The 72,089-nt window shown below is 45.7% G+C and overlaps 2 protein-coding genes across 6 annotated transcripts; both read right to left on the reverse strand.

Annotated features, from left to right (window-relative positions):
* Nucleotides 1-2,394: 2,394 nt before the first annotated feature.
* LOC135921430 (cholinesterase-like) lies at nucleotides 2,395-29,746 on the reverse strand. Of its 3 annotated transcripts, none has more exons than XM_070527050.1 (4): nucleotides 29,571-29,746; nucleotides 6,912-7,192; nucleotides 4,365-5,587; nucleotides 2,395-2,579 (listed from the first exon to the last, which is right to left on the reverse strand). In XM_070527050.1, the coding sequence occupies exons 2-4, from the start codon at nucleotides 7,176-7,178 to the stop codon at nucleotides 2,417-2,419; spliced, it is 1,653 nt and encodes a 550-aa protein (XP_070383151.1). In that variant the 5' UTR covers nucleotides 7,179-7,192; nucleotides 29,571-29,746; the 3' UTR covers nucleotides 2,395-2,416. The 3 variants fall into 3 exon arrangements, with proteins under 3 accessions (XP_070383151.1, XP_070383152.1, XP_065311859.2); XM_070527051.1 differs by lacking the exon at nucleotides 29,571-29,746 and adding an exon at nucleotides 25,144-25,184; XM_065455787.2 differs by lacking the exon at nucleotides 29,571-29,746 and adding an exon at nucleotides 16,024-16,162.
* A 1,959-nt stretch (nucleotides 29,747-31,705) lies between these two features.
* LOC135921433 (acetylcholinesterase-like) lies at nucleotides 31,706-55,667 on the reverse strand. 3 transcript variants are annotated; one of them, XM_065455796.2, is made up of 4 exons: nucleotides 55,487-55,667; nucleotides 36,296-36,576; nucleotides 33,720-34,942; nucleotides 31,706-31,892 (listed from the first exon to the last, which is right to left on the reverse strand). In XM_065455796.2, exons 2-4 carry the CDS (start codon nucleotides 36,560-36,562, stop codon nucleotides 31,730-31,732), a joined length of 1,653 nt encoding a protein of 550 aa, XP_065311868.1. In that variant the 5' UTR covers nucleotides 36,563-36,576; nucleotides 55,487-55,667; the 3' UTR covers nucleotides 31,706-31,729. The 3 variants fall into 3 exon arrangements, with proteins under 3 accessions (XP_065311868.1, XP_065311866.1, XP_065311867.1); XM_065455794.2 differs by having other exon boundaries at nucleotides 36,296-36,581; XM_065455795.1 differs by lacking the exon at nucleotides 55,487-55,667 and adding an exon at nucleotides 43,131-43,269 and having other exon boundaries at nucleotides 36,296-36,581.
* Nucleotides 55,668-72,089: the final 16,422 nt, after the last annotated feature.

The raw sequence follows: 72,089 nt of genomic DNA on the forward strand, positions 1-72,089 counted from the left end.
TGTAAAGGTAGCGCGAAGCGGTGCGCTGCAACATTCGCATAGCCTATGACACAAGCAGTAGGCCTGACTGTTGTGAACAATACGACGACCGAATCGTCCTTACAGGCATTCGGAGGACTTGCACAGAGAACAGGTTAGTGTGCTATCATATAGAGTAACAATGGAAGAATGTTCACGGAGCCTAAGAGACGCACATGCGGCAGGTGTCGCGAATAAAAGATCTCATGAATGGCTGCTGCATCAAGAAACAAAAAGAAAACACTTCAGTTTGTTTTAATGGCGCATAAGCTTCATTTGGCTGTGCGAGGTGTGCTCTGACTCACTTTTTTGAGATGACTTAGCCAGTGATGATAAAGTGTTTACTAAACCCGGATGTGGAACTGTACCAATTACGATTGCCATGAGTTATCGTGTACAGACTGACCTCGTGCACCGTTCTAGATTGCTTGAATTCGTGCAGCGTTCTAGAATTCGTTGTTGTATTTGAAGGAGGATGTCAAAACGCCGTGTCCAAGAATTGAATTGAAGTCTGTGGCCTTACGGGCCAAGATCACGATTTGATTACGGGGTGCCGTAGCGGGGCACTTCGTATCAATTTTGACGACTAGGGGATAATTAACGAGCCCCCAATGCACGCGACACGGCCATTTTTGCATTTCGCCCCCATCGAAATGCGGCCACCACGACCCGGATTTGATTCCGCGACCTCGTGCTTAGCAGCGCAACACCGGAACCACTAAGTCACCACGGCGGGAACCGCATACGCGAAGAAACGCGGATTGCTTAGCCGCTTCCTTTCATTGAAGTAACTGAAGGGCGAGATGGCAGTAGCGGTGCTGCGTTGTCCAGCTGGTGTTATATTGTGTTGTATATCTAGTACTGCTATGGTTGTGTTGTGTGAAATTTATTGCGCTAAAACCATTGCAAATGCTGGTAACTCGCCATGATGGAAATTATTTTTCACTATTTCTGCTCATGAAGAATTCCTGCTTTCGCTGGAATTATATGCGAATTATTGTAAATTTACACACACTGTCTGCTGTACTAGTGCCTTGTCTGGCCTTTTGGGTCACATCCAGCTACGTAGGTTGCTTTTAGCCCAAAATGGCCACCCAGTATGTAAACTGGAAAATAAAATTGATTTAAATGATGGATCGATTTAGTGATTAAATGGAACTATTACAGCAGTGCTCGTGCTGTTCCGTGCTCATCCCGTACAGTGTAACTGTTCGGGATGAGCACTTATTAACAGATTTTAGCGCTCTATTCAAAGGAACAGCTAAAGTACAACAATACAGGATTCTTTCAAAAGTACAAAAGAGTCCAAGTTAAGAAAAGGTAGACGACGGCTTTGCGAAGAACACCTAAATCGCGTATCTTTATGAAATCAACGAGCTTTGGGAGAGAGCCTTGGCCAGCTCCAACATCGAGTATCAGTAATGGCTGATCGCGAGGACCCAAGACGCCGCCCAAGCTCAAGGCATTCTCAAATGAGGACGCCTCTGCAAAGCTTCATTTATGTGATAAACATGTTTGTTTTTAGAACTACATTTATTCTTCGAAGTACATTCTGTGACATCGATGGCTAAAAGCTTGGTACGAGTATGCCCATTATACTTGCAATACAAGCGGAAGGCTAGAATTAAAAACAAATGTGTGTGGCTCTCATTGCTAGGAAGCACACATACGTGAACAAGCGAATGAGAATAAACCAAGCTTAATACTAATACTTAAAGTACGTCCCACTGGGCCTCCGGAGAATTTCTAGGCGTGCCATCTAGAACACGTACCGTACATCAGTGCTCGTAAGGCTATGACAAATGCGTAGTGAGCTCCGAAGGAGCGGTATGCGACGTCTACATGTCTTCTGAAGCTTTGTCCAAAGTTCGGTGCCGTTCCATCATGTCGCCGACCAACGCCGAAACAGCGGCGGGCTGCACCGCGCCAGTTGTGCGCGTCACCATTGCTAACACAGGCAGTGGAGGCCGGTTGAAGCAAGCAATACAACGCGTCACCACGTGATCAAAGTGGAGCGTCAAGGGAGAGCAGTGAAAATGGTATATAACCACCGCCCCGAGTATGCGCGGGCCAACATTCAGTGGACTAGTTGTAATAACCCAGAAATTCCCAAGAAATTGGATGAGAGGACGGCTATATACTGTTGTTTCTTAGTGGGTGGTAGGCAGATCATCGTACTACTAATGCGGTAGATGCAGGTTAGGCCCGTACCTTTCCAGCGTAGAGGCCCGCGATGTGCTGTGGCATACAGAAACAAAGAATAAACATCGTAACGAATAAAGAAGTCATTGCGATATTCTTAGGAGAATGGCTCTCCAGTCGCACTTATTCAGCTCAAACTCCATAGTGCGCGAAACACGCAGACAGTGACTGATGTAGAGGTGAAATAACATTTATTTCAGCAAGATGTAGATGTACTTAAGTACAGTGACCTCCAGCGTTCGCACTGGGTAGCACGGAATCCCTGCGTCTCATTGAAGTGTCCTTGACCAATTCGAATCACTGTTGGTGTAGAAAATGTGTACTGTGGCCATTTCTGAGCCTTGGGTAGTTCAGGCGTGCTGTATGAAAACAGAAAATGCAACATGTTACTTTCGTGAACGTTCGTGGGAGAAATAAAGGTGATTTGGCTGGTGGAATGTCTGTAATCAAACGCTTCAAAAGATAGTCATATCGAGAAGCAGGGTATGCGCAATATTACGAGCAAAAATAAGCAGCGGCCGGCATTTGCTTGCAACGGCCACTAGGCTTTACAGTTTTGCGATAGGCTGTACGCATCGAATATCATAATGAACTGCACCGTACAGTGGTGATACTGCATAGCAGTAAGAAATATAGCCACAACAATCGTGGCCCAACAACTTTTCTCGATTTCATGGTGATAACATATACACGGACTCTTTAGGCGTATCCACCTTGCCGCCGCCTTCCGCTCTGGAGAACGATGTGGTACGGGCAGCGATTATTGCAGAGCTGCGCCACTGGTGGCGATACAAGTGCCCGACGCGTATAGTAAATCCTCAAGAAGGTGTTTTAAAAAAACCTTGTGGATAAAAACGCGAGCTCGAAGAAACGGAACTCCACAATGGGCTTGTAGTGGTTGATTTTACCAGTTATAGGAATTCAGATAGTAACAATGATTGATCTTAACGTGTTCCTTAGTAACCTACACGTATTCACTTCCGTCTGCTTCTCTGGATGCTGGCGACATTGACCATACAGCATTGCAGAAAAATTTCTGTGTTGTTCTACGATCCTTTTTTGGAACACATAATTTAGAAAACAAGATAAGTGTTTTCGCATTGATAACAATGATATGGATGTGCCTTTGCACATTCTTCGGAAATACGCTGATGTGTTCCAGCGCAGCAATGAAAATGGGCAGTCAGTTAATAATATTTGGGGTTTTACGTGCCAAAACCACATTCTGATTATTAGACACGCCGTAGTGGAGGACTCCGGAAATTTTGACCACCTGGGGTTCTTTAACGTGCACCTAAATCTAAGCACACGGGTGTTTTCGCATTTCGCCCCCATCGAAATGCGGCCGCCGTGGCCGGGATTCGATCCCGCGACCTCGTGCTCAGCAGCCCAATACCATAGCCACGAGCAGTCAGTTAACGACCATGTAGCGCATTTATTCTTCAGATTCTCACACATAGCTGGCTGTTTTGGGGAAGTAGCTTTAAAGGAAGCTTCACGCAATTAGTATTTCTAGTGTAGTAGCGTCTACCGCCTACGCGTAGCTAATCGACAATTAACCAGAACGCAAGTTGAAATAGTGTTACGCATTGGAGTAGCTCAGACCGTTTTTATTAAGGAAGAAACCTGAGAGCAATAAGTGCGTTCAAAAGCAGAGTGAGCCATGTACAAGTAAATGTCAGTACTTTGGGCTTAATTTAATTAAGCGTGTATTGCAGCTCCGTAAGGAAGAATTTTTATGTACTTCGGCTTGGCTTTTTAATGTTAAACGAAATGCTCATACGGCAAACCTGGACTGGTGTCAATTTATAGAAGACCAAAAGAAGTCATGTTTCACACAGTAGATGACTATAACCCTATTTTTGTGGGTGCAAAGAATTGCAAAAAGCCACATTCCCATTCAATCGTGCATACTGAAAGCAAGCCTAAATTTCTTGTACATATGGCTGGAAGGGCTGAAAGTAGAGTTGCCGGGTTGTCGAGCTGCTAAGCTTCGGGACAACATCATGCTTTTAGTTATTCCAGTTCACGACTAAGACGTACAGGGAAATTAGCAACCAGAAAATCAAAAATTGTGGAACAAGATTCATAATTTGGTTCTGAGTACTTCAGTAGCGAAATATAAAGAAAAAGAATTTGCGTACCCGTTCTCGCTGAAACTTGCCAGCATCCGAATGAACGCCTCACTCATGCGGCCATCCAGAGAATCAGAGTCTTCGGCGTACGGTTCTCCGAACACAAACCGTATATCCGAGGCGTGCGGCACTCCCATCCATTCTGGGAGCGGATACTTGGACGACTTATGGGCGAACACATAGGCGAAAACCTTATTGTTCCTTTCGCTGTGCTTCTCTGCAAAGAATTGCAGCGGGCAGTTGAACAGTCTGTCAGATACGTAGTCAACGTACTGCCTCCTGAGTGCGTTGTTGTCGCCCTGTGGGACCTCATCCGTGTACTGCTTTAGCACGTCTGGTAGGTCTGCTTTAAGAAAACCTAATAGTGCGGCACGAAGAGAATCAGTGAGTCCCTCTGTTTCAGTACCGTTAAGATCTGCGAGCAAAAGCTGTGATTTCAGCGGAAAGAGAAGAAACAGAGCAGCTTCGTCGGAGGTTACGCCGGCTACTACATCGACCGATGAGAAGAATCCGCGGTTTATGGCCACCCGAGGATGCCGGGGAAGGAACTCGTTATGGTAGGTGAGACCGAATGGAGCGAGCCTTGGCGCCATATCCGCAAGAGAAACCTTCAAGAGTTCATCCGCTGACTTGTTTCGCATGCAGTTCACGACCTCTTCAGGATTGGTCGAGATACTGATGGTCCCTTCCCTGGAGCAGCCGACAACTTTTGCAACTGCGTCACCTTTTGCCATGCTCTCTTCCACACTGTCCCAAATGTCAAAGCTGTACATTGTGCCACTCAGCAACACGGCTCTCCTGAAAAGACCATGGCTCATCGGTGACAAGATGTGGGCATGCGCGCTGACAGAGCCTGCACTCTCACCAAACAAGGTGACTTGCTTTGAATCTCCTCCGAAAGATTTGATATTGCGCTGCACCCATTTTAAGGCCATGTTCTGATCCATGGCACCAACGTTACCAGGTGCTTCGGGAGAGTTCGCATTCATAAAGCCTAGTATGCCAAGTCTATAGTTCATTGAGACAACAAGCATGTCAGTAAGCGCTGCGAGCACTGCTCCAGTGTAATTCGCTTCATTAGCGCTGCCGAAAGTGAAGCCTCCTCCATGGATCCAGACTAGGACAGGTCGGCTAGAGGAAGTTTTTGAGGAACTTTCGGGGACCCAGACGTTCAGATGCAGGCAATCCTCTGTGATAGTAATGCCACCCAGGTTGAACCCAGGCACCGGGACCTGCGTTAGGAAAGGACATTATAGAATCTGTGCTCTGATGTATGCTACCACTTGAGAAGGGTACACGTCACTTGAAGGAAGCAGGATCTCATTTATACTCGCTAAGACATGTAGAAAATTGAAATAGGTATGTAGAAAATATGTAGGTTTCGCATGTAGGTTGTGCAGGTTTGTTTGGAGTGTGCCAGCATGATTTTGACCCTTCAATGTCACTACGCTATACCGGCTTCCATCACGACCTGTCTGTTACTCCAGGGTACAGTGACAACAATAATATTTGTACCACGTTTTTCGTCACGTGACTAGTCTACATAGCTGTGACTGCCCTTGTTTTTTACAGCCATAATGCTCACAAAATGACCCCAACTAAAATTTCCCTAGGCATTTTTATCTCTCTAATTTATGCAGTGCTGTCGCTGCAGCGAACGGCACTCAACGAAAATATCACCTGAATAAATTTGCAAAAACCGCAGAAACAATATAATGACATCTGCGTTGGCTTTACGAGCTGCTGCGAAGTTTCGGGACACACGGAATTCTGATATGTTGGAGCATATTAACGTGCACAATGTTCTTAGTAAGTAGGTACTTTATATTTCGACATACATTATATAGTTGCCACAAAACAGGAACACAATAGATGGCCTCGTAATGAGCAAGACATCGCCAAATGTAAAGAGCCACTGCAGCGTGCTTGTAAACCACATAGAGACTTTGGTTTCGAAAGAAGACTACTGGAATGCCAGAAGTAACGGCTTGGCTGGCTGTAACACTGGCACACTGACAATGCGATTTCTATGTAGGTTCACGCCAGTTATAATCAATAGGCTTACGCGTGAAAAATAATTAGATATATGAGTTAATTCCATACATCCAAACTCTCCTACAACAAAGTTAGTTTTTTTGTTCAAATACATTCGTTACATATGCGTATCTTTTCTGGAAGAACAAAGAGAGGAAATAATTAATTAATTAAATACGAAACTACGCCTAGTTTGCAGCTATTTTTGTCTGTGACTCTGCCTCTCATTGTCATTAGCAATGCTGTTCTCGTTGCACAAGATTGTGCGGATCTGCTCCTGCACACTTTCCTCCATATCAGCACCACACGAGCGCAGCACCTCCATCGCAGAAAGGCGCCTGTTTACACTCAAGGCCTTGATGGAACTCGGGGTAGCGAATCCCTCGAGTTTCATATATTCAATGTCCATTTTGGTATGCATTAGTTATTCAACATGAGTGTTTTAGATAACCTGAATAATTCGCATTCTGTCGGTTTGTTGTATTCTAGTTTAACTCTTGATACGAGCGCATGACTCCGCACCTGAGGGCAGGCCGTAGACCTTGAAGTCACGTCGAGAGTGCCTTCCCAGGCACTCTTAGGCTGAGGAGGCCGGAACCGGAGGTTTCCAACGGGTGGTTCGGCAAACGGAATGCCGCGGTACTCCTCCACAGGTTTCCCCAGGGAGTGTACCAATTTGCCACGCACTGTGCCCTCTGTTGTCTCTCTGTCGATGTTTATTTCTTCAGCCACGGCACTCAACACGCCAGTGAGCAGCAGGGGAATGAGCACAGTTCCTGCCGACACCATTGCTCTGGGCTGGCCTTTAGTGGGGAGGGAAGGAGAATTTTCAATCAAACATTCAATGATCCCACGCATCATTCAGTAGTGACTCTTGCACTGACGCCATTGTAGCTGCTATGTTGGAGAGCCAGTACGGTGAGAAGTTGCGTTTGTTCGCGTCCCACGCGGTCGCTCTGTCGTGGGGACGGCTCTCAGGTCAGTAATGTTTCGACCGCGTCTCTATGACACTGAAACATGTTACCCGCGGAAGTGAGTATGATAAACTGAGGCCATCCTAACGTCCATATCCAAGCATCTTAGCAGCTTTAATCGACATTAGTTTGTACGGCGATTATTCAGTGGTGAATCACATGTGCAAAAAGTAGTTTCGTCAGCAGAAGGATGCATCGATTGCGATAGCAAATTCGTACACAGATATACGAAGTAAGGACGGGAGTTTGTCGTCCGTATAAACTTCGAAACATCCGCTTCGTAACTGAATTAACAAGCATGGTGTCAGCGCCCACAAGGAACCATGAACACACAACACTCGACGAGTGCGGACACTCGATGCAGGAAAGCGCCTCCTCCTCAAAAAACCTCCGCCCTATCTCACTTACTTCAAGTGTCGGAAAGGTCCTCGAACCCGTCATACTCACACGCTTGCATGGACATATGAACTACAGAGAGACCTCTTCCTCAATACCATGGTTGGCTTTCGCCCTAAACTTTCTGCTCAAGATATCATGATTCAGCTCAAGCACCAAATTATCGATGGAGATAAAAGCTCCAGGCTGGACACCAGAGCCATCTTGGGGCTAGACCTAACCAAGGCCTTCGATAGCGCCACGCATGACGCCATACTGAACCAACTGGCACAACTCCAGGTTGGACATCGCACATATAACTACGTCAAGAACTTCCTTACAGGTCCCACGGCCACCATCACCATCGGAGGGTTGCAGTCGCCAATTATTCACTTTTTCAGCAAATGCACGCCGCACGGATCAGCTCTATGCCCTTTTATGTTTAAGATGGCCATGGTCGGACTACCGCCTGCATTAGCTAGCATCCGCAACCTCCAAGATAGCCGCTACGCTGGTCATATCACAATGTGCGTCAGCGGGGGCAGCGACGGGGACACCCAAGATACGCTGCAGCAAGCCATCAACGAGGTTGTTGCATACATAGAACCGCGCGGCCTGAAGTGCTCCGCACAGGAACCGGAGCTCTTTCTATACAAGCCTAAATGGGAAGGCCGACGTCCAGACCCTCACCCTCCTCCCCCGAGAAAGAACTCGACGTGCATCAGCAACGCAGAGCTGCTGTACCTAGCATCCGTATTCTTGGCGTATGCATACAACAAAACGGCAGAAACACGCTGATAATGAAGTAACTAGATACTAATGTGCACCAAGCCACGCGCATCATTGCACGATCGCAAATCGACATCACGGCATGAAAGAAAACAACCTTATACGCCTGGTAACCACCTACGATTTGAACACGATCACCTATGCCGCCCCGTACCTTAGCCGCAAGGCAACTGACAAGCTCAAACACAATAGCGTGATCAGGAGGGCCTCTAAACAAGCCCTACATCTTCCCATATCGACCTCTAACGAGAAACTGCACGCCCTCGCGTTCACAACCCCATAGACGAGCTTACTGAAGCTCTGCGTATTAGCTGAAACGAACCACTCGCCAATTCCACCACGGGCGGCCCATTCTAGGCACCCTAGACATAAAGTACACCACCCAATACGGACCAAGAGTACACGTCCCTCCAGACGGTATTGCTCAGCTAGTTATCCCGCCCATAACTCGCAATATGCACCTCGAACACAATCCATCGCGACGTGCAGAAAAAGCTAAATGACTACAAAAGCGCTACGACCAAGCCGCTGAATTAGCCTACGTGGTAACAGCGGAATACTCCAACCAAAACGCCATGTCGGTCATCGCAGTCGCGGGCTCGCAGTGCCGCCTCGCCGCGTCCGCATCAATGCTCACCACGCAACCCGAAGAAGGAGAATAAACGGCCATCGTTTTGGCCTACGCTGCTACCAATGCACACTGCATCATCAGCGATTCAAAAACGGCCATTCGCAACTACACAAGAGGACTGATAGCGCCCCAAGCTCAGAAGATACTATCTGGCACTACTCCATCAGAACAGCGCTGCGTCCATATCATCTGGGCCCCTGGTCAATCGGGTGCGGCTGGAAACGGAGCCACCCACGATGCCGCCCGAGCTCTCTCGCACGGGGCGCATCGCCCTTCTCCTGAGTCTTCCTATCCTCACGAGCCCTCTGTTCTGCATCATGGTCACGCGCGGGACCAAATGGTCACGTTAAGAGATGTAGAAAATGTAGAAAAAATGTAGAAAAATGTAGAAAAAATATGCTCAAGTAAAACTCTTGCTTGGGCTAGTTGGTTCATGCTTGAAGTAGTAAAGGCAAGTAGTAAGTAGTAGTAAGCATATTTCTTCTACATTGGGCCCTTTCTTTCATCAAAGCTTTCGCACTGATCCTGCCATTCTGTGCGTCAACCTGATCACCGTCTCAGCTTGCCAGTCTCGAGTGGCGCCGGTCTTGTCGTTTGTGTTCTTCTTCCTAAGTCCTGGTCTTCTGCGCCTTGCCTTTATAAACTACTTCAAGCATGAACCAACTAGCCCAAGCAAGAGTTCTACTTGAGCAGCGAGCGAACTGACCTTCGTGCGATCTATCGGGTCAACGCAAGAGCGGCGAGAACACAACGCGCATAAAGGTATGAGCCATCTGCAGCACCGTTTCAAGACACGGTGCGCGTGGCCGCACGCGTCCTCTGCAAAATTTCACTCACTGGCGGAGTCGAAGCCGCCCCCCTCCTTCACGCGCTGCCTCTCCGCTTTCCTCCATAATGGCTCGCAAGACTGAGCCGCGACTTTCAGTTCCCCTTGCGTCCGGTAGCGAAATGCGCAGTTGCTACTAATGCTGTTCTATATGCTCACGCAGGGCGAAGAGTTGCGCATAACGTTTCCGGCGCCGTTTGCACCGCTATTCGCCGAACGCTATCACGGGGTGCAAATTGACTTCAAGTGTTCAACGGAGCCGCCTGTGAAGCCAAGATTACGGGCGTGAGGCCTACTTGTCGTTTCAGTCAGTCTAACCGACATTGCAAAGAGCTAACCGTCAAGCGTGCGTTGCATTCATCAGCTTCGGGTGGCAGGTAGGGTATTCGACGATATTTGGTCAAGGAGCTTTGTGAAGTGATACGAAACTCGTCATTTATACACTTGTATTCCAGTATGGCCGCGCACCCCAAACTGCACGAACCGCACAGAATGGAGCAAAGGTTTTTTACGCGTTGCCGTGCGGACGGACAGATGTGCGACGGCGGCTAGTATGGGTACTTCGTAGCTGCCTAGACCGGCCGGCTCCGAAAAGGACCAGAATTTTCGAGATGCGTTCACCTTGTTGGAATACTTCTTCAGCTACAACAACATTTATCTCGAGTAACACCCATGTTAACGCAGAGATTCCTACGCTTGGCATGAAAGATTGCTCAGTTGTAAAATTGTTTGTGTATATGTGCAGCGCTACACAGACGCGGGACAAAGTGTGTGCAGACGCGGATATGTGTGTTGCACTGCACATATACGCCAAGAATGTTAACTTGCCAACTACCCAAATTCACTGTGTTACTTGTACGATCGTTCTGACTATGCGGGTCAAAAAGAGTGCGTTCAAAACAGAGGAGGAGGAGGAGGCAAAAACTTTATTCTGGTCCTGTACAAGTTGTTGCCACCTGGCTGGCTAGTCCCATGTTGGGACCGAGAGGTCAAGCCTCCTTGACCTATCACGGGCGTACTGGATAGCCAGGACTTCAGGGATATGATCTGGAGATCTGATCATTCCTAAAACCCTATTCCCGGAAATCCCAAGGCCGAGCAACCCACACTCCCAGAGCAGATGTAAATACTTGAAGATATAATTTGCCCATTGCACGCAGGTATTTCTCTCCACTGTTTTTTTTTTGTTGGCGTTCTAATTTTCATGTAACGTTGATTGATGTGCTAGTGTTCGTTTTTTGTAGTCAGCGAAAACCTCGCGCGCTCCCACTTATGAGACCGCTGCGATAGCTTCAAGATTTACCGCCCGGATATCTTGCTTCTTATATCAGCCATGATCAACATGAGGAACGTAGAACTCTGCCTGCATGCTTAATAAGCGTTGCATGATAGTAAATTGACCTGAGTGGTATGAAGAGATCAAGAAAAATGTGTTCTGATATTACAGTCTGCATTGTGTGAATAACTACTTTGCAAGTTTGCCATCTGGATGTGATTAGTGCAATAAAAATATACTGTTGTTACTCTTAATAGCTTGTTGCCTTTCCAGTCGTTTTTAATTCTGCCCCAAGGCTCCAAGACTCCATGAACGAGCAATCTTGCCCTGCTGCCAGCATCCATTCGTCAGCCATTCCCTTCGATTCAAACCACTTTATTGAGTGCCCTGCGATCTCGTGAGATGGGCATGTACCCCGTCTAGATTTTGGCCAAGTATTGTTGGCCCTTGGCGGCTTCCATGGCTTGCTGGGCGACCCAGAGTTGATAGCGCAGATTTGAGCTGAGCAACACAGACTCCGAGCACGATATACGAAATAAATTTGTTATAGGAGCTCCTGCATCTTGGATCTTTTTTCACTTCCAGATTCGCCGCTACCAAGGATCAGTTAGGTCTTCGGTATGAATTAACCGTAAAAAATAAGCTTTGCATAAAGTATGCGTATGTAAGCAATTGTAATGCGTTTAAATCTGCATGTCTGCACCGCATATACCGAAATCACGCATGCGTGTCAACGATGGCTGGGAATAAAGGACACTCTGCTAACGGTCACCCACATAACCGCAGGCACGTTAGTTAGCTTGGCGACGATAATTAATCGGTTCATTTCGGCCGCCAAAATGTGATCACCTAATAGTCTGCTTTACGTGTGCGAAGTTTTTTTTTCAAATGCCCTTTGAACATTTCTTGTCTTCCTGCCTCAGCGAGAAAACTTCATGTGCATGCTGAAAAACATTGCACCGCTTTTTGTTGCAAAGTACTGCGTGTTTGCAGGCGAACTTTTCAGCTGTTCGAGCCACGGGCGTCGCGACGATTTTGTTTCGGGGGGTCAGAACCCTACCCCGCTCCGGCTAGTCCAATGGTTCGAGCGTAGCCTGCATTAAAAAGTGTCACCTTGCTCAGCACTTGCGAACAATTTCCGCATGTAGCTCGCGATCAGCAGACAAAAAAGCAAATGGAACTGAGCGCGACATTTGCCTCCTGCGTGCGCGAGGAGTGGCTTCACTACATAACTGGAACATAATGCCGCAGCTATGTGCAGCTTAGCTCCTTGCGGAGTTTACACAGGAACACTAGTTGCTACTGGAGCACAACGCCGCAGCCGCCGCCCCCCCTCCCTTTCTCACATCCCCCCACAGCCTTTCGCGCGACGGAAGATGGCGCGTCTACTCTCCGCTTTTTCCTTCGAGCGTGCCAGATTGAGTCGCGATCAGCGGCTTCCCTCGCGTGCCTTCACTCGCACAACAGCATACGACGTGCGGCGACAGTTTTATCCCCCTTGATCTTTATATTGAACGTGACGGCTTCGCCGACGGCGACGGAGGAAATGCGCTTGGAGTGTCCATATGCTTCCTATCGCAATAAAATGGGCAGGTGTCTGCCGTTGACACATATGTCCGCGTCTATTACTCAAAAAAATGAAACCAAAAAGCATGTCGAGCTTTATTGTCTCAACATAAGGATCCCCCGCGCCCTCTGCGTTGAGTAAGTCGACTGGAAATACAAACTCTGCAGCAGCTGCTAGGTCGTAGGTAATTAGGTAGGTAATTAGGTAGGTAGGTAATCGTAGGTAATTAGGTTGGTAACCATGTGCGTTATGGGGAAATATGCACGAAGTTTATGTTCGTTAAGTGTTCCTTGGCATAGGCCGGCCCACTTCGCTAATGATATCTCCAGCATCATGATTAGCTGCAGTTTTTTTTTACGAACATTGAATGCCTGCTTTGTGTGGTGTCATTGAAAACCATAGCGCAATTCAAACACCTGAACTTTTTTTAAAGTTTACACCAGTATCATAAGGCCCACAAAGCTCTTCTGCAATTGCAAGAGCAGTGTCTACGCTCTGTTTATCAGTAAAAAAGAAGGCCACGTTGTCTACATAGGCAAGTCCCTTGCAAGATATACTATTTAAACCCTTACAAATTTTGTCCTTTCAGAATGCGCATAGCAAGTGGCTAGGAGCACAAGCAAAATATAAACGGAGACATAGGCGTCCTTGTGATAGTGACGATAAAAGCGTAATCAGATAGGAGAGATAATTATTGACTATCAGCTTCTTGCGCCATTAGCAAAACGTATTCTGCACCTCTTCTAGTACACTAAATATAAACGAGTGATTCACCCTGTCGAACACCTTAGCCAAATAGAACACTATCATTGCCACCTGGGCAATACCCTCAGCTAGGCACTCTTGCGTCAATCTCAGAACATGAATCTTGGTCTGAATAGACAGGACACTGATGCGACGTGTTTTATGATCACTTACAAGAGATTTTATCCCGACTTGCAAATGGGTAGATAATACATTTGGAAAAAAAAAAACTTATAATCTACAATGCATAAGTAGGTGGGCCGATATTCATCCGCTTTCTGCAATTAAGACGCATCCTTGCTTTTGGCTATGGGACTGTGTTGCCCTTCGTGCATTGTGGCAGTTGGTATCCTGCTTCCAAGGTCTCACTGTACGCCTGAAGTAATGTGGTAGGAGGGAAACAAAACATTGATAACATGCGATAGCAAGGGCATCCGGGCAAGGCGTCTTGTCTTTCACTAACGAATCATTGCATGCAGCTTCTTCATTGAAATCACTGTTTTCATAGGTATGAGCATAAGCATCCTGGTCTAACTTGGGCAGCAATGATGCAAACTGGCTGTGAGACGCCTCTATATCAAAAGCCTTACGGCCCCTAAATAGTGTTTGATAATGTTCGAAAAATGCTTTAGGTATTAGAGTTCGCTCCACAACAATGATTTCGCCATACTCTATATCTATTATTTGTATACACAGCGCGTGTCGGCAATCATCAGCTTGAGACCTACCGCAAGGCTTTTCTTTGAGAAAACACACGGGCTAATGCACCTCCATGTTTTTCTCTGTACAAAGCTTTTAACTGGGGCCTGGTATAACGAATACCATCAAAGAACAGTGGTGAGCAATTGCTGCAATGTTGCGTGTCCCAAGACAGCTTTGAGAGCGATGGCGTCAGTGAACGATTTTCGAAAGACAAGCAACCAATTTTGTACCGGAATTGGATGACAAACGTGCATTGCATGGAAATTATTTGCAACATTGTGGTATGTCAGCACATAATTCTTATTTGTCGTACACACGAAAACAGCACTGACGCCAAAAAAGAAAGGCGCACATGGCAATGAGCGTCCCGAAACATATAACGCAACCACAACAGAGGGCACAGCAATAATCAGGCGGTGGTCGAAAACAACGAAGAAAACATCGGCAAGGTCATTGCCAGCCTCAAAGAGACGCAACATAATGCACACGCATTTCTCTTCTGTTTACTGCTACATCGCCATTGATATTATCTTTCTCATTTTAGGAAAATAAAGCCAATGAATAACTTCCGTGCGGGCTTGCCGCGGGCGATTTTTTTGAAGAGAAAACGCAACGCCTCTGAACGTACCATGCATCGATGTTTATCCTACGAGGACTCCCTCGAATGCCCTCAACCCTCCCTCCTTCCACATTGACCTTCTTTTGTGGAGTGTGCACTCTGCTGGAATAAAATTCTTGGCGCATTTATTGGCAGTGAATGATATATTACGATTCGAGAGAATAATATTGATTTCCATGTGCGCGATATTAAGGGAACTTGCGAATTTTAGGCTCTTGAGTCCGACTTCGGTATAAAACAAGATATTCGCTATGATTTTCTTGAACGAAATCAAAGCATCACTTCAATTCCGTCAGCCCGGAGAAATCTCTGACCTTTATAGTAGGTGTAATGATTATGCAAAAATGTGTGGCGTGCAGACAGGACACAAGAGAAGTGGACAACACGAACGCCGTGTTCATTTCGCTTCTTTTGTGTCCTGTCTGCACGCCTCACCTTTTTGCATAATGAATCCTTACCAACTAGCTCAGCTTTCTGTCGTTCTTAGGTGTAATCGTGCGCCATCATTATGGTAACTTAAAGCCTGCAGAACATAAGCAGCCGATGCAAACGACATTGAGGCAGTAGAAAGAAACATTCGGGGTATCAGCAGTGGTGGACGAGGTCTGTTGCCGACCTGAACAGGTGGAAAACGAGAATGCTTCAAGAAATTTTTGCAGAGATTCGAAGCAAAACCAGATAAATGGCAGTGCGCTTCGTGACGTAATGAATCGCGTCAGCACTACTCAATGGGATTGCTCTACATAAAGCTGTTACGTCAACCGATAAAGTGCGAGCGGAGTGCCGCCGGAGCCTCTCGTGGAAGAGATTCAGTGGGCATCTGGGGCTTCGGTCATTCTAAATGTTCTGTGGAGAAACCTGCAGCACAGTTTATTGAGCTCTCCAAATTTTCTGCCGGGCTAGGCACCCCCCCCCCTTTTTTTTTGCGTGATACACTATTATTGCACTCGTAAGGAAAACTAAAACAGTCAAAAGAAGCATATCGCGCCGATAAAGAAATACTACCAGATCGCGCGGCAATTCTAATATTCACTGCGGGCTTGCAACACATAATTACCATAGCACGCTGGAAAAAAATTATTGTAAATGAATAACAAGGAATGCCTGGTAGGCGTGTTCCGAAGGACTCACCGATGACCGACGAAACACAAGTCACACTTTACAGGCAGCTTTCCAAACTACAAGTACTGACGAACAGCGTCCCCGCAGAACGTTTTCTGCGACGGATGTTGTTTTTCGTCGCGTCAACTCGTGGAAAGCGAGGTTATGCGGCGCGGTCGCTCACCGCCACAGGTCTCAAGAGGAAATGAGCGACGGCCTTGGGAAAGCGGGTAGAATCGGTGCGAGAGAGGGACATCATCCTCTCCTGCAAAACGGGTGGGCGCGTGCTGCAAGCTCGTTGCAATACTTGCTGTAGACGACCATGTCTCCCAGCGCAGACGAGACGTTCAACCCTTCGGAGGCTGTAAAGTTTCTGGAGTAATCGACAAAGGAGACATCTTCGCCAAGGCAAGCATCTAATGTAAGAGCGATATGGTTACTGTATTGACAAACCATAATAAGCGCACATAAGAGAGATAAGCTTTAATCACGATAGTTGTTACGTTAATGCGTTGAAACTTGAGCACGTCAGTGCGACAGCTCACGATAGAAACGAAAATGTGTTGGAAGTACTTCCCACACGGAGTTCCCGATACTCTCGCATTTCTTTGTTGTTATAAAATCACGAAAACTTATATTCATTTATGATCACATTGAATAAGCTCTCTGTCACGAAGCAGAAATAATTGAGTAGGCGTAATTTTTTTCAGCTGTGACAAATCACTAATGTCAACCGCACTTCAATATTCACAACACATTGTGCTTGAAAAACAGCGATCAAGTTTCTCTTATTCTTTGCATTCATTTGAAGAATACGAATAGAAAGGAACGCGTGGATTGCTTCTGTTCTAAAAATAAATGCTTGAACACGTCCTGCTGATGTTCAAATGACCCATACGCTTTATTCGTTCTTTGCTCAGTGGGGAACAGATAGATCGATTACGACTCAGAACTTTCTGCCGTTAAATATATTAAATGTACAGGAACCCATGCTACCGTAAAAAGCTTGTAGTGTTGCTCTTATAGTGGTGAATTGGCCGAAACAGATATTCTGTGTCGTAAGCTCCCAGAAAATAGTAGCTATTACACTATCCATTCATTTCATATTGGAATTTGACATCCGGCTTGACATATACTGCCACTTCTATTTACTTTTTCATTGGAGTAAGTGGGGGAAGGATGGGGTGAAATATTCTTCCCAATTATTTTCCGCAGATACCAGACTGAAGTTCGCTTTTTCACTCGACCCACTTTAAAAGGGATGCATTGCATAAATACCAAACTGCGGTGTACAAGCACTGCAATGAAAAAGTTTCACAAGTACCGCTAAATAATTACGTTGGACTTACTGTTCTTTATATATATTTGAAGCATTCTGTAAATAATTTATTTTCATGAATTGAATTCTGAGAGTGGAGTCTTGTACACTAAGGAGAGAGAGAGTGCGAGGAGAGGAAATGTCCGAAGGTTAACAAGACACTTTACAGCTCATCACTGAAGGAAGCTAATAAGGAAGTAAGAAAAGAGAAGGAGAGGTGAGAAGAGCCCAGTTTCACGAACATTTGAATATAAGCACCAAGCCTAGAAGCGCTCAAGGAGACCTGCCGACGTGCTGAGATATTGCAATAAATTTTGCGTTGTCCTCTGTGACAAAAAATGGAAACTATTGAACACATTCTGTGTCTTATGCCCGGCATGAAGTCGAGCGCTAACCTCACTGGACAGCATTAAACAGGCTGGAATCTAGACCATATTGAGAAATGAAAATTCTTGGACCATGGCTGTGCACATATCTATATAAATTAAAGACTTGCGTTCAATTGAAATAGCCTTACTACTGCACCGTGTGAGTTTCACTAACAGAAAGAGTGTAGAAATGTGTTTGTGCGAGAGGATGCACAGCCTACTTTATTTACTAATGTGGTCAACCCGCAATGAGAGGTACGTAGGTGGAGGGATGAGTTCAGCGTGTAGATGATGATAATGACAGACTTCTGAAATAAGCATAAGCGGAAAACTTTTCTGCGTAGGGTTCACTGAGACAACGCTTAACTGGCTTTCACTGTTGTTATGCTGGATGTACGAAAATAATTGGCTGGTATGAAGCGTGTGGCGTTATTCTGAATCAGTGCAAGTGCATTAATACAGTTATCGCGGTCAGGTTTTCAAACAGCAGCGGCATATTCTAATTTTGGGTGCACAACGGTTTTATAAACAAGCAATTTTAGTTCTGTTGCAGACTTACTAAAATTGCGACGTAAGTATCTTAGCATTCGATTTGTGTTACTTATTACGGTGACGTGAGTTTCCCGCCTAAGATCAGCAGTTATGTTGAATCGCAGATATCGATAGCATGAAACTTCTTCAAATAATCGTAGTAATTTTGAGTTTATAAACTGAGCGGCATTCGTTTGTGCGAGAAACATACATTATTTGCATTTATTAATGTTCAATTTCATGAGCCACTTATCGCAGCAAGCCATATTGTAATTAAGTCAGATTATCATATCTGTTCCTCGTGTTCACTACTAATTTCGCAATATATAACACAACCATCCACGTAAATGTGAAGATTAGAAGAAACGCAACTTGGTAGATTATTAATGTAAATTAAGAAAAGCGATGGGCCGAAAAGTGAGCCCTGAGGCAGGCCAGATGGAACATATAATGCTGAACGATCATGATCGTTAATCGTGACATACTGTAGTCGGTTGGGAAGATATTCTAGCCATGTTAGTAATTTATGATCTAATTTCAACGCTGAAAGTTTTACCATAAGAAGCGTGTGGCAAACTTTATCGAGCACTTTGGCGAAGTCTCAATATATGCAATCAGCTTGATAACTTCTGTCCTGTATGGTGTGCAAGCAATGTGTGGAAAGTACTAGTTGTGTTTCACGTGAGTACGATCGGCGGAAATCGTATAGAGCACCCGTGAAGAAGTTATTTGGGTCTAAGAAGTTAAACATGTAGGAAGACAGTATGCTCCATAATTTTGCAAGGAATGCTCGTTACTTAAAGTGCGCGGTAGTTAAGAGGACAGGGGGCGCTACCAGACTTTTGAATAGGAACCACCTTCCCAGTCTTCTATTCCCACGGTAAGAAACCATGATGAAGTGATTGTTGAAAAAATTTAGTAAGGAAAACAACTGAGCATATATTTGTTTTAGAAATGTTGAGTTGATGTTATCTGCGCAACAAGAGAAAGGTAATTTCAGAGAGTTGAGTACCTTTGCTATACCAGCATATTCTATCGTAACAAGACGCATAGGGGCAAGAGTTCTGGGAGCAAAAGTGCGAAGCTCGTCTGGATAATCAGAGTAAAGATTACTAGTGATAGCTCTATTAAATATGTAAGGGCAATGAGCTGACGGTATGGGTTCGCCTCAATCATCATTAACAGATATCAGGTAACTTTCATTGCCTTTAACAATCCTCCAGAATTTCTTAAGGTTATTACACAGTAAGTTAGGAAAAGTTGAGTCATAGAGTCGTAGAGTCATAGAAAGATATCTTAGTTGCGTGAACAGAATTTTAGTAATCTCTTTCGGCTTTAAAGTAGACTTCCCAGCATTCAGCAGTTTTCTGGAGCTTTTCCAAACGAAACAGCCGCTGCTTTCTTTACAGAGACGTTTAATCGTATTAGTAAACCATGGTGCATTATTGTTCGATACCCCTTCTCTTGAAGATACATAATTGTCAATGAGTTGTTTTGTTTTCGCAGTAAATATATTCCACTTTTCTTGAACATATCGAGTATCAAAGTTCTGAAGATTTAAATGTCCAGGAAGTGATTCAGTTTTTTTATTGGTAAAGTCAATATTAGCTCTCTTATAGTGCTAATTAATTTTTATATTGAGGCTGGAATCGATGAGAAGATATGTTGATGTTAAAGCGCAAGAGCGGATGATCACTGAGACCAGGGAGGTAAGTTATAAGAGATATCAATTCTGGGTGTGTAGAAATAATTAGGTCCAATTTATCCGAGGATTCAGGCATAGTCTTTGTCAGTTCTCTCACAAGCTGCGTGAAACGGAAGCAATTGGCCATGTCTAAGAAATGATTATACTCGGTTGCAGCTCGGCTTACTGTAGGAAAAGCGCCGGACCATGCCATACCTGGAAAATGGAAGTAACCTAACAGAATGACCGGGCTGGAAAGATACCGAGAATAATATCAGCAGTGACGTCATGCAAGTCATCAACAAATGTTGTAGGGGCGTTAGGAGGGCGGTACCATGCTCCTAGCATCATCTTTATATTTCTTAGAGAAACGCCCACACAGATTATTTCCAAATGCGACACTACGTGTACTTGAAACGATGGAAGTTCTTTCAATACAGCAATCAATGTGCGACCACCAGATATGCCCTCTCGATCGCAACGATACACATCCTAATGTTGACCGTTGTGAGAGAATTCGTTATTTGAAAATTTCGAGCTCTGCCACGTTTCCGTTAGTATGATAAGATGGGCACCACAAGCGCACGCCGCTGAGTTCAGTTGATCTCGCTTATTCAGCACACTTCTAATGTTGGTAAACAGTACTGAGAGGGAGAGTATTGTAAAGCTATCAGTGCCACTTCCCACCTATAACAACTAAGTTTCGTGATGCGCAGCAACAGGGTTATTTGAACCTTTTTTTTACCTTTAGCGCTTATCAGCGGGGCCATTATTGATATTGTTACGCGAAGGACGAGTCAGTACGACGAGCAACTATTTACAGGTGATATTTACAACAGCGTTTGCAGCTGGCCGGTTATGTTCACAGCGCAAGCCCAGTTCGTTCTTCCTCCTCTTTTCTTGAGTGATGGCGCCCACGCGCCTCGTTCAAACAGTCAAATACCACACGCGTGTAGCATAATCTCCCAGCGGCTGAAGCGGTGTCCCGGAGCATCTAAATTTCATCACTGGGAGGTGAAAAAATTGTGGGGTTTTACGCACCAAAACCACTTTCTGATTATGAGGCACGTCGTAGTGGAGGGCTCCCGACATTTCGACCACCTGAGGTTAATTCTTTAACGTGCACCTAAATCTAAGCACACCGGTGTTTTCTCATTTCGCCCCCATCGAAATGCGGCCGCCGTGGCAGAGATTCGATCCCGCGACCTCGTGCTCAGCATTGAGCCTCAGATTATCGCAAACACGCTCGTATGCTAGCGCGGCTTTATTCCACAAACTTTATCCCGACACCTATGCCAATAGTTCTTGCAGGTACTGCAATGACTTCGCCAGCCTGGACCATATGACATTGCCCCTTGTTGCGACGCACGGAACAAATAAATGAGGACAAGTGGCTCTCCGCTATCAAGAGCCCCGATGCCGGGGCGCTACTATGGGCTGTCCAGAGGGCCCACGATGCGGCATGGCCTGACTGTCCCAACGTGGGAGCGGCCCGCGGCGCGCTGAGTCGCGTACCTCAGGACCTTCATTAAAGTTATGCGTCCATCCGTGCATATGCACCAGAAGCAGAACTTTCTTTTAGCGATAAGAGTATATTCTGCATCTGGCGCTGATCAGTAGCCGCCGCGAACTCTGTAGAAGAACATCGATTTCATATATGTTCCGTGCAAGGCGCTTGTGCATCATTTTGTAAAGACGTAACAACATCAATAAAATCGGAATTGAGGTCAACCGTTGTCTGCGATGTAGGCGTAATGCGAGTAGGCACGTCGACGACGTTGCAGCACCCATATGACTACAAAATTTTCTGAAAACGCATGCGTTCTGGGTTGTCTGGGCGCGCATCTATATTTAAATCACGCATGAAAACTGTTTCGAGTTTGAGCGCAATGCTTAGTTCAAATAACTTTGCGGTAAATACCAAGAACTTGCACATGCATCCTGACGGCGGGCGATACTCAAGCAAAATGAAAATGTTCATGCACTAAAGGCCAATGCATTCATACCATTCGTTGACAGGTCGGGAATTATAATACGGCAAACCATATCGCGCAAAACAGCAATTCCGCCACCGTTTTTGTTCGTTGAATCAAGAGAGGTTAAGCCATAACTAATAATAGAAGCACATTCATCCCTTGATATAAACCATGTTTCGCTAAAGCAAAGTAGGTCAAAAAAGTGTTTTAGTTCTGATAGATAGAAACTTACTTCCTCGAACTTATTGCTTAAACTGCGCACATTAAAATGAAACATGGAAAGTGGACGCTGGTTCACTAGTGATGCGGAATCACGAGCAAATTGGAATTACAGGGTCGCCATCACGCTTTTGTAGACACAGCGCATGGATTAATATGACGTATGCTGCTGTCACTTCAAAGCTGTAAGACTGACCAGATACCCGTCGTCACCTATCACCACAGCAAGGCCATCGTTTCTTTGCAGCAATACATTTTGAGTGCGAATCACTGTTTGAGTGTGAGACATATTCGTGAAATTAAGTCCGGGCCCATTCCGCAGGTTTTTATAAAATAGCGCATGATAGTCATGCCATATTTTTCGAGAAAAACACGTGTCATTGTCCTTTAGTTGATTCTTGTTTGCACGCAAGGAATCGGGAAGTTTCTGGCGAGCACAACGGATAATAACGCCCCGTGTTCTGTCTGGTTTGGCCGGAAGCCTGTTTATTGCGGCGACGTCACTCTTGTTCAGCACTGGAAGCGCAGTTGGTCTCACTATTTTGTTTTCCTTCATCACTAAGTGTTCGTACTCGCCTTCCAGAACACGACGTATCCCAATATTTACCCTACGGTTACGGTATTCAATATTGTCCCGATGTAGTTTCATTAAGGTCAAACCGCTTTTTGTGACGTCCAACTGCGCATGCGCAGCGCCTTAGTGGCTGAGGACCGAAGCAATTTGGCAAGCGCTTGACCGGACTCGACTCTCTCTTCCGAGTGAGTGGAGTTCTGCATTGGCAGTCGCTGCACTTTTCAGTGGAATAAGGCGCCAGCCTATTCTATTACACTCTTACAGCTGTCTTGCCGTTCTACACGACTTGATACGATGTATATCGCGACGAGGTCTGCCCGTCCAGCGGTCAGACCTCAACTCTAGCACACATGATCCGCGAGTGCGGGTCGAGAAACCCCAAGTTCAGCTAGGAGTGTGACTCGCGTTTGCGTAGCCCCGCCCTACGCAAGCAAATCCTGGCTGTCCGCCGTGCCCGTGACCGGGCCGGTGGGCTAGACCTGCCAGTGCCGACGTGAGACTAGCCGGGTGCGCGATGAGCTCGCGTCCTCGCCGGAGCTCCAATACAGTTCTTTCGCTCACTTGTCAGCCTTGCCATTCTCGCTGCCGCGCGCACGGGCCGCCTTTCGAACATTAGTGCCATCCAAATCGGGCGCGATGCCAATGTCGTGTCTCGTTTACGGCGGCACCTCTAGTGACCATCCCAACAGGGCAATGGGAATTTTCCGATTTCTGCCTATAAAACGGCGTCGACAGCAGTGTGAAGCCTGGATTAGGGCTTCACTTTGTGACAAGTACGTATCGGCATATGCAGTTTACCCTTATGTTTTTCTCATTACTGACTCATACGAATAACCTGGACGAAGACGCAAATGTACATTTTCATATGTTTGAATTTGAGAATAGTTTGAGCTAGCTAATAAAAGTTAATTACGTCATTCACCGTATTACTACTATGTTCTTTGCCGTCACTACGTGAAAATACTGACGCTGTTTGTGTAGACGCACCAGTTTAAAAAAAGGACGCCGTTGACCGCTATGTTCGTACGGCGGCGTGTTTAAGAGGAAGATAGGCGCCCCACAATTCAATTCACTTTATTTCAACAGTGAAATTTTGAGGTGAGGTCCACTTCCCAAACAGGGATATCACCGATTGTGGTCATTCTGACCATTTTTTAGCATTTTGTAGAGGTACACACACTTTATCTGAGTAAATAACGTATGCAACATGGCATTCTGTGGGCCTCCCTACTACCTGTGTATGTATGTGTGCCTAGTACATGGCACACCATAAAGCAAGATATGCAGTTATGAAACTAGATATTCGACCCAAGAACTGCACCTCGTGCCCTATTCGAGTCATGCGTTTTTGCGCATACTCTTACTGTTTTATTACCAAGGAAGAGCTTCTCAAGCGTTGCCGAAGCTCTTCTTCCAGCCGTTCGTCACGCTGAAAAAGACGTCGATGGCTAGCTGACCATGACAAAATATGACGGCGCGTACGCGTTGTTTCGGTCTTCCATCACACGCTGCTTGTTTGATCGCCAGTCTCGCGTGGGGCGGCTGTCACGGCGCGCAACGGTGCCTGCCAAATTGTTTCTCGCGACCACCACACGATGGTGCCACAATGCATCGCAGAAGGCGGATTCACATCACGAATGAGACCCTTTAATTTGGTCAACTCTGTTAGAGGTGCGTGGTAACATTTTGCCAGCCTCATCTGAAATTCATTGAATTTATCAGAAAAATGTTGCACAGATGATTCTATAGGTGCATCACTTTTGTTGGCAGGACCAGAAGGGTATCTAGCTTGGTGTCAATTACCAGAAGTGTAACTGCTATGTCTTTATGGGGCTCTTGCCACCCACTTTCAGCATCCGCCTCCTGCCTCACCACCCGACATGACTCGCATTTGCATGATTTCTTTGAAATTTCGCGCTTTGCAGTGCAAGCTTCTTCCATTATACCCGGAGAGCAACGAAATTGAAATTTGAATTTTCACTCACAGCACGGAGCAAGAAATATTTAGGGGTGGAAACTCCGCTGTTTGCGGCGACCAGAAAAAGTCACATGCCCGCGGAGCCGTTATCGTGCTGGCGGCGCCTGGCGGCCTGGAAAGAAATCACCGCCGTTGAGAGCGCGCCGGAGACGCCTGCCCGGGCTCTGCATTTTTTTTTTCGCTGCGGCTTCTACGACGCGCCGCATGGCGCCGCCACTGTATACGGTCCCGTCGGCGCATACAACAATTGTGACCTTATCTGGTTGCCCGCGCTCTCTCGCGCTGACGGGAGTTTCACCTCCTAAATGTCTTACTCCGTGACTCACAGTAACTCAAGTACAAGCCATTGCCAGGGAAGGTGGATCGTCACACGCAACACCGCGACATTTTATCAGGTACTAATAACACTCGTAAATCCATAAGCAGCCTTGGCAGCAGTGGCAAACGCATCAAAAAAATACCTTTAAGACACACCACCAGCCTGTAAAACACAGAAACAGACCTTCAGATTCCTCGTCGGTCCGCCGCTGCCGACGCTGCCGAGTGGCGTTACACGCCTGTCACAGTCACGTTGATGTCACTGTTGGTGTTGATGTCGCAGGCGATTGCCAGTCTTTGTAAACCACGCAGCAAATATGGCCGAAGATGTAAATCAAAAGTTACTCGTTTCGCGTCATATATCAAAAAGTTTGGATCGGCAACAGTTCCGGACGGCGCAAACTGTCAAATACAGAAACATAGATTCAGATTTCCTGTTTATCTGGCGCCACCACTGATAACAATTGGGGATATCCTTGTGGGTTATATTCAGGATATTATGGTAATAGCCATTTGGGTGGTGATGTTCTGGACGCCGACAAGAATCTATGCATCTTTCGTATTGTATGGCAGTGGCCTCACTTTTAGTGCTTGTGGTTTTCAATTATTGCAAAGTTCCCATGTTACATTATCAAACGACTCGGAGTTCCACTAGTTCTGACTTTCCACCAGCAACACTGCAGACTGATTAGGATAAAATGTTCGCATTTTTATTCTGTAGGATTAAATATGTAACAAGGCGCATACCTTTGTCTGCGGTTCGCTTCTATTCTAATACCAGCTATGCGAACACTCCAGCACATTTATGCCGCTGTCGTTGCCATTGACTTGCTGTATCGAATGTAGTCCAAGCACAAAGAGAATGACGGCCAGTGCACCGTATGCTGCGGCCACGTCATGTGCTGCAGGTGCAAGGAAAAGCATGCCAGAGCGAGCCCAGGATGTTGGCGTCATACCCGCTGTTTTCCCACGCGTCCTACATCAGAAGTCGCGTGATGGAGCCGCTGGTGCCCTAAGATCAGGATACTGGAGGAGAGCGGGCATCTTCTGCTCTAACCCAGCCGTGGCTGCCAACGCAGGCGAGCGCATACGTTGTCCACGCGTCATAAAGTAGTGTTCAGCTGCGGCGGGTGCCGGGGTGGAAAGCGAGCATCTAAAAGCTTGCCGAAAAGCCTGCTGGCTTTGTGAGCCCATGTTCCTGCGAGCCTACTACTGTAGGACACTTAAAGTAGATTTTGGAGACGAAATGCGGTTGAAATGGTCAAGCTAGCGGCCAAGCGAAACGTTCGTCTTGAGGAAATCACGCTCGTCCCCTGCTGTCGGCGCCCGCCAACGTTCTGACAGCGAGCCCTCACGGTCATTGACTCAGGTCTGTTTGTGCACGGGACCATGCTGGTTTAGTTAGTCAGCAAATCTGAGAAATTCAAGCGGTCTAAACAGCTCGGTATCCTAATTTATACAATTGTCTACTATTCTGCAATCGCTATCAGTGTTTCACATTTCGGACGAAACATTTTTCTTGATGACCAAAGATGCTCACTTACATGTAAGGATGTTGCAGACACCGACAATGAGGGGTACACATGCGAAGAGGGAAATGTTGCAGTTCGTAGCAAGAATTGACTGTAAAATGGGCACCTTGACTTTGTGCACAGTGACGGCAAAGCAAGAAATTGAAAACGAGCAGTGGTAAGAAGCATCTAACGACGATTCATTGCGACAAGATGTAACGGTGTCCTGGAGACATTGGGTTAAACAGGTACAATTGCTTTTAGACTTTAACGCATCCAGATCGTTTGACTCATCATCATCAGACTGGTTACACCCACTGAAGGGCAAAGGCCTCTCCCATACTTCTCCAACAACCCCGTCCATGTACTAATTGTGGCCATGTCGTCCCTGCATACTTCTCAATCTCATCCGCCCACCTACCTTTCTGCCGCCCCCTGCTGCGTTTCCCTTCCCTTGGAATCCAGTCCGTAACCCTTAATGACCATAGGTTATCTTCCCTCCTTATTACATGTCCTGCCCACGCCCATTTCTTTTTCTTGATTTCAACTAAGATGTCATTAACTCGCGTTTGTTCCCTCACCCAATCTGCTCTTTTCCTATCGCCTAACGTTACACCTATCATTCTTCTTTCCATAGCTCGTTGCGTCGTCGTCAATCATTTGACTATAAGCACGTAGAGCAAACCCATAGCTACGATGTGCATTTCTTTTCAAAATAAATCTGTGAGAATATATGCTCCACGGTTCCCAAGAAAAAAATAAACAGGAGAGATAGTTATTGGGCTAAGATACCGACCCATGCGAGAAGGTAAAGTAGAGCGCGAGTTGATATATTCGAAGACCCCAAGGATGTTTCTTCCTTGGCTACATCTAGCAGACTACATTTATCGGCTCACGTTGCACCCAGGAATAAACATTACATTATCGCGTCATCTTACGAAGTTCGAATACATATATGAAAAGCAACTGATAAGAAAGATGATTCACGGCTGCATTAACAGACAGAGATTGGACGGCAGACCTGTGCGTCGAGAAAAAGCCCAACTTTGTCCTGACAGAATCAACACGTACTCGACGTCATCGCTGTGGATTACGCATTATGATGTTTGTAAGAGACACGTGTAAAGGTAGCGCGAATTGGTGTGCTGCAACATTCGCTTGGCCCACGACACAAGCAGTAGGCGTCAGTGTTGTGAACAATACGACGACTGAATCGTCCTTACAGGCATTCGGAAGACTTGCACGGAGAACAGGTTTGTGTTTTATCATATAGATTAACAATGGAAGAGCGTTCAGGGAACCTAAGAAAGAGACGCAGATGTGGCAGGTGTCGCGAATAAAAGATCACATGAATGGCTGTCGCATCAAGAAACAAAAAGAAAACACTTCAGTTTGTTTTAATGGCGCATAAGCTTCATTTGGCTGTGCGAGGTGGGCTCTGACTCACTTTCTTTAGATGACTTGGCCAGTGATGATAAAGTGTTTACTAAATCCTGATGTGGAACTGTACCGATTACGATTGCCATGAGTTATCGTGTACAGACTCAGCCCTCGTGCACCGCTCTGAAATGCTACGTCTTCTTTCGTTGTTGTATTTGAAGGAGGATGTCAAAACGCCGTGTCCAAGAATTGAATTGAAGTCTGGGGCCTTACGTGCCAAGATCACGATTTGATTATGGGCCGCCGTAGCGGGGCACTCCGTATCAATTTTGACGACTAAGGGATATTTAACGAGCCTCCAATGCACGCGACACGGCCATTTTTGCATTTTGCCCCCATCGAAATGCGGCTGCCGCGACCCGGATTTAATTCCGGTACCTCGTGCTTAGCAGCGCAATACCGGAACCACTAAGCCACCACGGCGGGACCCGCATCCTCGAAGCAACGCGGATTGTTTAGCCGCTTCCTTTCACTGAAGTAAAAGAAGGGCGAGATGGGGGGGCAGTAGCAATGCTGCGTTGTCCAGCTGGTGTTAGGTTGTGTTGTATATCTAGTACTGCTATGGTTGTGTTGTGTGAAAGTCATTGTGCTAAAACCATTACAAATGATGGTAATTCACCACGATGGAAATTATGCTTCAGTATTTCCACTTGTGAAGAATTCCAGCTTTCGCTGGAATTATATGCGAATGATTGTAAATGTACACACACTGTTTGCCGTACTAATGCCTTGTCTGGCCTTTTGGGTAACGTCAAGTTAGGTAAGCAGCTTTTAACCCGAAATGGCCATCCAGTATGTATACTGAAGAAGAAAATTTATTTATTTATTTATTTATTTATTTATTTATTTATTTATTTATTTATCTATCTATTTATTGACTGATTGATTGATTGATTGATTGATTGATTGATTGATTGATTGATTGATTGATTGATTGATTGATTGATTGATTGGAACTATTACAGCAGTGCTCATGCCGTACCGTGCTCATCACTGCAGTGCTCATCCCGTACAGTGTAACTGTTCGGGATGAGCACTTATTAACAGCTTTTACCGCTCTATTCAAAATCACAGCTAAAGTACAACACTTCAGGATTCTTTCAAAAGTACAAAAGAGTTCAAGTAAAGGAAAGGTAGACGACGGTTCTGTGCTGTTATCGCCCGCCTGTGTGCGGCGTGCAACGTCACGACATATAGCTGGACAACCACTGCGATCGCCAAGCTACTTGTGACACGTGACGTCCCCAGAATTTGACGTCCCTTATTTGTCGTGGCATTGTTGGCTTACAGGGCGACGCCCGGCATTCTTGGGGTCAGTCCTGCGGAAATACTTATGGGTAGGCGACTGAGGACAAGAGTACCAATGCTACCACGTCATCGAAATCCGGGAAAAAGCAGCCCGAAAGTCGTGGCCAGAGACCAGACGGTGAGACGGTGGCAATGCCGCTACTACAACCGACGCCATCGGGCCAGACGGCTTCCCGAGCTAGAAGCAGGTGACTTGGTCTGGGTGACAGACATGCAAGCCAAGGCCACAGTCCTCGCACGAGCACCGAAACCGCGGTCATATGTAGTGCGAACAGACGACGGCGTTTGCCTCCGCAGAAACAGGAGAATGCTTAACCGTCTCCAAAAAGAAAGGGCGCACATGGAAACTTACGAATTTCCAGAAACCGCGGAGCAGCCCAGCGCGGCACAATTGGCTCATAGCCCAGATGGCGCTACTGCAACAGATTCAGCGGGGCCTCCAACTCGCGCTGTGGCCAGTGGTGACCCCACTCCCACTGTAACACGGTTTGGTAGACTGGTGAAGAAACCCATCCGACTGGGCTTTGATGAGTAGTGCTTTGGTGTTTAGTGTTCAGTGTTTTTCTAGTACAAAATATGTTCTCTGTCTTGTATTTTCGAATGTTCTTATGTGGTGAAGAAATCCATACGACTTGACTTTGAGTGGTTTGCTGTTTTTTTTTTTCTGGTATAACATATTCTACCATGTATGTGCGAATGTTCCTTTGCTTGAGAAAGAGGGATGTGCTGTTATCGCCCGCCTGTGTGCGGCGTGCAACGTCACGACAAATAGCTGGACAACCACTGCGATCGCCAAGCTACTTGTGACACGTGACGTCCCCAGAATGTATATTATCGGCCAGCACAATAAACGGGGGACTTTCCCTTTCGTCACCCGGAGCGCGGCTCGTCGACTGTTCCTTCCGACACGCATACGCGTCACGCTCGTATGCCGTGTCACGACAGGTTCTGCGAAGAACAAATAAACCGCGAACCTTTATGAAACCAACGAGCTTTGGGAGAGAGCCTTGGCCAGCTCCAACCTCGAGAATCCGCAACGGCTGATTGCGAGGGTCCAAGACGCCGCCCAATCACAAAGCATTCTCGAATGGGGACGTCTCCCCAAAGTTTCATTGATGTAATAAGCATGTTTATTATCTCTCGCTCGGGACAGACAGAGAAAACAAGGATAGGAAAGCCAGGAAGGTCAACCACAACAGCACCCTGTTTGCTACCCTACACTGGGGTTGGGGAAAGGGGAATAGAAAGAGGAAAAAGGGAGAGTAAGCACTGAGTACGTGTGGGAGGGACAATACCCAAGGACACTATAAACGGTCTCTTAAGCCGGTGCACTTCAAGTATTGCACTGGTGCATGAATCGCTTTTCGAGCGAGTGACAGGTGTGGCCACGGTCCGAGTATCTTTGATTCGGTGAACGGTCTCGAGTCCAGTCGGTGTAAACTTGCCCGCAGAGAGAGGCGTTCGACATAGTAGCGAAGGCAGGTACACAATAGGTGCTCGATGGTTTCCTGGCACCCAAAGGATTCGCACGTTGCGCTCCCGGCCATTCACATACGGTAGGTGTATGCGATCGTGAACGCCACTCCCAGCCACAAGCGGCACAGCAAGGTTGTTGGCCAGGTGGCAGTTGTAGCCAGGGCAATTTGGGGTCCAGGGCGATTTTCGTAGAAGTATACAGTGTAACATCAATGGCTAAAACCTTTGTACGAGTATGCCTACTATACTTCCAATACACGCAGAAGGCTGAATTTAAAAAGGAATGTGTGCAGCTCACTGCTAGCAAGCACGCACTAGTGATCAAGCGAATGAGAGCAAACCGGGCTTAATATTACTACTGATAGGGCGTACCACTGTGTCTCCGGAGAATTGCTAGGCTTGCCATCTAGTACGCGTACCGTATTACAGTGCTCGTAAGACTTGGACAAATGCGTAAGGAGCTCCGAAGGACAGGTATGCGACAAGCACATGTCTTCTGAAGCTTTGTCCAAAGCTCTGTGCCGTTCTATCATGTCGCCGACCAACACCGAAATAGCAGCGGGCTGCACCACGCCAGTCGTGTGCGCCGCCGTTGTTTACACAGGCAGTGGAATGCCGTCTGAAGGAAGTAATAAAAGACTTCACCACGTGATCAAAGGGGAGCGTTAAGGGAGCGCAGTGAAAATGGGCTATATAACCACCTCCCCGAACTTGCGCGGGCCAACTTTCAATGGGCTACCTGTGCAGACCTAGAAATACCCAAGAAATTGAATGAGAGCACGGCTATATATACTGTTCTTTCTTAGTGGGTGGAAGGTTAGACGATCACACGTCTAATGCGGAAGATGCAGGTTAGGCCCACACCTCTCCAGCGTAGAGACCCGCAATGTGCTGCGGTATACAGAAACAACGAATAAAGAAGTTCTTGCGATATTCTTACACGAATGGCTCTTCAGTCGCACTTATTCAGCTTAAACACCATAGTCACTGAAACACGAAGACAGTCACTGATGAAGAGGTGAAATTTTATTTATTTCAGCAAGATACTGATGTATTTGTGTACAGTGACCTCCAGCGTTCGCACTGGGTAGCGCGGAATCCCTGCGTCTCGTTGAAGTGTCCTTGACCCATTACAATCACTGCTGGTGTAGAAAATGTGTACTGTGGCCATTTCTGCGCCATGGGTAGTTCAGGAGTGCTGTATGAAAACAGGAAATCCAACATGTTACTTCCGTGAACGTTCGTGGGAGAAATAAAGGTGATTTGGCTAGTGGAATGTCCGTAACCAAATGCTTTAAAAGATACTCCTCGCGAGAAGTAGTGTATGCGCAATGTCACGAGAAAAATAAAAGCAGCGACCAGCCATAGCTCGCAATGGCCGCTGGCCTTTAAACTTTTGCGATACGCTGTACGTATCGAATAGTGCAGCTTCATAACGAAAATGCACCGTAATGTGGCGATACTGCATAGCAGTAGTTAAATTATGGGGTTTTACATGGCAAAACCACTTGCTGATTATGAGGCATGCCGTAGTGGGGGACTCCGGAAATTTTTACCAACTGGGGTTCGTTAACGTGCACCTAAATCTAAGTACACGGGCGTTTTCGCATTTCGCCCCCTTCAAAATGCGGCCGCCGTTGCCGGGATTCGATCCCGCGCCCTCATGCTCAGCAGCCTAACACCATAGCCACTGATCAACCACGGCGGGTTGCATAAGAGTAATAAATATAGCCCCAGCATTCGTGGCCCAACGACCCTTGTTGATTTCATGGCGATAACAATTAGGCGGACACTGTAGGCATGTACACGCTACCGCCTCCTTACGCTGTGCTGAACGCTATATGGCACGGGCATTGATTATTACAGCGCCGCGCCACTGGTGACGATACAAGTTCTGTTCAGAGCTGCAGTGCCCGACGCGTATAGTAAATCCCGAAGAAGGCGTTTAAAAAAAGAAACCTTGTGCATGAAAACTCAAACATGAAGAAACCGAACTCCACAATGGGCTTGTAGTGGTTGACTGTACCAGTGATAAGAGTTCAAATAGTAACAATGATTGATCTTAACGTGTTCCTTAGTAACCTACGTGTATTCACTTTCGTCTGCTTCGCTAGGTCATGGCGACATGCACCCTATAGCACTGCAGGAAAATTTCAGCGTTCTTTTGCGCTCCTTTTTAGAACGTATAATTTAGGGAAAAAATATAAGAGTTTTCGCATTGATAACAATGATATGGATATGCCTTTACACATTCTTCAGAAATACGCTGAGGGGAGTCTTCTAGCGTAGAAATTAAAAGGAGCAATCAGTTAACCATCATGCTGCGCAATAATTCTTCAGAGTCTCGCACGTAGCTGGCTGTTTTTGGGAAGTGGCTTTAAAGGGAGCTTCACGTAATTAGCCATTCTAGGGTAGCTTCTAGCACCTACGTGTAGCTAATCGACCACTAACCGTAACGCAAGCTGAAGTAGTATTATGCACAGGAGTAGCTCAGGCTATTTTAATGAAGAAACCTTAGAGCAAAAGATGCGTTCAAAAGCATAATGAGCAATGCACAAGCAAATGTAAACTTTGGCGTTTCATTAAGCGTGTATTTCAGCTCCGTAACAAAAAATTTGTATGTACATCTGGTTGGCTAAGTAACGTTGGACAGAATACCCATACGGTAATCCTCGACTGGTGTCAATTTATGGCAGACCAAAAGAAGTCTTGTTTCACAGAGTAGATCATTATGACACTATTTTGTGGGTGCAAACCATTGTAAAAAGCCACATTCCCATTCAATGGTGCATACTTCAAGCAAGCCTAAGTTTCTTGTACATATGGCTGGAACGGCTGTAAGTAGAGTTGCCGGTTTGTCGAACTGGTAAGCTTCACGACAACAACATGCTTCTAGTTACCCCAGTTCGTGACTAAGACATACAGGGAAATGAGCAACTACAAAATCAAAAATTGTGGAACAAGAATCATAATTTGGTTCTGAGTACTGCACTAATGAAATAGAAAAAAGAAAGAATTTGCGTACCCGTTCTCGCTGAAACTTGCCAGCATCCGAATGAACGCCTCACTCATGCGGCCGTCCAGGGAACCAGGGTCTTCGGCGTAGGGTTCACCGAACACAAACTGTACATCCGAGGCGTGCGGCACTCCCATCCATTCTGGCAGCGCAGACTTGGACGACTTATGGGCGAACACATAGACGAACACCTTATTATTCCTTTCGTCGTGCTTTTCTCCAAAGAACCGCAGCGGGCAGTTGAACACTCTGTCAGATACGTAGTCAACGTACTGCCTCCTGAGTGCGTTGTTGTCGCCCTGCGGGACTTCATCCGTGTACTGCTTTAGCATGTCTGGAAGGTCTGATTTAAGAAGCCCTAATAGTGAGGCACGAAGAGAATCAGTGATTACCTCTGTTGCAGCACCGCTAAGATCTTCGACCAAGAGCTCCGATTTCTGCTGAGCGAGAAGAAACAGGGCAGCTTCGTCGGAGGTTACGCCGGCTACTACATCGACCGATGAGAAGAATCCGCGGTTTATGGCCACCCAAGGATGCCGGGGAAGGAACTGGTTATTGTAGGTGATACTGAATGGAACGAGCCTTAGCACCATGTCCGCAAAAGTAGCGTTCGAGAGTTCATCCGCTGACTTGTTTCGCATGCAGTTCACAACCTCTTCAGGATTGGACGAGATGCTGATGGTCCCTTCCCTGGAGCAGCCGACAACATTTGCAACTGCGTCACCTTTTGCCATGTTCTCTTCTACAGTGTCCCAAATATCGAAGCTGTACATTGTGCCACTCATCAACACGGCTCTCCTGAAAAGACCAGCGCTCATCGGGGACAAGATGTGGGCATGCGCGCTGACAGCGCCTGCACTCTCACCAAACAAGGTGACTCGCTTTGAATCTCCTCCGAAAGATTTGATATTGCGCTGCACCCATTTTAAAGCCATGTTCTGATCCATGGCACCAACGTTACCAGGTGCCTCGGGAGAGTTCGCATTCAGAAAGCCTAGTATGCCAAGTCGATAGTTCATAGCGACAACAAGCATGTCAGTAAGAGCGGCGAGCCGTGCTCCAGTGTAATTCGCTTCATTAGCGCTGCCGAAAGCGAAGCTTCCTCCATGGATCCAGACGAGGACAGGTCGCCTAGAGGAAGTTCTAGAGGCGCTTTCGGGTACCCAGACGTTGAGATGCAGGCAATCCTCTGTGATGGTAACGCCGTCCAGCTTGAAGTCAGGCATCGCGATCTGCGTTAGGAAAGGCCATTATACAAGCTGTGCGTTGATGCATGCTGAAACTTGAGATGGGTACACAGGACTTGAAGGAAGCAGGACTTCATTTGTACTCGTTAAGATATGTAGAAAATTGAAATGGTTATGTAGAATATATATAGATATTGCATACTTTCGAGGTTTGTTTGGAGTAAGTCAGCATGACGATGACCTTTCAATGTCACTGCGCTGTGCCGGCCACCATGACAACCAGTCTGTTAATCCAGGATACAGTGACCACAATAATATTTGTACCACATCTATTGTCGAGTGACTAGTCTACATAGCTGTGACTGCCCTTGTTTTTTTACAGGTACAATGTTGGCAGCATGACGACAACTAAAATCTCCCTCGGCATTTTTTTTCTCTCCGATTTTTGCAGTGATGGCGCTGCAGCGCATGGCCCTCGACAAAAATATCACGTGAATAAATTTGTAAAAACCGCAGAAACAATACAATCATATCGGACTTTTACGTCCCGCAGCGAAATTTTGGAAAAAACGGAATGCTGATCCGTTGGAGCATATTAACGTGCACAATTTTCTGAGTAAGTAGGTACTTTAGAGTTTGGCATACATTATTATATGGTTGCCACAAAGCAGGAATACAATAGATGGCGTCGTAATGAGCAAACAATCACCAAATGGAATGAGCCACAGCGTGTCCGCGAGCCACATAGAGACGTTGGTTTCCGAAAAAGACTACTGGAATGCCAGAAGTAATGGCTTGGCTGGCTTTTACACTGGCTCACTCACAATGCGAGTTTTATGCGAGTTCACTCCAGCTATAATCAACAGGCTTATGCGTGAAAAATAGTTCGATATATGACGTAATTCCATACATCCGAATTCTCCTACAACAAAGTTACGTTCGTGTTTTCGAATGCATTCGTTACATATGTTTATCTCTAGTAGAGGGAAGAAGAGAGGAAAGAATCTAATAATTATACACGAAACTACGCACAGTTTACAGTTATTTTTGTCTGCAATCTAAACTGCCTCTCAGTGTCATTAACAATGCCGTTCTCGATGCACGCACAAGTGTGTGCGGATCTGCTCCCGCAGACTTTCCTGCAGACTTTCCGCAGCGTACCGGCGCAGCACCTCCATCGCAGATAGTGTACCACGAAAGGTTTGTCTAAGTGTCTGTTTACACTCAAGGCCTTGCTGGGACTCGGGGCAGCGGATCCCTCGAGTTTCACATAGTCAGTGTGCATTTTGGTATGCACTAATTTTTTAACGTGAGTGTCTTAGACAACCAGAATAATTCGTATTTCGTTGCTTTGTTGCATTCTTGTTTGACAGTAGATACGAGTGCATGTCCACGCACCTGAGGGCAAGCCGTCGACCTTGAAGTCACGTCGAGAGTGCCTTCCCAAGCACTCTTAGGCTGCGGAGGCAGAAACCGGAGCTTTCCAATAGGTGGTTCGGCGAACGGAATGCCGCGGTACTCCTCCACACGTTTCCCCAGGACACGGACCAATTTGCCACGAACTGCACCCTCTGTTGTCACCCTCCGGATGTGTCTTTCTGTAGCCACGGCGCTCAACGTGCCAGCGAGTAGCAGGGAAATGACCACAGTTCCTGCTGATGCCATTGTTCCGGGCTGTCCTATACTGGGGAGGGAAGGACGATTTTCAACCAAACATTCAATGACTGCACACGCCATTCAGTATAGATTTTTGCACTGAAGCAATTCCACCCGGTGTGTTCGAGAGCCTGCACGGTGGTAAGTTTCGTCTATTCGCGTCCCGCGCGGTTGCTCGCTCGTGGTGCCGGCTCACTCGTCAGCAACGCTTCGACCACGTCTCTGTGACCCTGAAACATGTTACCCGTGGAAGTGAGTGTGATAAACTGCCGCCATCCTAACATCCATATCTAAGCATCCTAGCAGATTTAATACCCATTAGATTTTACGGCGATTATTCAGTGGTGAATCGCATGTGCGAAAAAGTCGTAGTTTTGCCACAAGAAGGAAGCATCGATTACGACAGCAAATTAGTACGCAGCTTTACGATGTAAGGACAGAATTTTATTGTCCGCATAAACTTAGAAACGTTCGCTTACTAACTACATTAACAAGTATCGTGTCGGCGCGCACAAGAAACCATCCCAAGAAACCATCCCATCCCAAAGAAACCAAATTTGGCGGCAGCAGTTGCGGCGGCATGTCCTCCTTCTAAGAAAATTCTTCTTGCCAACAGGTTGATCAGTGGCCTGTGTTCCTGCTCGTCCTTGGATCCTGCGTCGTCTGTGGCCACCGTGGTTTCATTTCCACGTGCGCTTGCACCCGCTGCGAGTGCTTTCAAGCGTCTGAGCCCTGTACTGCCTGCTGAGTCTGCGCGGACTGCACGTGACTTCAACGAGGACCATATAAGGACGCACACAACGGCACTGATTCAATTTGGCGGCAGCAGTTGCGGCGGCATGTCCTCCTTCTAAGAAAATTCTTCTTGCCAACAGGTTGATCAGTGGCCTGTGTTCCTGCTCGTCCTTGGATCCTGCGTCGTCTGTGGCCACCGTGGTTTCATTTCCACGTGCGCTTGCACCCGCTGCGAGTGCTTTCAAGGGTCTGAGCCCTGTACTGCCTGCTGAGTCTGCGCGGACTGCACGTGACTTCAACGAGGACCATATAAGGACGCACACAACGGCACTGATTCAATTTGGCGGCAGCAGTTGCGGCGGCATGTCCTCCTTCTAAGAAAATTCTTCTTGCCAACAGGTTGGTCTATTACTTCTGTACACTATCAAAAAATTAATTCTGCCGCAACTGCTGCCAAAAGTTCTTGTTTTACTGTTCGTAGTGTATATGCTTCACTATGCCTACCACAGCGGAACTGGCGAAAAAAATTGCATCTCTTGAAGCAGTGCTGAACGAGAAGTTGGATACACTGATCGATGATTTAGTATCAAGAATTAACATCAAGCTACAGAATGTAGGACTAGGTGAGCACGCTTCCCTCTGTGAAAGTGTTCAGTTCATGAACAAGGAACTGGACACAATAAAACTAAAACAGGAAGAACTCGTAACCTCAAACAAGGCGCTCTTATCGCGCAACGAAGCGCTCGAAAGAAAAGTGGCTGATTTAGAGCAATATTCGAGAATGAATAATGTGGAAATTAAGGGAATCCCTACATCGCAAGGTGAAGACTGCGGAGTCATTCTGAAGCGAATTGGCGATGCTCTCGAGTACCCTCTCTTACCCGCCGATATCGATACGGTTCACCGTGTTGCCTCTAAATCAAATGAGAAGAACATCATTGCTCGCTTCTGCTCACGGGATAAGAAAAACGAGTTCATTAGGAAGGCAAGAAGAGCTAGGCTTCGCACAGAGCACATTGGTTTCACAGGTGGCACTAGCACGCCTGTGTATGTAAATGACCACTTGACCATTGATAACAAGAAGATGTTCTCGAAGGCGCTGGCACTCAAAAAAGAAAATAAGTGGAAATACTTATGGACAGAAAACTGCCAGATAAAAGCCCGCAAAACTGATGATAGCAGGGTCTATCGCATTTTCACTGAGTCCGACCTTCGAATCTTCACGTGATTCACTGTAAATATTTTTTTTCCATTTTTTTTCCATGGCCTTGCTTTACCCCGTTGACGTAAAATCTTGTCTTACCGCAAATAAACGATCACTCATTCACTTCAATGCTCGTAGCCTTCGCAAGAACATAGATGGAATTAATAACCTCATTGCCTCACTTGACCATGTCTTCACTTTTATCTGCATATCGGAGACTTGGCTTTCTGATTCCGACAACAACATGAGCGGTTTTCCGTCTTATCAACCCGAGTATTGTCATCGTCCAACTAACAGTCATGGTGGCGCCGCCATTTTTGTTTCACAAGCTATTACCTACGCTCGCAGATTTGATCTGGCAGTTAACGTGATTCATTGTGAGTCAGTGTGGATAGAAGTCGACCGGTCATTCCTTAATACCAACAAGAACTTGATCCTTGGTTGCATTTATCGCTCACCGTCATCTTCCCTTAACGATTTCTTGCTTTCTTTTGATGCAGTATTGTCCAAGCTAGCTTTTGAAAATAAAGATGTGGTGATTGTAGGTGATATTAATATTAACTTACTTGACACTGAAGCTACCTCGTACACAACTTACACAGATTGTTTTGCTGGATTCGGTTTTGAATCGCTCATTGACTGCCCAACTAGGGTAGCCCCTCATGGGAGCAGTACACTTATTGATCACGTGTTATCTAACATTTCACCATCGCCTTGCTCCGGGGTTATTAATACTGACATAACCGATCATTTTCCTGTTTTTCTTACATTTAACAATGAAATACATGAGAACGATAATAGCTACTTTACTTCCGTATTTAGTGCAGATACCTTTATTGAAGTCCTCAGTGAAACTGACTGGTCGCCAATTAATTCTATGTCTGATCCCGAAGAAGCACTAAAGAAATTCTGCACTTTATTTTTATTGGCCGTTTCGACTAACACACGCACTGTAAAATGTGGGAAAAAGTATAAATATCCTCGCAACCCATGGATGACGGACGGTCTTCTAGAAAGTTTAAGAAAGAAGGAAAACATGTACAAGAAAACTAAACGTCAGCCCTTTAATACTAGACTAGCTAGACGCTATAGTAGATACTGTAAATTACTGAATGTTTTACTAAAACAGGCGAAAAAAAAGTACTACGAACATAAATTTGATCAGAATAAAGATAACCCCAAAAAGCAATGGCAGTTATTGAACACTTTTCTTAACAAATCGCCTATTAATGCCTCTATAACCAAAATAAATTACAAAGGTCTCACTCTTTCTGACCCCAACGAAATTGCTAATGCTTTTTCGGACTACTTTTCTTCTGTTTACACTAATAACAACATACATGCGCAGTTGCATAATACTTTGAGCCGTACGACACAATCATTCTTCTTGTTACCAGCTACACCAAATGAAGTGCGCTCCACGATTGCTAACCTTAAAAATACAGGGCCTGGCTTAGACAATATTTGTGTCAGGCATTTAAAACTGGTTGCACATTTAGTTTGCGACACGCTCTGTAACATTATTAACCTTATCTTCAAAGAAGGTGCATTTCCTTCATTTTTAAAAAATGCCAAGATTATTCCTGTTTTTAAGAAAGGCGACAAACACACAGTTAATAATTACCGTCCAATTGCAATTCTGTCCTGCCTTAGTAAACTCATTGAGAAATTATTTGTTAAACGTCTTAATAACTACTTAACAAAGTTTAAATTGCTAAAGAACAATCAATTTGGTTTCCGCCCAGGAAGTTCCACGAATCTAGCTGTTCTATCTCTAACTGACTACATAAAAAAATGCATTGATTCGGGAAACTTAGTCGGATCTGTATTTTTAGACTTCAGTAAAGCTTATGACACGGTTAACCATCAAGTCCTGTTTAATAAACTTGACTCTTATGGTATAACCGGTCCTGCGCTAACATTCTTAAAAAATTATTTACTTGACCGGCCGTACACAGTACATGCAGCAAATACTTTCTCAGTAACAAAATGTATTAACCAAGGTGTACCACAGGGATCAGTTCTGGGCCCTTTGCTTTTCCTTTTATATATTAATGATCTTCCGGATTCTCTTAACTCCACCAACTGCGTTCATTGCATTTTATATGCAGATGACACAACCATATCTTCATCTGACAAATCTGTTACTACTCTTACTTCTAAATTAAATATTGCATTAAGTAACATTATAAAATGGTGTAGTAACAATTACTTAGTTCTTAATCCTTTAAAAACTAAATTTATGTTATTCAAAAGTGCTCAAAGGGCCTTAACTTCTATTCCTGAAGTAAAGCTTGGAATTCATTCAATTCCCGTTAGCACCGATGTCACTTTTCTTGGCATACATCTTGACCCTAATCTTACAATTCGCTCTCACTTCCAACATCTCAAGCACAAGACTGCGTTTGGTATACGTGCATTAATCAAAGCTCGCCCTTTTTTTTCTCGTGAGGCTCTGCTAGCGTTGTATTATGCGTTCATTCATAGTCACATTAATTACGGCATTGTTTCATGGGGCAGCACGTACGCTTGTCACATATCATCAATTCAACATATCCAAAATCAGTCAATACGCATTATCACTTCTAGCTCCATGCAATCTAATGCCTCTTTGTTACTTCGAACGTATAATATCTTGCCTATTATTAATTTGTTTCAGTTTAACATACTCGTCTTACTCCACAGGTTGCTTCATAATAACCTTACGTTTCCGTTCATTGCAACTGACCTTTGCAGAATAAAAATATGACCAGATTTGCGGCTAACAACAATTTATTATTACCCATGGTTCATACCAATTACGGCAAAAAAACATCTTCCTTCGCTGCAATTTCTCTTTGGAATGAATTACCATCAACCATAAAATTCTGCACTTCTCTTGCAATTTTTAAAAATCACCTTAAGCATCATTTCCTGCGATAACTTAACTACGATCTGGCGGTGTACCTTTGACTTTTATCTCGCATGTCATTTCTTGTATTTCACCCATGCTTTTTTCCGACTTTCTGTTATAACGTGCTTTTCCTGTTTGATTGTAAATGACATGTCTAATGATGTATTTGATCTGTAGATGTTGTTTTATAATACGCTAATTTGCTGTGTATTGATATCACCATCAATGTTGTTATTATTAACCGAGGGTCCCACTACAGTTCTTTGACTTTGGGACCCTCGTCTGTATATTCGTCATGTAATTACTTTTGTTTTGGAACCAATAAATCTGAATCTGAATCTGAATCTGAACACACAAGACTCGATGAGCGCGCATACAGGATGCAAGACGCTGGACGCTGGTATGAGTAAGAACGGCAAGAGCAGCGAGCGAACTGACCTTCGTGCGGTCTATCGCTTCAGCACAAGAGCGGCGAGAACCCTACGCGTAGAAAGGTATGAGCCGTTTGCAGAACTCTTTTCAAGACACGTTGCGCGTGACCGCGCGCGTCCTTGCAAAGTTTGACTCGTTGGTGGAGTCTAGCCCTGCCTCTACGCTTCCCTCCATAATGGCTCGTGAGACCGAGCCGCAACCGTCAGTTCCTTTTGCGTCCGGTCGCGAAATGCACAGTGGCTGCTAGTGTTCCGTCTATATGCTCCCGCAGGGCGCAGAGCTGTGCATAACCTTTCCGGCGCTGTTCGCACCGCTATTCGCCAAGCGCTATCACGTGGTGGAAAATGAGGACAAGGGTTCAACGGCGCCGCTGCGAACCCAACTTTACGGGCGCGACGCCAACTGGCCGTTTCATTCAGTGTAATCGACAGTGCAGAAAGCTAGAGTAATATTTAACAGTCTTGGAAGTGAACAGCAATTTACAATAGGTAGCGAGGTACCGTAAGTGGTAAGGGAATATATCTACTTAGGGAAGGTAGTGAGCGCCGATCCGGATCATGAGACTGAAACAATCAGAATGAGAATGGGCAGGGGTGCGTTTGGCCGGCATTCTTAGATCATGAACAGCAGGTTGCCATTATCCCTCAAGAGAAAAGTGAAGAACAGCTGCGTCTTACCAGTACTCACGTACGGGGCAAAAACCTAGAGGCTTACGAAAAGGGTTCTTCTTAAATTGACCACGACGCAACGAGCTAGGGAAAGGAGAATAATGGGTGTAACGTTAAAGGAAAAGAAAAGAGAAGATTGGGTGAGTTAATGACAAAGCGAGTTAATGAAACGTGAGGTAATGACATCTTAGTTGAAATCAAGAAAAAGAAATGGGCATGGGCCGGACATGTGAAGAGGAGGGAAGATAAGCGATGGTCATTAAGGGATACGGACAGGATTCCAAGGGAAGGGAAGCGTAGCAGGGGGCGGCGGAAAGTTAGGTGGGCGGATGAAATTAGTAAGTTTGCAGGGACAACATGGCCACAATTAGTACATGACCGGGGTAGTTGGATAAGTACGAGAGAGGCCTTTGCCCTGCAGTCAGCGTAGCCAGGCTGCTGCTGATGATGATGAATCGACATTGCAATCAGCGGACCGTCGAGCGTGCGTTGCATTCATCGGCTCCGGGTTGCAGGTACGGCATTCGAGGATATTAGGTCAAGCACCTTCGTGAAGTGATGCGAAAGACGTCACTGGGTCTGGCGTCAGCATCACAAACATGTGCTAAAATGCGTCTACTTCTTCTTACAGATTGCGGTGAGTACCTGTTTTCACTGTCTTCAATGTTGTGCTCCTTCGGATCGCCAGCTGGTCGGTCTGCCCCACGACGCTGGCTCAGGAAGCTTTACGTGTCCGTTGCCAACGAAGGAACTAAACGCAAATGTGTCAGCCTGCGTAAACTGCTTCCTTACCTGTTGGCCAGCGCTAACCTGGCGGTACTGCGCATGTTCCGGCACCTCAGCGACATCTACGTGCTTGCAACAGGATAAAGGACGGACGCCTCTGGGTTTCCACTTCAGTGGCTCTGGCGGCAGCATCGCAAACATGCGCTACAAATTTGCCTACTTCTTCTTACAGGTATGCAATTGGTATGGTTGTAAATGAGATAGAAGTGATGATCGTTTCTTGTTGTTGCTGCTGCCGGACCCTCCCACGTTTTTTTTTCCCGAAAATAGCTGCCTCTCCTTTGCACATGTTGAAAAGCCTGTTGATTCTTTCAGGCAATATAGAAACGAATCCGCGTCCCACAACCGAGAAAATGTTGGCCGAATTGCTATCAGGACAGGCTCGTATAAGCAACGAAATATCAGCACTAACCACTAAAGTTGCCTCTTTCGATCTTTCGATCGAACTAGAATCACCTGTCGCCAACGCTACGGATGTTGCTGAGCGCGTGCAGGCAATAGGAAATACTGTTTCTAGTCTCTCAGATATGATCCGAAAGCTGGAGCGTAAGAACGATGACTTTAAAAATCGGTCACAACGGATTACCTTGGTTATTCACGAATTATCTGAAACACTGAACGATACAACTAAGGCACTTCTTACTTCAGTACAACGCGTGCGGACGTCAAAGATTTACGTCACATCTGATAACATCGAGCGTTGTCAAGACTTCGGCTAAAAAGGACAGGTAAAGGTAGACCTGTCATCATCAAGCTGTAGGGTTTTCGTATTAAATTAGATACCTTAAATAACGCACGCAAACTGAAAGGTTCAAAAGATTACATCAGTCAAGACTATTCTGCACGCGTACGTCAGGGTCGCAGGTCCTTATGGAAGAATTCAGCGGAACTCAGAAAAGTCACAAAGAAAGTACGGTTACAACAAGAGCACTTGATTATCGACAGTGTTCGGTACGAGTGGAGCGACCTCATAAAGCGGGTTGTCAAGGCATCTGATAATATCGCTCCAAGAAATTCCAACTGACTTTCACATAAAAGGAAAGTCACACTTCTGAACTTTATTGCACGCAGCTTGGTTAATAAAAATGCTTGTTTCAACTGGCTTGTAGACCGTCACAAACCATCAAAAATATGTGTTACTGAGAGTTGCTTAAATGACTCCATTTCTCAAAGGGAATTTCTGCCGCCATGGTTACTCAGTATTGAGAAATGACTGGACGACTGTTGGTCGCGGTGGTGGCGTAGCGCTTTTTATTTCCAAGATATTAAATACGTCTTGCTACCGGAGCTTCTTGACAGCGAATTGGTTTTGTGCAAGTTTGACTTTGGTGGCTTTACTGTTAAGATTGGCGCTGTATACCCACCGACAGATGATGTCAATTGAATCCACGCTCTTACGGATTATATTGCAGTACACAGGCTACAAAAAAGCCAATTGATTACATGTGGCGATTTTCTTTCTTTCTTTCTTTCCTTTATTTGTTTCCATTGCTAAAATACAATGACGAGGGCTAAGATAAAAGCTGCAATGAGGCAGCTTGAGGTGCCCTTAGCCCCCGTGTTACATGGTGGCAGTGAGTAGCGCAATCAACCGTTCGCAAAGAACATTACATATAAATAATACTTACAATCATCAATCAAGAGACTTTTCTATGACGGAACAAACAAACAAGGAACAAAGAAATGGGATAAGGACAAATAAAAGCAATGCAGATAGTAGGCACCACCACATTACATACACTTGGCAATACATAAATAAAAGTTAAAATCCCGTACACTTGACGATGCATAATTAAAGGTGAAAAGAATCGATGGTCGATTATTATTGTAATTATTAAGTGAAAGAAAAGGACGAGCAAAAATTATGTCATTACAAACATTAACAAGACACACATGTGAATATAGGTGAGAAAGAATTACGCTTGATTCATTATTTAGGAGAAGGTTCTGATAAGTAACGACAGTTCTGACCGTGTTATGTTAATGATGTCAATACCAGCGTCATGTAATGTATTAAGCAGTCTGGGTAATTTATTTTTCGTCATTTGCAAACCGTAGTTAGTTCTTGAAGGGGGTATAGACCAATATTCTCCGCGTAGGGTAATATAGGTAGCTGTATTTCTTTGCAGACAAGCAATTTCATTAAATACGCTGTTTTCAGAGTTTAGTGCCCGTTACACTGACTGGCATTCTCTTTCTTCTACTGGACCTGATCGAGCCATCTGCGACGCTCTAATCAATCTTGCTGTGTCACATGATCTAACACAGTTCATTAGCTCGTGCACCCGAGAATCTGCTATTTTGGATTTGGCCTCCCTGAGTGATGGGCTCCTGTATAGCAAATGTGACGTTGTCTAGGGTGTCTCCGATCACAAGGAGGTAATTGTCCATCTAGAGGTTGCTCTAGGGCCCAATAAACCAACATATAGTACTGTCCACGACTTTTCTCGAGCTCACGACAATTCTATCGTCGCCTCGGTTGCATCACAGTTTGAGAAGTATATGTTTTCCAATAATGCCTTAGGTGTTGACTTGTTAGTTGAAATGTTTCACAATAATCTCAAAAAGTGCATAGCTAATTTCGGACCAAAAAATGTGTGTAACGCGAAACCCGAAGCATCCATGGTATACTAAAAAAATTATACCGTTGATTCGCCGGATAAAGCGCTTTCGCCGTGGCTCTCGCACTCAGAGTGTCCGAGAAAACTAAATGCTAACATCACTTAGAAAAATTGTTAAGACTAAAATTTAGCATACTAGAGACTGCTACTATAACAACACTCTGACGACATTCCTAAAAGATAACCCATCGAAATTCTGGAAAACAGTTGTTCCTTCTGTATCCAACTCAACTTCTATGGCCATTAATCGACAGTTGTGTTCCGATGCTGTTATGATCTCTGAAGCGCTCAATACATATTTTAAATAAGTTTTTGTTGGAGATGACGGCATTATCCATACTTTTCACTGTGGTAGTGCTTCAGCATGTTTTCAAGAGCTTCAGATAACGTTCAGCAGAGTTCACAGCCTCTTGTTAAATACTGATACTAGTAAATGAACAGGAGCAGACAACATTCCAAACATGTTTTAACGAGATACTCCGAATACTGTGCGCGGTATCTGACTATCATCTTCTAAAAATCTGTCCAATCACAAACTGTTCCCAGTGTCTGGAAGGTTGCTGAAGTTGTAGAAATACATAAATCTTGCAATATGCAAACAATTTCCATTTATAGACCAATCTCGTTATTATCGAGTAGTTGTAAAGTACTAGAACACATAACTCATGAGCATATTATAGAGTTCTTCAACGATAACAACAATCTTTCACATCATCAGCATGGTTTTAGATTTGGTTACTCCCCGGTTGCGCAACTAATTGAATTCACTCACGACGTTTCCACTACACTTAATAATTGTGGCCAGATTGACACAATATTTGTTGACTACTACAAAGCGTTTGACCAGGTATGTTATGCTAAGTTACTTATGAAACTTGACACTATTTTTAGAGGTATGCACGGCAATCACTTGCTTGGCTGGATAAGAGGCTACTCGCATCTGCGGTCCCACTTTGTCTCATTTATTGAGGAGCACTCATGTTCAGTCGGTATTTCTTCCGGCTACCCACAGGGCTCCGTATTAGGACCACTTTTATTCATTATATACATTAATGATGTCGAGAGCGTTGCTATAACACTCCTGTTAAACTCCGTTTGTATGCAGACGACTGCGTCTTGTACTCTAACATCGCCAGTGTCGATGCCCGGGAGATGCTGATTAATACGTTCAATGTCTTCTGCAACTGGAGCAAGACCTGGCAAATGGAAATTAAGTTCGATCAAACGGTATCTAAAACCTTTTCGAACAAAAAGAAAACCCTGAAATTTGCTTACAGTAATGATGAGAAGATTTTGACTTACGTGACCGAGCTCAAATATCTCGGTGTAACTTTTCATTCCAACTTAAAATGGCACAAACAGGTCCACTTCATTTGCTCTATGGCACTAAAGCGACTTGGACATTTAAAAAGAACACTAAAAACAGCAACCAAGGAATGCAAACTAGCAGCTTACGAATCCCTCGTGAGACCCACTCTAGCATACGCCTCGGTTGTCTGCTCGCCTCACTGCGTATCTGATGTATCAAAACTTGGGCTGTGCAGAAGAATATTTATTTGTAATCGATGCGATTGCGATTTCTTCCCTTCTTTGCATGCTGGCCTGCTATCACTTGAGTCATTGGCACGTAGGCGCACGTGTGAAAGGATTATTATATTGAACAAAATTGCACATGCTTCTGTCATTGTCGACATACCTGTGAGATTTGTTAGCTCCTCGACACGTGTAACGCGAAGAGCCAATCCTTTGAATATTGTTCCCTTTCGAGCTCACTTAGACAGACATGACATGACAAGAACTTTACTTGAGTCCTGAGGGACTGAGATCTTGGGGAGCCTTAGACAGCTTCAAATTTTTTTTTCTTGCCAACATGTGACATGTTGATTGTATGTTGTCTTCATCCACTTACCTACTCCTGCTATGTCTCAAATCTGAGACAGCAGTATTTGTAAATAAATAATAAAATAAAATAAGATATTGACGCTGTAGTCCAGTGTGACGCTGCGCACCAAACTGCACAAACCGCACTGAATGTGGCAAAGCTTCTTACGCGTCGCCGTGCGGATGGACAGATGTGCGCCGGCGACTAGTAAGGGTACCGCGTAGAGGCTGAGACCGGCCGGCTCCGAAAGGGATATGCGAGATGCGTTCGCCTTGTTGAAATACTTATTGTTCAGCTAAAGTGACGTTTCTCTCGAGTAACACCCATGCTAACGCTGAGATTCGTACGCTTGGCATGAAAGGTTCCTAACTTGTCCACGTTCTTGTGTATATCTGCAGCGCTTAAAAGACGCGGTACAAAGAAAGAACGACACGTATGTGTCGCACTGCACGTATACGCCAAGGATATTAGCTTGCCAACTATCCCAATTCATTGTGTTGCTTGTACGATTGTTCTGACTATGCGGGTCTAGAAGAGTGCGTACAAAACAAATTAAATATTAGCAGATACAATTTGCCCGTTGAACTCGGGTATTTCAGCGCTCTGTTTCTTATTTTCTTTTTTCGTTGGCGTTTTAATTTTTATGAAACTTTCATTGATGTGCTAGTGCTCATTTTTTTTTGTAGTAAGGGAAAGCCTCGCGCACTCCCACTTATGAGAGAGCTGTGATATCTTCAGCATTTATCACCCACAATATGTTGCTTGTTCGATCGGCCTTGATCTACATGAGCAATGTATAATTCTGCCTGAATTCTGCCTATACTATAGTAAATTGAGCTGAGTGGTATGAAGTGATCAAGAAAAATGTGTTCTGATATTGCAGTCTGCAATGTGTGAATAATTACTTTGCAAGTTTGCCATCTTGATGTGATTAGTGCAATCAAAATATACTGTTGCTACTCTTAATAGCATGTTGCCTTTCCAGTTGCTTTGAATTCTGCCCCAAGGTTCCAAGGCTTCCATGAACCAGCACTCTTGCCCTGCTGCCAGCAGCCATTCGTGTTTCCATTCCCTTCAATCATTCAAATCACTTTATTGATAGGCCTGCGATTTTGTGAAGTGGGCCTGGACCCCGCCTAGATTTCGGCCAAGTGTTCTTGGCCCTTGGTGGCTTCCTCGGCCCGCTGGACGTCCCAGAGTTGATTCTGCAGGTCTGAGCTGAGCAACACAGACTCACAGCGCGAAATACGAAATAAATGTATTCTAGAAGCTCATGCATCTTGGATCTTTTTGCACTTGCAGATTTCCACTATGAAGAAGCAGCTGTTTTTTCTTCAGTATGCATTAACCGTAATAAATAAGCTTTGCATAAAGTGTGCTTATGTGAACATCTGGAATGCGTTTAAATCTACGTGTATGCACCGCATATATCGAAAGCATGTAGCCGCTGTGAGCGATGGTTAGGGATAAAGGGCACGCTGTTAACGGCCACTGACATAACCACAGGCACGATAGTTCGCTTGGCAACGATAATTAATAGGCTGGTTTCGGCAGCCAAAATGTCCTTACCTAATTGCCAACCTTAGGTGTGCGAAGTTTTCTTTAAAACACCCTTTAAAACATTTCTTGCCCTCCGGCCTCGGCGACAAACCTCCATATGCGTGCTGAAAAACATTGCACCGCTGTTTGTTGCAAGGTACTGCGTGTTTGCACGCGAACTTTTGAACTATTCAAGCCCCGGGCGTAGCCAAGATATTATTTCGGGGGGTTAGGTCACTACCCGGCTCCGGCTAGGCCAATGGTTCGAGCGTAGCCTGCATTAAAAAGTGTCATCTTGCTCAGCACTTGCAAACAATTGTGGCATGTAGCTCGCGACCAGCAGACAAAAAAAAAAAGAGCAAATGGAACACAGCACGACATTGGCCTCCTGCGCGCACGAGCAGTGGCTTCACTGCATAGCTGGAACATCATGCCGGACCTATGCTCAGCTCAGCTCCCTGTGGGAGCATACTCGGGAACACAACTGAGCTCTCTACGGAAGCATACAGAGGAACACGCGAGGCGTTCATTTGAGGGATCGCCAGTCGTTTGTGCGCAGGCGCGAGTAAGAGTGAGCGCGAGAGTGAAAATCTGGGGGCTTTTGCTCCTTGAAGATATGACTCTGCCTAGGCAATACGGAGATTTCTTAGCGCGTGTTGTATAGGTTTGTCTCCACGGAAAAAGGAAACTCAGGAGAGGCCCTGACGTCACTCTTTGTGAAACAAAAGTGAAGCCGGAAGTTGGCGTTACTCACGGCGTTGCTCCGCCTATTGGGCCAGCTCTCCTCTCTTGTTTACATTTCTCTCGAAACCACGCCGTGCTGCTCGGACCCGCGCGCTCCGCAGCAATACTAGACAATCGTTAGCACATTAGCACGATTCCGCCAAAGAGGGTAAAAATTCCGGCGGATGTTCCTTCGTCCGTTGCCATTGCCGTGGCACGGTACATTGCGTACAGCGTTGCATGCGCGTTCATTTCAGGAACTTTAGTTCCTCTTGTCCCACCTGGCCACAGCAACATTCGGTAGAGCACGGTCCAGATAATGCTGCGCAAGAAAACACGGAGACCAACGCAAACCTGCCCGCACGGCGCCTTTGCTACGGCACGAAACCTACGGAGCAACACGTGTGAGCGCACAGAACAATAACAAAGCCGCCATTGTGGCCCGAAAGGCGGGGCCACTACAGTAAAGAAATAAAAAAAGCAACACAAAGGAGAACCTATTACGTCATTTCCTCCACCATTTTCTCCTAGCGCGCGGAGGGGGTAGGGCCTCTCCTCAGTTTCCTTCCTCCATGGTCTCCTACACATGCCGGCATTGCGGAGTGCGGTCTAGTTTGTTTACGCTCCGCCGCTGGCTGCCCGCCCGGTGAGGCCGTTGGCACGGCCGCCCCGATTGGCGGTCGCTTTCTTTGAAGAGGCAAGGTTCTGACCGGTGTTGTATATGTCGCGGGTCGCTTTTTTCGTCGAGACTCTAGATTAGATTATTTGCAAGCACCACTCCAGGAGGGCACATGCAACCGGCAAACCGATGGTTCAAGAGAGCACCCGAGTATATTATAAAGCAGGCGGCGCAGGATCTTCTGAGCACCGAAGGGGTAGCGGGAGGATCAAAGCTGGAAGCAGGGCGGCCCGCGGGATGAGGCCGCGGGCCGTGTATAAGATCGGCTGTCCACTGCCGCGGACAGTTAGTTTTTTATGCGGACACCCCCTGGCACGCGCAGGCCTCTGCGAGCGGGCCCGGACCCACGGACCGTTCCGGCTTCTAGCTTTGGTTCTCCCGTTGCTGCTTTGGTGTTTTGGAGGCGCCGCAAATAACACGAAATAATGACACGTTATTACAATGAGGAAAAACACCATTGAGTAAATATAATTACGTCCAGCCGCGAACTTGTGACGTGAAGTTCAGCATTGAGTTGTAGTCATTATGTCTCTATAGTTTTGTATAATATGGTTAGTCTGTACTAGTATGCCTTACTTCATTGTTTTGTGGTACACGTTCGATGATTCACTGTGCTGCCTGAACAACCAACAAGCACGCTGTGCTTAGGTTGGACAGGAAATGAAAACCTATGTACCAAATGAAGATGAATAAAATTTTTGATTTGATTTGATTTGATTACCGCACCCAGCGACTTCTGTAACATCAGTCAGAACTTTCTTCGACTTTCTCGTGCTTGCGGCGCTGCAGCTGGGTCATTAAGCGTCACTGGTGGCCTTTCAGCCAAACGCGGTAGCTACGGTGCTCTACCTTCTAGCTATTTACAAGGTAGATTGCCGCAAGGCGCGAGAAAGCCATGATCCTCCACGATTAACTTAGCACAGGCGCTGCAGGTGCGAGACACCCGGTCCGACACAGCGGTCGCCACATCGGCCGTCAGTGCCCGCTGCTTCACCTATTTGACCGCACCGGCAGTCAGCGTCCGAGCGTAAAGAAACGATCCCACTCCGCAATGCCGGCACGCCTAGGGACAAACGCCCACATAGAAACCTTCGCGGTAGTGCCTAGGAAGAGTCATATTCAAATGGCAAAAGCGCCCAGATTTCCTCTCTCGTTACCGCTCTTGCTAGTCCCTGTGTACAAACAGCTGGCGATCCCGCAAATGCACGTCTCGTCGGGAACACTACTTGCTGCAGCAGCACAACGCCACCCCCCCCCTCCCCTCCCTCACTTCCTCCCATCCCCCCACAGCCTTTCGCGCTACGGAAGATGGTGCGTTTTCTCTCCGCTTTCTCATTCGAGCGCGTCATATTGAGTCGCGGTCGCCTGCTTCCCTCGCGTGCGTTCACTCTCACGTACAGCGTACGACTTGCGGCGACGGTTTTTCGCCCTTGATCTTCATATCGAACATCGCAGCTACGCCGACGGGCATATACTTCCTATCTGAATAAAACGGGCAAGAGTCGGCCATTGACGCATATGTCCGCAGTTATTACTCGAGAAAATGATAGCGAAAGGCAGATCGAGCTTTACTGCCCTGACTAGAGGGCGCCTGTTGATGTCTCACCATCAAAATAACCCGCACCCTCTGCTGTGAGTAAGTAGACGGAAAATACAAACTGCCGCAGCCGCTAAGTCCTGCGTAATTAACAATGCACGTTATAGGGAAATATGCACGAAGTTTATGTTCGTTAAGTGTTCCTTGGCATTGGCGGCCCATTTCGCTAAATATGTGTCCCGCATTACGATTGGCTGGAGTTGTTTTTTTACGAGCATTGAATGCCTGCATAGCGTGATGTCATTGTGAACGATAGTGCAAACCAAGAGCCTGAACTTTTTTCGAAGGTAACGCCAGCGCCATAACGCGCACAAAGCTCTCCTGTAACTGCAAGAACAGTCTTTACGCTCTTTTTATCAGTACAACAAGAGGCCACGTTGTCTACGTATGCAAGAACCCTAGGAAGATATGAAATTTTAACCCTCGGAAATTTTGTTCTTTCAAGTTACGCATAGAAAATGGTTCTGAACACAAGTAAAATATAAGCGGTGGCATAGGCTGCCTTGTGTTATTGACGATAAAGGTGTAATCAGAATGGAGATAGAACCATCGACTATCAGCTTCGTTGCGCCATTAGCATCGCGTATTCTGCACCTGTTCTAGTACACTAAACAGGAACGAGTGATTCACCCTGTCGAACGCCTTAGCCAAATAGAACACTATCATTGCCATCTGGGCAATCCCCTCAGCTACACACTCGTGCATCGTTCTCGGGACATGAATCTTGGTCTGCATAGACAGGTCACTGATGCGACATATTTTATGATCAGCTACCACAGATCTTATCACGACTTGCAAATGTTTAGCGAATACCTTTGCAAAAATTTTGTAATCTACATTGCACAAGTAGATGGGCCGATATCCATCCGTTTTCTGCAATTCAGTCGCTTCATTGCTTTTGGCTATAAAGACTGTGTTGCCCTTCGTGCATTGTAGCAGTTAGGTACCCTACTTCCAAAGTCTCACTGTACGCCTGAAGCAACGTCATAAGACGGAAAGAAAACACTGATAACATGCGATAGCAAGGTCATCCGGGTCGGGTGTCTGGTCTTTCGCTAACGAATCATTGCATGCAGCTTCTTCATTGATATCACTATTTTCGTTTGTTTCATCATAATCACCCTGGTCTAACTACGGCAGCAATGATACAAATTTGCCAACAGACGCATCTATATCAAATGCCTTACGGCTACGAATTAGTGTTTGATAATGTTCGAAAAACGCTTTAGTTATTATAATCGGCTCTTAAACAATGATTTCGCCATAATCCATATCTAGTATTAGTTTACCCAGAGCGTGTAGGTCTCAGCTCATCAGCTAGAGACCTACCGTGAGGCTGTTCTTTGAGAAAACACGCGAGCTTCTGCACCTCAGTGCTTTTTTGTGTGTAAAAATCTTTTAACTGGGCCCTAGTACTACGAATATCATCAAAGAACAGTGGTGAGCAATTGCTGCAATGTTTTGTGTCCCACGAGAGCTCTGAGAGCACCCGGCGTGGTTGCTCAGTGGCTATGGTATTGGGCTGCTGAGCACGAGGTCGCAGGATCGAATCCCGGCCACGGCGGCCGCATTTCGATGGGGGCGAAAGCACCCGTGTACCTACATTTAGGTGCACGTTATAGAACCCCAGGTGGACGAAATTTCCGGAGTCCTCCACTACGGCGGGCCCCATAATCATAAAATGGTTTTGGCACGTAAAACCCCACATTTTAATTTTTAGCTGTGAGAGCGATGGCGTCTGTGCATGTTCTTTGGAAGACAAAACAAGCAATAGTGTACCCGAATAGGATGACAAACGTGCATCGCATAAAAATTATTCGCAAAACGGAAGTATGTTCGCGTACAAAGCCTACTCGTCGCGCATGCGAAAAGAGCGCTGACGCCACAAAAAAGAAAGAAAGAAAGCGCACATGGCAATGATCGTCCTGAAACATATAACACAACTACAACAGGGGGCGCAGCAATAGTCAGGTGGTGGTCTAAAACGACCGAGAAAGCATCGACGAGGTCACTGCAAAGCTCTAAGAGGCGCGACCTAGTGCACACGCATTTCTTTCCCGTTTACTGTTAAATCGCCCCTGATATTCACTTTCTCGTTTAAGAAAAATAAAGCCAATAAATAACCTCCACGCATGCTTGCCGCCGGTGATTAAATTTTTCTAAATGAGAAAACGCAACGCCTCTGAAGGTACCATAAATCGATATTTATTTTACGAGGACTCACTGGAATGCCCACAACCCTCCATCCTTACATACTGACTTTCTTTCATGGAGTCTGCAGTGCCCTGGAATAAAATTCTTGACGGATTTATTGACAGTCAATCATATATTGTGATTCGAGGGGACAATATTGATTTCCAAGTGCGCGATGGTAAGGGAACTTGCCAATTTTAGGCGATCGAGTCTGATTTCGGTACAACAACAACAAAAAAAGTTGCTATCATTTTTAAAAAATAATATCAAGGCATCGCTTCAATCCAGTCGGCCTGGAGAAAGCTCTGACCTTTATAGTAGGGGCAAGTGTAGGCCACCAATAAGGCAACTTAAAGCCTGCATAACATAAGCAGCCCGTGCACACGATCTTGACGCAGTATAAAGGAACGTTTAATTCATTCCGGGTATCAGCAGTGAGGGACGAAGTGTGCTGCCGAGCTGAGCAGGGGGCAAACAAGAATGCGTGAGGAAATATTTGCGGAGATTTGAAGTAAAACCATATAAATGCCAGTGTGCTTCGTGACGACATGAATCGCGGCAGTACTACTCAACGGCAGTGCTATACGTGAAGCCATTACTTCAACAGAGGAAGCGGGACCGGAGCACCGCCGGAGCCTCTTGCCTAAGAAATTCAGTGGGCATCTGGGGCTTTGGCCATTCGAAATGCTCTGTGGCTAAACCTGCACCACAGGCAATAATAATGAGCTCACGTAATTTTCTGTCGCACAAGGCGTCCTTATTTTTTTCTTTTTTTTTGCGGGATGCACTATCATTGCACTCCAAAGAAAAATTTAAACGGCAAAAAGAAGCATTTCGCACCGATAAAGAAGGACTACCAGATTGTGCCACACATTCTAGTATTCACTGCGCGCTAGCAACGCCTATTTACCATAGCACGCCGGAAAACATCGTTAAGGAATGACAATGAATGCCTGGTAGGCGTGTTCCGAAAGGACTCACCGATGATGGACGAAACACAAGTCACACTTTACAGGCAGCTTTCCAAACTACAAGTACTGACCAACAGCGTCCCCGCAGAACGTTTTCTGCGAGGGATGTTGCTTTTTGTGGTGTAACTCGTGGAAAGCGAGGCTACGCGGCGCGGTCGCTCTCCGCCGCTCGTGTGAAGAGGAAATGAGCGACTGCTTTGGGAAAGCCGGCAGAATCGGTGCGGGAAAGGGGCATCATCCTCTCCTGCAAAACGGGTGTGCGCGTGCAGCAAGCTTGTTGCAATACTTGCTGTCGACGACCAAGTCTCCCAACGGATACGAGACGTTCAACCGTTCCAAGGCTCCTAAAGTTTCTGGAGTGGCTGACAAAGGAGACAGCTTCGCAACGGCAAGGATCTAATTCAAGAGCGATATGGTTACTCTGCTGGTAAGGCAGAACAATCTCCCATAAGAGAAATAAGCCTTAATCACGACAGTTCATACGTTAATGCGCGCAAACTTGAGCACGCCTGTACGACAGCTCACGATAGAAAAAAAAAAAAGATGTGTTGGAAGTACTTCACACACGGAGTTCCCAATACTCATGGATTTCTTTGGGCTCACTAAGTCACGAAAAGTTATATTCATTTATGATCACATTGAATAAGCCGTCTGTCAGCAATGCAGAAATAATTAAGAATGTGAAATTTTTTTCAGCTGCGAGAAACCAATAATATCAACCGCTCTTCAATATTGTAAACGATGGGGGCGAACATGTACTTAGATTTAAGTGCACGTTAAAGAACCCCAGGTGGTCGAAATTTCCGGAGTCCTCCACTACGGCGTGCCTCATAATCAGAAAGTGGTTTTGGCACGTAAAACCTCATAATTTAGTTTTTTATTATTCTAAACACATTCTACTTGAAAAACAGCGATCAAGTTTCCTTTTAAAACCATCCAAAGAAATTTTCCCCTTACCATTCGCATTCATTAGAAAAATATGATTAGGAATATGATTAGGAACCTGTGCACTGCTTCTGTTCTAAAAAGAAGTGCATGAAACCATCCTGCTTGATGAAAAAATTAATTATTGATCACTCTAACCGATAATTTATTTGGAACCTAACGTTCCAGGACCAGCTCGGTATTTTCTTCAGAGCTGACTAAAACGTGGGCCGGCAGCAGCATGGGGCGGCTTACGGTGTCCCTTTGTCAGCACGTGGCGCAGTCCACTGACGAACGTGGAGGGGAGCGTTCCCGGTATACTATACATTGTCGGCTTTGTGAGCCGGATGTGCCAAGTCTCGACGTGGCGTCTCTTAAACGGATTATGCTCCACGGCCAAGACGCTCACCTCCTCAAAATCGATTTTGTGGTCGGCGCTCTCGCAGTGCTCCACGAGGGGGTTCCCTTCCGAGTTCAAGCACCGGACGTCCTTCTTCTGTTGTCTTATCTGCTGGGGGAGGTTTTTTGTTTCGCCGATGTGTCAAGCTGGCCACTTGGAGCACGAGATTTTGTAGATTACACCTGGTTGTTTTTCCCTGGGGACGCGTTCTTGGGGCCGTGGTGTGAAGCGGCCGATTGTAGAAACGGGTTTGTGAGGTACGCGGACACGTACTGTCGTAGGATGCGTGCCAGTGATTCGCTGGTGCCCCTTCTCAGTTTCGAAAAACCAAGAAAAGATCCGGCTTCGCAACTTCAGACCAGAGTGAACAAACTCTTAGCAACCGTCTTCAAGCAATACCCGGAGTCAAAACAGCTCTACTCGCGCCTGATCTGCTGGAACGGCTCGGCGCCGGCCTTTTACGGACTCCCGAAAATTCATAAACCTGACGTTCCCCTACGCCCCATCGTCGACTTTACCACGTCACCGCTTCTTGTCCTCTCGTCCTACCTCCATCGAGCCCTGTCCGCACTGACTGGCAACACGTCAACGCATGTGCGCAACTCCAGTCACTTCGTCGAGCGTCTTTCCCACGTACGACTGCAAGAAAATGGGTGTTTGGTTTCGTTCGACGTGATCTCGCTCTTTACCGGCGTTCCTGTGCCCTTTGCCGCCTCCGCAGGGAAACAAGCCCCAGAGGCGGACGTTGGCCTCGGCGCCAGGACAAGCCTGACCCTGGATGAACTCTGCCGGCTCTTGAAGTTTTGCCTGAGCAGCACAGCTTTCTCCTTCAAAGGGGAATTCTACAGGCAAACCAGAGGCACTGCCATGGGCGCCGCGATCTCGGTGACTGCTGCCCACTTGACGATGAAGGCCATTGAAGAGAAAGCACTGCAGTCATTTCAAGAAAAACCAACTTTTTTCGTTTTATACACTGACGATTGTTTCTGCATCCTAAAGACATCAGAGATAAAAAAACTTCCTTGCACATCTCAATTCTGTCGAGCCCTCTATCCAGTTCACAATGGAACGGGAAAAAAACATGTTGCCATTCCTTGACGTCCTTATAAGAAGACAAGGGGCCGATATAAAGTTCGGTGTGTATAGGAAGCCAACTCATACTGACCGCTACCTAAATTTTATTTCTAACCACCCTGTAAACCACAAGGGGCCTGTCGACTCCTCTCTTCTGAGGAGAGCAAAGTCCATCTGCTTCTAAGAAGCGGAAAAAAAAAAAGAAGCCGCCATGTTCGCCGATCTGCAGAAGAATGGCTACACACGCCGTTTTATTCGCCGCGTTTCTCGCAGTCAGGTTCAAAGGACAGGCAGGCCAACCACCACGAAAACAACAAAACGCGCTCGGTTTGTGCTTCCATACGTGAGGGGCGCCATCGAAGCACTAGCACGCATCCTACGAAAGTACGATATCTGCGTATCTCACAAACCCGTCTCTACAATCGGCCGCTTGATAGCACGACCCGAAGAGCGCGTCCTCAGAGAAAAACAACCGGGTGCAATCTACCAAAGCTCGTGCTCCACGTGCCCAGCTGCACACATCTGCAAAACGAAAAACCTCCCCCGGCGGATAAGGCAACACAAGAACGACGTCCAGTTCTTGAACTCGAAAGGCAACCCCCTCGACGAGCACTGCGAGCATGCCGACCACCGAATCGCTTACGAGGAGGTGAGCGCCTTGGCCGTGGAGCACAATCAGTTTAAGAGACGCCACGTCGTGTCTTGGCACATCCGGCTCACAAAAGCGACAATAGATAGGACACCGGGAACGATCTCTCCCCCTTCCCCCCCGCGTACGTCAGTGGACTGCGCCACGTGCTAATAAAGGGAGACCGTACGCCGCTCCATGCTGCTGCTGGTCCACGTTTTAGTCACTCCTGAAGAAGGGACCGAGCTGGTCCCCAAACGTTGGGTTTCAAGTAAATTATTTGTTGGAGTTAATAATACCAAATTTTTTCAGCTCTTGTGCCCAACCAGACGGACTACCATCGAAGGAATTTTCGTCCTGCTTGTGTTCAGATGACGCATATATGTTATTTATTTATTTATTTATTTGCCATTACTGTCAACCCTCTTGCGAGGGTCATTACAGAGAGGGCTATGAAGAAGTATAAAAGGAAAAAAAAATACCTGTGGAATAATCACAAACGCAGAATACACCGGAATCAAGGGCGCACTCGCACAGATACTCATCTAGAGTCTGTTTGAAATTAGACAGATCAGTATGTTCATATTTTGTCAGTGTGCAATGGATAACTTTCCGCCCTTAACTATATTCAATGTAAAGGAAGCCATCTTACCGTAAAAAGCCAGAAATCTTGCCCTTATAGCGGTGACTTGGCCGTAACTGACATCGTGTATCGTAAGTTCCCACAACATAGTAACTATTGCACGATCCACTTATTTCATTTTGGAATTCGACACCCACTTCTATTTACTTTTATATTTGAGTGAGTGGGGGAATTATGTGTAGAAATATTCTTCCCAACCATTTTCGGCAGATACCGGTTCGCTTGAAACCAAACTGCGATGTACAAGCACTGCAATGAAGAAGTGTCACTAATACTGTTAAATAATTACGTTGGACTTATTGTGATTCATATATATTTGAAGCATTCCGTCAGTAATTTATTTTCCTAAAAAATAAATTCTCAGAGTATTGACTTGTACACTAAGGAGAGAGAGAGAAAGAGGGCGAAGAGAGGAAAGGGCCGAAGGTTAACCAGACGCACGTCGGTATTAGTAGTCGGCACTGCATGAAGGGAATAAAGGTGTAAGAAAAGAGAAGGAGATGTGAGAGAGAGAGAGAGAGAGAGCCCAGTTTCGCGCACATTTGAATACGAGTACCAATCCTAGAAGCGGTACCCGCGGACTTCAGATATTGCAATAAACCTTGCATGGTTTTCTGTGCCAAAACAACTGAAACTATTGAACACACTTAATGTCCCAGTCTCGGTATGACGTCAAACGATAACCTCTTCGGACAGCATTAAACCGGCTGGAGTCTAAACCATTTTTGGAAATGAAAATTCTTGGACAATGGCCGTGGACGTCGCTATATAAATTAAAGACGCGTTCAAAGTGACATAGCCTTACTACAGCACCGTTTCAGTTCCGTGAGAACAAACTGTGCTTTAAGTATACAATCTAAACAACTTCTGAATAATTACCTCACTGCCCATTCTGCATTGTCGTTTCTAGACTTTCAGCTACAGAGTAGCACCAGTGTTTGTTGAACAAATCCGGGCTGCTTTATGTTACGGACAGACGTTTAGTCCAGTGAAACTGGTAATTTCACGCGGGCTTTCTCTATCAACCCAAAAAATCAACGGTCAAAAATTACTTGGCTGAATACATGACAACCTTAACTTCTTTTAATCTTCTACAATTTCTTCATTACGAGCACGCCATACATTGCCATAATTAAAGAAAATGCAAATTGCATTGAATTTATAAATTTAATGGTATCCACCAAACTACTACTTGCGGCTACTCTACTCGGCTCTGAACAATATGCACTCAGTTATCTTCACACATAGCGGCCGGTGTTTTTAGAGCGCAGATCTTAGGGACCCGTTCATGCCGTGAGCGTCGTCATCCCTCGTAACCGAGTGAGAGAGCACAGAGAAGGATGAAAGAGCGAACCCGGAGCGCTGCGAGAGATGAAAGAAGGCGATGGGGAAAAGAGCGCGAAAAGGAAAGCGGAGGAGGAGGGCGCAGCGTGCTCGTGAGGCGGAAAGGGGTGGAAGACGTTGTGGCGAAAGCACGAGAAGAAACGCCTAGTGCCGCGCAAGGGGGGATCTGCGGCAACGATGACTACGAGATGGCGCCGGAGTAGCGCGTGTTTTCTGCATGGAAACAAAGCACCGCATGAGTGACGTTCTTCTACGGCTGCCCCAGTGAATCGCACCCACGCGCTGCCCCCCGTGATGTCCCGATAAGCGAGGCCCCCAATCGCACCAAACTTATTTATTTATTTGTTTATTTATTTATTTATTCCAAAAGCCCTCAAATGCAAATATATTTATTTATTTATTCCAAAAACCCTCAAATGCAAATACATTGCAGAGGAGAGCGGTTACAAAGGGACGGTAAATAATACAGAGTTATACAAAAGAAACGGTAATACAAAAACTGTTAAGGCAGAGTACAAGAAATAACAACAAAAGAAAAAAAAGAAATAGCCTGATAGAATCAAAATGACTCGCAATGTGGCACAGTAACAATGAAAAAATGCAAATGAGGGTTGTCTGAACAAAGCGTGATCCGTGATGGAAACAAGAGTGGCAGGAACCTTTTTCCAGTCACGTGAGGCGTTCGGTATGAAAAAGTGTAGAAATTTGTTTGTGCGAGAGGATGCACAGCCTACTTTATTTGCTAATGTGGTCAACCCGCAATGAGAGGTACGTAGGTGGAAGGATGAGCTCAGGGTGTAGATGATGATGATGGTAGGCTTTCTGAAATAAGCGTAAGCGAAAAGATCATCTGCGTAGCGGTAACTGAGACAACGTTAAACTGGCTGTCACTGCAGTTATGCTGGGTGTACGAAAATAATTGGCTAGTATGAAACGTGTGGCGTTATTCTAAATCAGTGCAAGTGCATTAATACAGTTATCACGGTCACGCGCTCAAAAGCAGTGGCGTATTCTAATTTGGGGCGCACAACGGTTTGATAAAGAAGCAATCTTAGTTCTTTTGGAGCCTTACTGAAATTGCGACGTAAGTATCCTAGAATTAAATTTACCTTATCAATTATTACGGTGACGTGAGTTTTCCGTGTTAGATCAGACGTTATATTGAATCCCAGATATCGATAGCATCAAACTTGTTAAAGCGTACTAATTTTCCGTTTATAAATAGGGTGGCGTTACATTTGCGAGAAACACGCATTAATTTGCATTCAATAATGTTTAATTCCATAAGCCACTTATCGCAGCAGGTCATTGTGGAATTAAGGCAGATTGTGATAGGCGTCCATCGTGCTCACTACTAATTTTGCGATGTATAACACAATCACTGGCGTAAAGATAAGTATTAGAATAAACGCAACTTGGTATATCATTAGTGTAAATTAAGAAAAACTATGGGCCTAAAACTGAGCCCTGAGGCACGCCAGATGGAACATATGTTGGTGAAGAATCATGATCGTTAATCGTGACATACTGAAGTCGGTAAGGAAGAAAGTAGTCTTGCCACGTTCGTAATTTATTATCTAAGTTCAATACTGAAAGTTTGACCATAAAAAGTGCGTGGCATACTTTATCTAACGCTTCGGCGAAGTCTAAATATATGCCATCAGCTTGATAACTTCTGTCCTGTATGGTGCGGAAGCGATGTGTAAAATACTGGTTGTGTGTCACATGAGTAGGATCGGCCGATACCGTAGTTATTTGAGTCTAAGAAGTTAAATATGTAGGATTACAATATATTCTACATAATTTTGCAAGGAATGCTCAATAATGAAATTGGACGGTAGTTAAAAGACAGTGGGTGCTAGAAGACATGAATAGGAACAACCTTCCCAATCTTCTAGTCCGACGGTAAGCAACCATGATCAAGCGATTGTTGAAAAATCTTAGTAATGAAAAGAACTCAGCACATCTTCGTTTGTTTTAGAAAGGTTGATTTGATGTTATTTGCGCCACAAGAGGAAGGTAATTTCAGAGAGTTGATTACCTTTACTCTACCAGCATATTATGTCGTAACAAAAGACATAGGGGCAAGAGTTCTGTGAGAAAAATTGCGATGCTCGTTTGGATAATGAGAGGAAAAATTACTTATGAAAGGTCTATTAAATATGAGAGAACAACGAGCTGACAGTATGGGTTTGCATGAATCATCATAACCAGGTTACAGGTAACTTTTATCGCCTTTAACAATGCGCCAGAATTTCTTAGGGTTATTACGCAGTAAGTTAGATAAAGTAGTCATAGAAAGATGTCTTGGTTGCGCGAACAGGATTTAAGTAATCTTCTTCAGCTTTAATGTACCCTTCCCAGCATGCAGCAGTGTTCCGGAGCTTTGCCAAACGAAACAGCCGCTGCCTACGCATTAGCGAGTATCGTAATCGTCACTTAATTTTTTTTTGTTTCCAGAAACGCGATAGTTGGGACACCCTGTGTTTAAGTGGATCTTAGAATCTATTCCCTCAACTGTCCCAACGAAAAAAAAAGGTGTAGTGTTGTTGGTCGTATTTAGGAGCAGTGAAAATACGACCTAAGCAACTACAAGCCTATCTTAATATTGCACGTTTTCTCCAAGGGCACTGAGAAAAGTAGTTCCTCTCATTTTAGCGGTTTCTTCTAAAACATGATACTCTAAGCAGCGGTGCATATTAGCAAGGGTGTTCGACTTAAACTGCACTGCTTGTGTTCAAAACAAGTTCACTATCAAAAACCCAGATGAAGGAAAGTTAATACTCGGGTTAATCCTTTATTATAGCAAGGCTTTCGACCATCTACAAAACAATATATATATATAAAGAACCCCATCGTTTCCAATTTTCCACACAGTCCCCCACTACAGCGTGCCTCGTAATAAGCGTGTGTCTTTGGTACGTAAAGCCCTATATATATATATATATATATATATATATATATATAGGGCTTTACGTACCAAAGACACACGCTTATTACGAGGCACGCTGTAGTGGGGGACTGTGGAAAATTGGAAACGATGGGGTTCTTTAACGTGCCCTTCATTCTAACTACACAGCTGTTTTCGCATTTCGCTCCGTCGAAATGTGGACGCTGTGATCGGCACTGAATCGCGTGGCCTCGTGCTTGGCAACTAAGCAACCACGGCGGGTATAGAAAAAAAACATACTGCTAAGTAAGAGGACAGCTTATGGGGTACGTTGAGTGGCACGTTCACAGTTATGTTCGTATCCGACTCACTGCAAACAGTGCGTTCCCATCTGAATTTACACGTAGTATCTGGTCCGGCAAGACGATCCCGTCTGCTGTCCCACAGGGCAGTATTTTGGGCCCCTTCTTTACATCTACGTTACCGATAGGATAGATATGAATAGCGAGGCAACAGCTGTGCTGTACGTGGACGATACGAGCTTATTTCTCTCTTAACGACAAGCTTCAGAAGTCGTTCCAAAACGCTTCTTTCCGGTCTCTCTGATTGGTCTAGTCGCAACAGCCTCAAAACTAATAACAGCAAGCCGAAAGCTATCTTGCTCACCACCATGGGCAGACAGGTGCTTTTCAATCACGAAGTGTTACTTGACGGCGGACTGATCCAGATTGTTTGTAAACGTAAGGTGCTTGGTGCCGTTTTTAATGCGGGAATAAATAGGGAACGCCATATAAAAGTGTTGGCAGTGTCTTTGACATCTGAAACGGGTGCATTGTCAAGCTGTCCTCATTTATTTGCGCAGGAGGTGAACTTAAAAATTTGTCAGGCCCCATTCGCGTCGCGCTTCAACTATTGCACGTTTGTGTGGCACAGACCTACGCAGGCTAACGCACAGAAACTTTTTCTCCAGCAAAAACGCGCTCACTGAATTACACTTAGCATTCCGCATTTCCACACGAGCGCACTGCTTCCGCCCAAGTTTAGCGTTATGAAAGGGACTCACGTTTATGAATTTCCTGTATTGTATTCCTATATTTATGCCTGAATTAAATTCTCATCATTCTTGAAGTGCCTTGAATACAGCTGGGCGACGTGGGTATCTGCAAACAGGACAGGTGGCTGGTGCCGTATAGGTGTAATGAGTATGCAATGCAATTCTCCACCTAAAACGTACGTTTACCCCTTATGAAATACGAAACCGAAACACCCATGTTGCCACCTTTACGGGTAGACAGATGCGAGCGTACTTTTTCGATAAAAACTATACCATGTTTTGTTTTTTGCTGTTTTTCATGTGAGCCTGCATAAGAGAAATTGTGGATGCATTCTAAATGGCGCTATATAGTCACACAATCCTGTGGCATTCTTTCTTTCATATACATGATGTGCCAATTGGTATTTTCGTCGCAGTATAAATTAGTAATCCGTGTTGTTTTTCGTAGCACTTTGAATTTTTTTGTATGTAACGCTGATTTCTTTAGGCTGCTTAATTTATAAGACGTCAGGGCGCATTATAGAATGCACACTATATTATGTACCCTCCCGTTTTCTTTACACCGACTGTTGTGCTTTCATGAAAGGCCTGCAGGCAGTTTTCAGCTGCTTGCAACATTTCTCCTGAAGTATCCGCAACAAATCGTTCGAGCTAATGTCCTGATATTTTATATATATCAGGAACATCACGACAATGGTTTTGCCTGTGGCGCAAATTCGGCTCAAGTGTACATATAATTGCTGCCTGAATACTATGGCGCGACCCTAGATACAGCGCACGTGCGGATTTTATGTACATATTTCAGATTGCAATAGTCGCACATAAGTAAATTGAAATAACTTCCTAAAAATGTTTCTAGAAACATACCAAAACCATCCAAGAAACATACATTGTCACTACCCTGATTGATGCAGTTGTTTCTTGACACCGCTGCTGTACGCAGCAAGTCAGTTATTGAAATCAGCCTTTCTATTCGGTTCTCTTAAGTACAAACCCAAGCAAGAAGAACAGCCACTTCGTAGCATGCGCTGCCGTCAGTCACCCTTCCAGGTATTCGTCTCTTTTTCAACGCTGTTCCTGGTATTTTTTCGGAAATGTCATTTGCAAACAATCTATGTTCAGACTCATTTGAAAATTCCAGCGATACTGAAGATGAAAAATGTAGCGGTATTTGCTACTTGTCTTGCGAGGGTTACATTTAGACTTTACTTATATTGGTCATATAGCCAAGCACCCAGTAATCTCCGCAAAATTTTCCGCAGGCTTCTTCACAGCGCCTGATTCATTTTATGTAAATGTGTCGAATTATAGTATCCTAACGAAATCTTGCACAACATTCCCTTTCACAATATGGAAATATTGTATGTCAATGCAATGACGCTCTCTGGGGCGCATTCTTGTAGCTTTTGCTTTCTCGCCGCCCTGCTGTCTCGCTTCCTGCGCTCATCCACGGCGAATTTGGTTGCGGTGACGTCACGCACTGCATGATAGCTCCAAGGCACATAAGCGGTGCGTATGCCTTTGAGGTCACGTTGTTCCACCATGACACGACCGCTCCGAGGCAAACGGTGGCCACGTGGCAATAATTTGTGCCCTTAATTTAGTTGGTGCGAGAGAGTTGACTTAAACGATGCACTTCCGGACGTCCATAGAACAAACTGGGTGTGCGCAAAGTTTCAGCGCAAGTCCAGATGGTGATATCGTCGGCATAAATGGCGTGATGTATGCCGTCGATCCCTTCCAGCTTACGGGCTATCCCAATCATTGCAATGTTGAAAAGGATCGGTGAGATCACGGATCCCTGCGGGGTTCCTTTGTTAGGCGTGTGGAACTTGTCTGTCCGCAGGTCTCCTAACCCTACCGTGGCTGTTCTGTTTGATAGGAACGCTGTCACGTAGCCGTGGATTCTTCGTCCGCTATTGAGATCGTCCAGTCCCTTGAGGATGGCCGCGTGGCTGACGTTGTCTAATGCTCCTTTGACATCGAGTGCCATTATTATGTTTTCTCCGTTGTAGGGGATGTTTCTTAGAACCCCCTCCTTAATTTGTAGTAGGACTTATTGGGTTGATAATTTGGTGCGAAAGCCGAACATACTGTGGGGATACAGATCTTCATCTTCCATGTATTGTTGTAGCCTCCTTGTCACGATTCGCTCGTACAACTTGCCAAGGCACGAAGTGAGTGATATCGGCTGTAGGTTTTCTACTGGTAGCTTTTTCCCTGGCTTCGGGATCATAACTACTTCTGCATGTTTCCATTCCTCTGGCAGTGTCCCCGCTTCCCAATGTGCGTTGAGGAAGTTCGTCAGCTGTGTGACCGCCTCATCACTTAGGTTGCGGATTAATGCGTTCCTAATCTTGTCCGCACCTGCTGCTGTGTTCCGGGTCGATGCCTTTACTGCTGCGAAAACTTCCTCCCTGGTGATGGGTCTGTCTAGGTCGGGGTTTTCTTCGCCTCGGTATCTCTCCGTGTACGCTTAGGGTTTATCTTGCCCGAAGCACTTTACACGGAATTTTTCCAGTAGCTCTTCTTCTGTCCCTTCAAATTGGTGTACTAGTCTTTGGATGGCCTTGTTACTTTCTGACTTGGTCTTGGTTCGGTCCATTAGAGCCTTGAGGATACGCCAGGTCTTTGCGGTGCTGAGGGTTCTATTCAGCGAGTCACTAAACTTTTGCCAACTTTGGCGTGTGAGTTGGGCTACGTATTCCTCTGCCTCCTTGGTAACCTCTGCTATCTTCTTCTTTAGCTTCTTATTTAGTCGTTGTTTCTTCCACCTTTTTGTTAGTCCACGCCTTGCCTCCCATAGCCTGAGGAGTCGCGAGTCCACCTCCGGTGTTTGCTCTGACCTTTCGACCTCCTGGGTGTATTGTTGCTGGATTTCCTTAAGTTGTTTGCACCATTCCTCTATGGAGGTTATCGCCCCCTCCATGTGCTTGCATTCTTTGCGAAAAGCGTTCCAGTCCGTTATTTTGGCTGTTCCTATCTTGCGCTTGATGTTGCCTGCTGACACTTGCGTTCTTATAATTTAATGGTCGCTACCCAGGTTCTCCAGCAGGTTCTCCCACATGGCTTGCCTAGCTCCCCTGACGTATGTCAGGTCTGGGCATGTGTCGGGACTAACGCTGTTGCCTAGGCGCGTTGGATGGTTTGCATCCGTTAAAAGGGTGCAGCTTGTGATTTCTGCTGCGTCGCTAACTTGCGTTCCCTTCTTAGTGTCTTCTTGATATCCCCAGCTCTGCCCCCTGGCATTAAAGTCACCCATTATAAGCAGGGTGTTGGATTTCGCTATCTTGCCGCAGCAACATGCGTGGAAGAATGTGTTAGGGAAAGAGGCCTCGCCTGCTCGACGGAGAAGTCAGAGCTCCTGCGAGTCAGAAGAGGAAAACGCTCGGAAGAACAAATCAGCGTCACCCTAGAAGGACAAAAAATACAAGAAAAAGAAGCCGTCAGGATTCTGGGAATGTGGGTGCAGAGCAATCAACGCTGCACACACACCATAAACATACTCAAGCAAGCGACGGCACAAGTGGCACGTATGATCACCCGCGTCTCGCAAAAAAGAAGTGGCATGAAGGAGGAAGATACAATAAAGTTGGTTAAGAGCCTCATAATCAGCCGGATTATGTACGCCCTCCCGTATTACTACACAAACAAAGGCGAACGGGACCAGGCCGACGCCATCATAAGGAAAGCGTTTAAAACAGCGCTTCACCTGCCGGCCAACACCTCGACAGAGAAGCTGCTGGCCCTCGGACTCCACAACACGTTCGAGGAGCTCAAAAAAGCACAATTAGGGTCACAGCTACTCAGACTCCAGCAGACTACCACGGGCAGAGAGCTCCTAAAAAAACTGGGGCATAAAGAAATTGAGAGGGAAGAACAAAGAACGGCAAACCTACCCGATGAGTATCGCAGTACCATCAAAGTAGGGTCCCTGCCAAGAAACATGGACCGAAATTTACACACAGCCAGGCGGAACGCTAGGGCAAAGTATGTAGAAAAATACCTAGCAACCAAGGCGAACACGGTATACACGGACGCCGCGGTATATCCTCGAGAACGAAGGGAAAAAGAACTAAGAGTCGTCGCGGCAGTAATAGGCTCGGACTATAGGGAAATCGCTTGCGCGTCGGCACGGGATTGTACGGTAACCGAGGGAGAGGAAATGGCTGTTGCTCTAGCAGCTGTGGAGGGCTACGCACAAATATATCCCTTATAATTCTAACAGACTCCAAGGAAGCATGTCGAAACTAAATTAACGGCAGAATTGGTCTAAAAGCGCTCCAAATCTTCCTCCGCGCTGGCCAACAGAATAAACACATTAGACACACCATCTTTTGGGTACCGGGGCACACTAACATTGAGGGCAACCATAGGGTCGATAGGATCGCTCGCGAGCATACAAACCGAGCGGGCCTAAACAGAGATCCTGAGGACTTCATGACAGTGATCCCAACGTACCCTGACATACTAAATTACCATAGAGGGACGAGGATCAGATATCCCCCACCTCACAATACACTCACTGAACAACAGGCAGTTTACTGGCGAAAGCTGTAATCAGGAACTTTCCTAAATCTACATAAACTACACAAAATGTTCCCAGGTCAATACAGGGACACATGCCCGTGGTGTGGCGCAGTACCCACACTTTATCACATCACATGGGAGTGCAATACGAATAAGGCATTCCACAAAATAGAAAATCCGAGTGCGGAGCAGTGGGAGAGCGTGCTCTCCAGCGGCGACCCTAGCCTCCAACGGAGGCTGGTGGATCATGCCCGACGAGCAGCCACGCTCAGTGGTGCCCTGGAATAGGGGGCGCCAACCATGCAGGCCGGAGATCGGCATAAACCAACCACTGAATTACTCTTTCTAGGGCGATAAAGTTTACTTCCTCCTCCTCCTCCTTCAGCGCAAGGATTCTGTTCCTTTCTGTGCGGGAAACAGAGGTGTGCTCACCGGCTGTTAGGCACAGTAGTCATTTTACTGTCATTTTAGTGATTATTTCAGTGCACATTGTCACTCCCATGCACTTTTGAAAGCAAAGCTGTGAAAATATGCGAATTCGATTGGGATTTTTGTTTCTTTTTTTTAAAGGTTTTTTCGAGGTTCGAATCGCAATCACCGTATATATATTCACTAAGTCATTTCATTTCATTTCATTTTATTACCTTAAAGACCCACGAGGGGTATTACATAAGGGGTGGGTACATATATTTTGGTGAGCGAGTGTTAACAGAACGAAACATGACTGGTAACATTATTGGCAAAGTTGGATGAGCACGTGATGGCTGCGATGTCGTTGGGTAGGTCGTTCCAGTCTGCTGCAGTACGGGAGAAAAATGATGCGGCAAAAGCGGTAGTTCGGGCACGAGGTCGGGAAACTTGAAGCGGATGACGAGTGAGATGAGATATGCGGGCTGGAGCGACGATGTAGGGTGCGCGACCTAGTGAACTATGGAAAAATTTATGAAACAAGCAAAGGCTGGCAATGCGGCGACGAAGTGATAAGGGCAATAAGTCGGATTCAGCTTTCAGAGCAGACACACTGATGTCGTAAGAATATGATGAATGGATGAATCTGGCTGCTCTGTTTTGGACTGATTCGAGTGCATTTATAAGGTAAGCTTGGTGCGGGTTCCAAATGGGTGTGGCATATTCTAATTTTGGTCTGACAAGGGATTTGAACGATAATAATTTCACGTGTTTAGGGGCTTGGCGGAGATGACGTCTTAAAAATCCAAGTGTTTTATTAGCGGATGAAATGATGTTCGTAACGTGTGTACTCCAGGACAAGTCGCTACGCAAGGTAATGCCTAAGTACTTGTAGGATAGAACCGGTTGTACAGGGACGTTAGCTATGACGTATGGGAAATGAAGTGGGTTACGGCGACGCGTGAAGGACAAGATATTGCATTTTTGAGGGTTAAGTTCCATTAACCAATTGGCACACCATTCCTGAATGCGGTTAAGGCCGTCTTGAAGAGATGTTTGGTCAGAAGCGTTATTAACCTTGCGATAAATTACACAATCATCGGCGAACATGCGAATATTACTAGAGACATGCGTTGGTAAATCGTTAATATAAATTAGAAACACAAGCGGACCGAGGACAGACCCTTGCGGGACACCTGACGTTACTGGGATAGGACTGGAGTTGTTATTGTTAACGGTAACGTACTGTGAGCGGTTAGTCAAGAATTCTTCTATCCATTTAAAGATATTAAAGGGAAGGTTCAAATATGAAAGTTTAAGTAGTAGGCGTTTGTGAGGAGCCTTGTCAAACGATTTTGCATAGTCTAGAAAAATAGCATCGGTCTGTACGTTAGAGTCAAGATTAGTCTGCAAATCATCCAGTAGCGAGCACTTCCGAGTCATCCAGTAGCGAGCACTTAATTTTTTTTAAAGGAGTTGTCACATTAGATCAGCCTTGCTTCACTCTGACGACCCTCTAAAGCATGACATGCGTGAAGTTTCATCTGGCTAGGCCTCATTCGTTATCAATGGTAATCCTGAGAAATCTCGGGACGTTATGGAGGGTCTGTAGATGCACGTACGAAAGCACAGTGGGCGCGACACATACACTACGAACGCAGTAAAAAAAAACGGCATCTCGTACTATTATTATCATAGAGGCGCGTAGGTTTCAGTTGATTGCATGGGCAAGGTTTGCTGTAATGTTTTTGCGGTGACCTTCGTGGCGCTGAAGATTTGCATCCCTATCTATGAGCTTTCGTAAAATAGGAATATAGGTTGGCTGCTTGTCCAGAATGACAGTTGTTTGCTTTCTTCAAAAAAGAAAAAAAACCAGGCGGCATTTTGCAGCAGCACGCCAAAAAAAAAAAAAGAAACGGTACACGGTCACGTCCAAGAATATGCGTTTGCTTCGCTATTGCTTTCTGGGAATTAAGAGCTTGGATTTTGGTAACCGGAAAGGGTTGTCTAAACTGTTGGCAGATTTCGCCGACTGCGTTGACCTAACAAACGGAAATACGACAGAACTACACATAACGAGCGTTAACAACTCAAGTGCAATCCGAAAGCACGGCAAACGTCGCACATCGTAGAAGCACGTCGAGCGCCGAAGAAATTGTGTCGTCACAAGATGCAAGAAAGTTTTGACACGCAGAGTTCAAAGCAGTCGGCGGCTGGGTTTCCACCAGCTTGATTTCTCGGGTTGTTGAAACTCTCCTTTGCCAGAGCGCAACAAGGGTGCTGACGGTTTCACGAGGGAAAAGCGTAGGCTGCAAGTCGCGCCCGATATGCACAGTTTAGCATAACCTCAATACGGCGCCGCGTAGATACGACGCTGCAATGGTGTTGTCTGCCCCCAACACGCTCGCTTGTCTTTATAGTTGTACATCCCAAGCAGGAGATAAAAAAAACAAGGTTAAAAAAAGCATATCTCTTACTTTGTGAAATGCACTTACGGCGTGGCATAGTACATTGTTCTGTGGAGAGTGTCAAAGCGCAAGGTGCGCAAGCGATCGATTCAGACAGTGCGCTTTGAATGCATAAAATATAACGAACGGCCGCATGTGGCGGAGCACGTGAACTTTTGCGGTTATAAGGCATTGTTTCATGAAAAAACGGCTCTTAGCCGCCTTATGGAATACATTCGTGCATTAAGGCTATAGAATAAATCAAACAAAT

Source organism: Dermacentor albipictus, chromosome 10 (genome assembly GCF_038994185.2).
Source record: "Dermacentor albipictus isolate Rhodes 1998 colony chromosome 10, USDA_Dalb.pri_finalv2, whole genome shotgun sequence".
In the NCBI taxonomy this organism is placed as follows: Eukaryota; Metazoa; Arthropoda; class Arachnida; order Ixodida; family Ixodidae; genus Dermacentor; species Dermacentor albipictus.

What these genes read in the sequence shown, in the direction of transcription:
- LOC135921430 (XM_070527050.1), bottom strand. Translation starts at nt 7,178, where the DNA reads ATGGTGTCGGCAGGAACTGTGCTCATTCCCCTGCTGCTCACTGGCGTG. An exon ending in GGTCTACGGCCTGCCCTCAG is followed by an intron (nt 5,588 to 6,911) that starts GTGCGGAGTCAT and finishes TTCCTAACGCAG; the next exon opens with GTCCCGGTGCCTGGGTTCAA. An exon ending in GCAAGTTTCAGCGAGAACGG is followed by an intron (nt 2,580 to 4,364) that starts GTACGCAAATTC and finishes GTTTTCATACAG; the next exon opens with CACGCCTGAACTACCCAAGG.
- LOC135921433 (XM_065455796.2), bottom strand. Translation starts at nt 36,562, where the DNA reads ATGGCATCAGCAGGAACTGTGGTCATTTCCCTGCTACTCGCTGGCACG. An exon ending in GGTCGACGGCTTGCCCTCAG is followed by an intron (nt 34,943 to 36,295) that starts GTGCGTGGACAT and finishes TTCCTAACGCAG; the next exon opens with ATCGCGATGCCTGACTTCAA. An exon ending in GCAAGTTTCAGCGAGAACGG is followed by an intron (nt 31,893 to 33,719) that starts GTACGCAAATTC and finishes GTTTTCATACAG; the next exon opens with CACTCCTGAACTACCCATGG.